Source organism: Tasmannia lanceolata, unplaced genomic scaffold, assembly GCF_043159265.1.
Source record: "Tasmannia lanceolata isolate RefF3 unplaced genomic scaffold, GAP_Taslan_0.1 ptg000004l, whole genome shotgun sequence".
Lineage (NCBI taxonomy): Eukaryota > Viridiplantae > Streptophyta > Magnoliopsida > Canellales > Winteraceae > Tasmannia > Tasmannia lanceolata.
Window position 1 is genome coordinate 13,349,280 of NW_027518681.1, and position 64,459 is coordinate 13,413,738.

General features: G+C 37.9%; 3 protein-coding genes and 2 long non-coding RNA genes across 9 annotated transcripts; all 5 read right to left on the reverse strand.

Annotated features, from left to right (window-relative positions):
- Positions 1 to 747: 747 nt before the first annotated feature.
- On the reverse strand, positions 748 to 12,916 carry LOC143875570 (cytochrome P450 734A1-like). Of its 2 annotated transcripts, none has more exons than XM_077377161.1 (4): positions 12,366 to 12,916; positions 4,286 to 4,530; positions 2,825 to 3,185; positions 748 to 1,302 (listed from the first exon to the last, which is right to left on the reverse strand). In XM_077377161.1, the coding sequence occupies exons 1-4, from the start codon at positions 12,864 to 12,866 to the stop codon at positions 889 to 891; spliced, it is 1,521 nt and encodes a 506-aa protein (XP_077233276.1). In that variant the 5' UTR covers positions 12,867 to 12,916; the 3' UTR covers positions 748 to 888. The 2 variants fall into 2 exon arrangements, with proteins under 2 accessions (XP_077233276.1, XP_077233277.1); XM_077377162.1 differs by lacking the exon at positions 12,366 to 12,916 and adding an exon at positions 6,051 to 6,589.
- Positions 12,917 to 14,661: 1,745 nt separating this feature from the next.
- LOC143875572 (cytochrome P450 734A1-like) lies at positions 14,662 to 26,724 on the reverse strand. Of its 2 annotated transcripts, none has more exons than XM_077377163.1 (4): positions 26,199 to 26,724; positions 16,828 to 17,072; positions 15,923 to 16,013; positions 14,662 to 15,222 (listed from the first exon to the last, which is right to left on the reverse strand). In XM_077377163.1, exons 1-4 carry the CDS (start codon positions 26,697 to 26,699, stop codon positions 14,809 to 14,811), a joined length of 1,251 nt encoding a protein of 416 aa, XP_077233278.1. In that variant the 5' UTR covers positions 26,700 to 26,724; the 3' UTR covers positions 14,662 to 14,808. The 2 variants fall into 2 exon arrangements, with proteins under 2 accessions (XP_077233278.1, XP_077233279.1); XM_077377164.1 differs by lacking the exon at positions 26,199 to 26,724 and adding an exon at positions 20,323 to 21,659.
- Positions 26,725 to 30,287: 3,563 nt separating this feature from the next.
- On the reverse strand, positions 30,288 to 41,054 carry LOC143875573 (uncharacterized). 3 transcript variants are annotated; one of them, XR_013250143.1, is made up of 4 exons: positions 40,321 to 41,054; positions 36,894 to 37,139; positions 31,275 to 33,569; positions 30,288 to 30,541 (listed from the first exon to the last, which is right to left on the reverse strand). It is a non-coding gene; the product is annotated as an uncharacterized LOC143875573 (long non-coding RNA). The 3 variants fall into 3 exon arrangements; XR_013250142.1 differs by having other exon boundaries at positions 30,288 to 33,569; positions 36,894 to 37,142; positions 40,321 to 41,051; XR_013250141.1 differs by having other exon boundaries at positions 30,288 to 33,569; positions 40,321 to 41,045.
- A 3,870-nt stretch (positions 41,055 to 44,924) lies between these two features.
- On the reverse strand, positions 44,925 to 51,252 carry LOC143875574 (cytochrome P450 734A1-like). Its single transcript, XM_077377165.1, has 4 exons — positions 50,705 to 51,252; positions 48,568 to 48,812; positions 46,259 to 46,619; positions 44,925 to 45,582 (listed from the first exon to the last, which is right to left on the reverse strand). Exons 1-4 carry the CDS (start codon positions 51,203 to 51,205, stop codon positions 45,169 to 45,171), a joined length of 1,521 nt encoding a protein of 506 aa, XP_077233280.1. The 5' UTR covers positions 51,206 to 51,252; the 3' UTR covers positions 44,925 to 45,168.
- Positions 51,253 to 51,804: 552 nt separating this feature from the next.
- Positions 51,805 to 57,263, reverse strand: LOC143875895 (uncharacterized). The gene is made up of 3 exons (XR_013250234.1): positions 57,029 to 57,263; positions 54,525 to 54,770; positions 51,805 to 51,852 (listed from the first exon to the last, which is right to left on the reverse strand). It is a non-coding gene; the product is annotated as an uncharacterized LOC143875895 (long non-coding RNA).
- Between the last annotated feature and the right edge of the window lie 7,196 nt (positions 57,264 to 64,459).

A 64,459-nucleotide genomic window follows, 5' to 3' on the forward strand; every position in this document is an offset into this window, starting at 1 on the left:
ACATATAAATTGAACCAGCCCTATTCATTTTTAACTCAGAGACCTTCAATTTATGACTACTTCTCTCTAAATTAACCACAGTCTTATCATTTCCCTCTGAATTTTGGAAAGAAAGTTTTTTTCCAAGAATTTTTTTTTCTTGCAATCCAAAATGGCCTGAAAAGGCTGGATAGGGAAACATTTTCAAAACTGTTCTGCTTTTCAGCTGTTTCGTTACACCACCTGATAAAAAGATAGCTTGAAGTAAGCATGGTTGGAGTTTTATTTAAGGGATGTATGGTTGTGGAGAAATTTTTATTGGAAAGTTTTCATTGGAAAATGAATTTTTCAAAGTTTGATTAACCTATAATCTATGGAATTTTTTTTTTCAAAATGGAAAAATTTACTTTCAAGAAAAAACCAACCTACTAGACTTTTGGAATTTTATTTTTCATAAAAAAAATTTTCCACAATTTTCCAAACACCCTATTGAAGAAACTTCAATTTGTAATAGTATTTATCTAAACAGATCATAACTATATCTTCTCCCTCTAACTGTGAAGAGGGAAACAAAATTCCCAGGGAACAAAATGTTTTTTCCAGCAATTCAAATAGCGCCTTAACTTAATACACATTACCACTCTTCCACTATTCTTCTATAAATCTTCCATGTTTGTCTACTTCTTTTTTACTTCTTCTTCTACTAATCTCCTAACCACCTTTGAGCAACCAAACAGAGCAATTACATTAGGATCTTTCAGTGACAAGTAGAACTTTGGAAGTACACTTATTATTATATAATAATAAGATCCAACCATATAAACATTTAACATTAACTTAGAACTAGTTAACTCCGTGCATTTATTCTTCAACATTTCTAATGCTGAGAAGATAAGTTGCATCTCTAACTTAAATCTTTTGAAAGATGAGGTGAGCTCCATGTTGAGGCTGTATGGTGAGCAAGTAAACTGGGGCATGAGCATAAGTTGGGGAGACGGTGAAGGAAAAGCGTTGGAGAGTCATTGCCAATGCGATTTTTGCTTCAACTATGCCCAGGTTCTGACCCACACAAGTCCTCGGCCCAAGTGCGAAAGGAAAAAATGCGGCGAGGTGTCTCCCCATTTCGGGGGACCTCGACGGATTAAATTTTTCGGCATCCTCACCCCATATTTCAACACTGTGATGAACTGCAATCAAAGGAATATAGAGTTGTGTCCCGGCCGGAACATGGAGCTTCCCCAACGTAATGTTCTTGTGTACTTCCCTCAGAAGAGTTGGAACCGGAGGATATAGACGGAGAGCTTCATCAATTATCATACCTACCTGCAAATACAAACGTACATGTTAGTTTTAATATAAGTACATTATTTTTTAGGGGTTTCTTTGCTTTATTTGCAAAAATGATCTTCTCGTTTTACCGTAGTATTTACATTTGATTGAATTTTGCAAATGAGATCATGCCATCAATTTGTGACCGTAGTACCTATGGTAGATTTTTTTTTTCTTACTTCCCCAAAAGATTTAAATTTCCTTATATGTGAAAAGACAAAAAACTACCTTGTAAAAACACCAAAATACCCTTGATGCTCCATTGACATGTTTGAATCAAGTTGTGGGAATATCATTTCTATATATAGTAGCATTCTTGGCCCATGCTATGCATGGTTTTAAAAAGATGGGCCCCATACCCCATCAAAACTTGATGTGTAAAATGGTGAAATCATGGGACCTATTCCATCAAGGGAAAATTGCCAGTGGGGGGACATCAAAATACGAGAATTGTCAACCGAGGACACACTTTGGAAAAATTGTTAGAGAGGGACGAAATGTGGGTTATCAAGTCTCTAAAAGGGGGTTATCAACCCTCTAAATGGGATTATCAAACTCTCAAAAGGGGGTTATCAACCCTCTTTGAAATTTTTTCAAAACTGTGTCCCCCCGTTGACAATTCTTGTATTTTGTTGCCCCCCGCCCCCCCTCGGCAATTTTTCCTTCCATCAAAACATGAGGTAAAATGGTGCGCCCCACAAATGAATGGGCTCGAGTTGAGTTGGTGGGCCTGACCCTATGCATGGGTATTTTGTTCGGTTTACAAGGCAATTTTCGTCTCTTCACATACAAGGATATTCTGATATTTCAGTCAGTTAAAAAAAATCTTCCAGTGGGAAGATTCTACATGTAAATAGTCAAACTAGGAGACTGTTGTTCAAACAAAGCAAAGTAAAAGACTTCTTTTCCAAAACCCTATTTTATGACGAGTGTTTTTACCAAAACTAGGTGGTTGTAAACACATGCTGAGGATCTGGTTAGCCTGTGGATCTGACCTATTAATACTCCTATCTGATTTAGCTATGGGCTCAACCTCAATTTTGATATTGACCAAATGCCCAGCAGAGAAATGCTAATTAATAAAAACTAGTTTAAACTCTAAACTCTATTTTAACCCAAAGGACTAATGAGGAGTGTCGACATTAGAGTATTCACCATTGTTGGGCGTTTTAATATATCATCCTTGTCGGATCCAACTTGAGATCCAGATAATGTTCTTCCATCTACCTTGATTTGATAATGGCACTCTATACTTATTAACACCACAGTTTTAAAACTCCCCCACGTCATCATGGACTCCCCCAAATCGACTCCCTTTTACCATGGATGTGTTCACATTTTCTGCCATGTTCCGCTTTTTGCTCTACGGAGTCAATAAAAACTCCTATGACTCTTCTTACTTATGACGAGTACTCCAAGTCGTGCCGAGTCGACTGGGATTTTCTTTGGCCACATTATGTGCTGCATCCGTATTTTTAAACATTGATTAACACACACAAAAAAAAATGGAACTCACAATCTTGAGTTGGTTCAATGTATTTGCCGTAGGAATCTGATGGCGGCCATAGAGATGGAGGACTTCTTCGCGGGCCTTACTTTGCCACTCTTGGTCGGATCCCAAGAGAAGCAGTGTCCATGTGAGAAGGTTAGCAGTTGTTTCCTTCCCAGCAAAGTAAAATGTCTTGCACTCCCCTATTAGTTCTTCCACCCCAATTCTCTCTTCTTTTTTCTGGCTCTTATTTGCAGAGATAAATGAACCAAGCAGATTTTTCTTATTTTCACCCACTTTTCCATTGTTCTCTATCAGCTTTCTGAACGACTGCCTGATTTCCCTGTCCAGTCTCCACAACCTGATGTTTTCCTTTGTAGGGACAAACCTATAAAACATGGTGAAAAAATGTATGTTTATGGGGAGTTTGTTAGACTTAATTGAAAATCGATGTTGGCACTCCCATATTTGATAATAGCACTCCCCTATTCAGTTTATGCTTTTCTAATTAACTAGTAAAGACTGTTACAATCACCCACCAAAGCAACTGACATCCAATCAGAAAGTTGCTTAAAAAGTGAGGACTGCTAAATTGAAGGGCCCTCGCAAGAACCAGCAGCGAGGACTCTACCATTGGACCCACATCAGCAAAGTGCACTACCATTGGATCCACATCAACAAAGTGCACTTATTATTTCTTTGGTTTTACATTTTTCAATGCTATCATACATGATGGGAGGTAACGTTGATCCAATGGGAGACATTGAGTCTGATTTTTTTGCCAGGGTGCCCTTCATTTTAGCATCCCTCAAAATAGTAATAAATTTTTTAGCAATGCTAAACTGAAGGGTGGCCTTGCAAAAAAACAGCCCCTTGACAAAATAAGCCCCCCGGGCTCCCCTATTGGATCCGGTTCATCAAACTGCATTTAATATAGGGAAATGTTATCAGCACTACTGTATTTTGATGAGGGCACTCCTCACTTTATTAAAAGTAAAGTATGGCCCGCCCCATAAGATGATCCAAACCTCCATTAGATGGCCACAGCCTAATAGGTTGTGCCTCAAAAATTATTTCCATAGGTTGATCCTAACCCTCCGATATATAGAGGGTTAGGATCAACCCTCTAACATTCAGATCAACCTATGGAAATGATTTTTGAGGCATAGCCTATTTAGGCTGTGGCCCATCAAATGGACGGTTTGGATCATCCTATAGTACGGGCCATACCTTATTTTTAAAAAACTGAGGAGTGCCCCCATCAGAACACAGTAGTGCTGATAACATTTGCCTTAATATGTCTTTACTTTTATATTTTTTGTGCTATTATAAATGCACTTTATTGACATGGATCCAAAATAGGGGGGTCCATGCGTCTGATTTATCCAAGGGTGCCCTTCAGTTAAGTATTCCTCAAAATAACCAGTTCAGGTCGAACCATAGCGATTGGGTTAGGTATTTACAACATTGGGTGAACAAGATCCTGACCTGTATCCTGGTATATAAACCCTCTTTTGTGCATGTGAGACGAGAACAATCTGTTCGTCTTGCAATTGGAAAATCCTCTTTCCCTCTTCGAAACTGCTCCCAAATGCCGTTTTAGATATTACATCTGCAGCGAAGTCTTGGAAATCCACATGCACCTCTATTTCAAATTCACTACTTTCTCCTCCTTCCCTCTCCCACTTATCCAACATGTTTCTGGTGCAATCTGTGATTGTTGGCACGCATTTCTGAAAAAAACATCCCATAATCAACACGCATCAGGCCACTGATTGAAAGGTTGGGATTATTTGATCAGATATTTTTTGGGTAAGTGATGATTTATGAGTAATCTAGGTTTAGAGTTTAGACTCTTCTATGAACGGTCTGGATCGATGATTGGGGCTACAATCTAATGTATGAGATGCCATTTCACCATGGAATTAACCAAGACCATGTGGGTTACCTCATGATGATCTACAAGATCAATGGTCTCAAAATCTCGACCATATACTCTTAGGATTGATTTAGACAAAATCCTGTGTATGAAGACACTTCATTAAATGAGATACTTACATATAAATCCCTAATCTATAATATAAATTCCAACTAGTCATCTAGAATCCTGATTTTATAAAAACGTTTGGGCCGTTTGGATACGCGGGTCTTAGAATCCAGGTTTTTAGTTTGAAACAGTGCAAATGAGGGTTCATGATCAAGCTGCTGTATGCTGTCCTGACAGTGTTTCTTAGATTTTAAGTGAGAAATTCAGGTTTTAAAAATCTCTCATGCATCCTAAGATTTCTAAACCTGAAAATATGGGAGGATCTGCCACTCTCTTCCTAACGGAAAGAAGGGCCAGACGTAAAAAACGACGGCTAGTCCGCTTCTTCTCTTGTCTCTTAGCTACAATTTTAAAGAAATCCCACATTCTAAAATCTGCGTATCCAAACGCCCCTAATTCTTTTTGAAAAATATATATTTTTGAGTCTCAAAATGCCACTGGTTGGACCTTAAAATATCGAAAGCTACTTCTTTCACCCGCCAAACACTGAAGACTTACTCCTTATGGGTTCTCTGACCACATTGAACCCCTAATATATCCTTAATAAATTCGATCGAACCCCTGTTATATCCTTAATAAATACGATCCATGGCAGAATGAGTTCATATTTCTATAATTTATTGCCACAATGGGTTATAAAAAACTTAATTAAAGTCACATTTTCATTACGTCACAACCCCACATGCAGCACATTCTAATTATATTTGATTAATAATTCATTTCATTAACTGGTAAAGAAATAATTTGAAAATGACCAAATCAGCAGTCAATTTCACTCCCATCTTAATTTGCAGTAGGGTATCCCCGTTTATGAAGTATTTTACTAATATAAAATAGGAATGCTTATTTCAAGATAAGTTATTGCTTCTTCTTTTTTTTCTCAAATGACAAAACTGCCCTCCCTGTGCCATGTGGCATATAGGCATTTGTTCGGTTCAACCAGGCAAATGTTATCAGCACTACTGTAGGCACTCTTCACTTTATTAAAAAGTAGGGTATGGCCAGCACCATAGGATGATCCAGACCGTCCATTAGATGGGCCACAGCCCAATTAGGTTATGCCCCAAAAATCATTTCCATAGGTTGATCCTAACACTCAGATCTGTATGTTAAGAGGGTTGATCCTAACCAGCCATATATATATATATATATATATATATATATATATATATAGAGAGAGAGAGAGAGACCGACCGACCGACCGACCTTGACTCGTTCCATGTTAAAGGCCGCGTTACCAATTTTTCTATGGCGAGCCCACTTCTCCCCGTGCACAGAAAGCATCCCATCTCCAAAGAGCTGCTTCGTGATGGGGTCGTAGGCCACCTTCTCAATGACACCACTTTTATTCAGCAACACCTCTTTGATAAGGTCAAGATCGGCTATTGTCAATCCCGGGGTCGATCCAAACCAATAGACGAACATCTTTCCATAGAGTTTGGACCAGTAGTCATAGAATGGGGAGGCTCGGTGAAGGATCTCGTGAACAAAAGGCATCGAGCCAACTAGAGCCTTGGAACTCAGCTTTTGAATCTCACCCGTGTTTCCGATGAAGAAAGGCCGGGGAGGCCCACTTATGCCTTGTTTTTGGAAGTGGAGGTGCAGTTTCCATGGCAATCAGAGGAAAGAGTGTATGCTTCTAAGGGGGAAGAAGAAGAATCAAAGGAAAGCAGAGAAGGTAACAAGAAGATGATGAGGAAGAGCCATGGTGTCTTTTTGTATCTTTTTGGTGGATGAGAGAGAGGGAGTGGGTCTCCAGTTAAAAGAGATTTGCAATTTATAATGGACGCGAAGCAACTGATATTTGCACTACCATGTTTTGATAACTGAACAAACTTGCCCGGTTTCTGTGCATTTCATTTCCCTTTGGTATTTGTAATAACTTTTGATAGGTGATAAAATACAAGGTGAGTTTGTGCAGTTATCAAAATGGGATAGTGTGAATATTAGTAGCCTTGACATAAATAATTTCAAGAACTTATGTGGTGGAAATACTGACACGGCTATGCGGTTCAATAAAAATAAAAAAAAGTGAGCTTTTAGGAGATGATACCATCCATCCCCAATAAAAAAAATGGGTTTATTTTGCAGAAATGTCGTACGGAAACCATATGTGCTAAAAAGTCTCCAAGTCTCCAATTACAACGTTTGTAAAAATGACTTTTCTAATTTTATTTCGAAAAAATGACCAAATGAAAGGGCTTTCTACTGACTATGACATTTGAAGATGGGAGACTTGGAAATAACAAATACACAGTGATGGTGACTGGTTTGCATGGGTTTAGGACAAAAATACCCTCATTTTTAAAATACCGTCACCTCTCTCTCTCTCTCTCTCTCATGGGATGATCCCAACCATCAATTAGAGGGCCACAATTCCTCTCTCTTTCTCTCTCATGGGATGATCCCAACAGTCCATTAGAGGACCACAATGCCCTCTCTCTCTCTCTCTCTCTCTCTCTCTCTCTCTCTCTCTCGTGGGACGATCCCAACCGTCCATTAGAGGGCCCCATTGCCCCCCCTCTCTCTCATGGGATGATCCCAACCGTCCATTAAAGGGCCACAATACCCCCTCTCTCTCATGGGATGATCCCAACCATCAATTAGAGGGCTACAATTCCTCTCTTTCTCTCTCATGGGATGATCCCAACAGTCCATTAGAGGGCCACAATGCCCCCTCTCTCTCTCGTGGGATGATCTCAACCGTCCATTAGAGGGCCCCAATGCCCCCCTCTCTCTCATTGGATGATCCCAACCGTCCATTAAAGGGCCACAATGCCCCCTCTCTCATGGGATGATCCCAACTGTCTATTAAAGGGCCACAATGCCCCCCTCTCTCTCATGGGATGATCCCAACCGTCCATTAGAGGGCCACAATGCCCTCTTTCTCTCATGGGATGATCCCAACCGTCCATTAGAGGGTCACAATGCCCCGCAGGTTCGTGCACCTCTCTCCGGTATCCTCTAAACCACTGCTTACACTGTATAAACAACTGTTTACCCTATATAAACCACTTGTAAATACTCTAAACCACTGCTTACCCCTATATAAACCAGTGCTTACACTGTATAAACAACTTATAAACACTCTAAACCACTGTTTACCCTATATGAACCACTTGTAAAAACTCTAAACCACTACTTACACCTATATAAACCACTTACAAACACTATAAACCATTGCTTACACTGTATAAACAACTTATAAACACTCTAAACCACTGTTAAGCCTATATGAACCACTTATAAACACTATAAACCACTGTTAGGCTTATATAAACAACTTATAAACACTCTAAACCGCTGCTAGGCTTACATGAACCACTTATAAACACTCTAACCCAGTGCTTACACTGTATAAACAACTTATAAACACTCTAAACAACTGTTTATCCTATATAAACCACTTGTAAATACTCTAAACTACTGCTTACCCCTATATAAACCACTGCTTATACTGTATAAATAACTTATAAACACTCTAAACCACTGTTAAGCCTATATAAACCAGTTATAAACAATCTAAACCACTGTTAGGCTTATATAAACAACTTATAAACACTCTAAACCATTGTTTACCATATATTATACACTTATAAATCCTCTAAACCACTGCTACAATTATATAAAATACTTATGAACGTTGTAAATCACTGTTTACCCTGTATAAACCATGTATAAACACTCTAAACCACTGATAAGCCTATATAAACCACTTCTAAACACTCTAAACCACTGATAGGCTTAGATAAACCACTGTTTACCCTATATAAACGAGTTGTAAATACTCTAAACCACTGATAAGCCTATATAAACCACTTATAAACACTATAAACTACTTCTTACCCTGTATAAACCATGTATAAACACTCTAAACCACTAATAAGCCAATATAAACCACTTATAAACACTCTAAACCACTGATAGTCTTAGATAAACCACTGTTTACCCTATATAAACGAGTTGTAAACACTCTAAACCACTGATAAGCCTATATAAACCACTTATAAACACTATAAACTACTTCTTACCCTGTATAAACCATGTATAAACACTCAAAATCAGTGATAAGCCTATATAAACCACTGATAAGCCTAGACAAACCACTTATAAACACTCTAAATCACTGATGGGCTTACATAAACCACTGTTTACCCTATATAAACCAGTTGTAAACACTCTAAACCACTGATAAGCCTGTATAAACCACTTATAAACACTATAAACTACTGCTTACCCTGTATAAATCACTTATAAACACTTTAAACCATTGTTAATCCTTATAAACCAATTATAAACACTCTAAACCACTGGTAAGCCTTAATAAACCACTACTTAGGATTATAAACCAATATTGAGGATTCTTAACCAAAGAAGCTATATAAACCACTTATAAACACCCACTTCATAGTGGTTTATCATAGTGAAATAGTAGTTTAACTTAAGAAATTAGTGGTTTACAGTAAAATAACAATGATTATAAAGTGAAAAACAATAGTTTAACATGGAAAACTTTCATTCAAGTTTATAAACATGCCTTATAATTGAAAGAGAAGGGAGATGGCTAGAAATACACACATTTCCATTGAATGGAGGCTTTGTGCAATGAAATGGTGGTTTCTAGTAAAGATTTTTACGATTTCGGAATCTAATAACATTTTTTGCAATAGTTGTTGTAAATGGAGGCGTTTTCCAATGCAATGAAAGGTTAGGGAGGCTTTGACATCTAAAAATGAGGTTTTCAGCAATAGAATGGAGCTTTTGGCATCTAACAATGGAGATTTTTGAGTTTTTCATACGTACGTAGGTGAGAGGAAGAAGAAGAAGAGAGAAAAAGGTGGGTTTTGGGATTTGTATTCTAAATGTAATCATTTCAAAAAGGTGATTTGATAGGGAAAGAGAGAGAGAGAATCAAGGGCATTTTAGTCATATGCACTCTTGATTGGTGATTTACAAAACACCCATCTTCAAATATCATAGTCACTAGAAACCCCTTCTATTTGGTCATTTTCCCTTTTATTTTCCTTTGGAGACTTTCCTAATTTGCGAAAAAAAAGTCTCCAACTACGACGATTGCAAAAAACGACTTTCCGACTTTCATTTCCCTTGGGAGACTTTTCTAGACCCTTGACTAAACAAGCGGTTCCTCTAAGTTTGTTCCAAAAGATCACATCTTATTCCCCGGAACCACTAGGGAACCACATCTTATACCACGGAACCACTAGGGAACCACATCTTATACTATGAAACCACTAGGGAACCATATTTTCTACCTCGGAATCACTAGAGAACCACATCTTATACCATGGAACCACTAGGGAACTACATTTTCTACCCTGGAACCACCAGGGAACCGGGTTTCCGAAGAAGAAAGGCCGGGGAGGCCCACTTATGCCTTATTTTTGGAAGTGGAGCTGCAATTTCCATGGCAACCAAAAGAAAGGGTATATGCTTCTACAGAGGAAGAAGAAGAATAAAAGGAAGGCAGAGAAGGTAGCACGAAGATGAAGAGGAAGAGCCATGGTGTCTTTTTGTATATGTGGGGGATGAGCGAGGGAGTGGTCTCCAGTTAAAAGAGATTTGCAATTTATAATGGATGCGAGGCTCCTGATATTTGCACTACCATGTTTTGATAACTGCACAGACTTGCCTTGTCTTTGAATTTTTAATCGGCTTCTATGGGTTTTTTGAAAAGGAGATGTTATCAATACAACCATCTTTTGATATTTGCACAAACCCAACTGTCTTTTCTTCTTTAATTTGCTCTTGAGAGCTTTTGTAATAACCTTTTGAGAGCTCTTTAAATACTAAATGACAAGATGGTTTGTAAAAATATCAAAATATGGTTGTGCTGATTTCATTTCCCTTTGGAATTTGTAATAACTTTTGATAGGTGATAACATACAAGGTGACCTTGTGCAGTTATCAAAATGGGATAGTGCGAATGTTAGTAGCCTTGACATAAATAATTTCAAGAACTTATGTGGTGGAAATACTGAGACGGCTGTGCGGTTCAATAAAAATAATAAAAAATGAGCTTTAAGGAGATGATACCATCCATTCCCCAATAAAAAAAAATGGGTTTATTGTTGAATAGACTTGGGCGTGAGTTATGCTTATCTAGATATTTTAGGTAGTAGAGTTTGACTAGGAATAAAATAAGAGTGGAAACGTACACAAGAGTGGAAACGTACAGTACTTTGTTTGTGATGATCGTATGGGCAATAGTCTATTTAAAGAGGCTGTATTGGATATTTTGCAGATGAATAAAGCTATGAACAAGTAGTGTGAAAAAAAGAAGAAGAAAGAACGGCCACTATTCGACTGTTCTTATTTCTTATTAAAAAATCTCTCTTATTCTACTTTCGTGTTCTATATTTTGCTTCTTATATTCCTACAAAAAGCACTTCCATTAATAATGGCTAGGATTATACAATTTCCCAGTAGACCCCACTGAAAAGAATCCTAGACTACTCTAAAAGCCTGAATGACAAAAAATTTTTAATTTTTTGTATGCCAAGCAATTGACTACAGACAAATGGAATTTAAGAGTGATAACAGAGGAATGCAGGTTAGGGTTGAGAAAAGGAAGATGAGAGAGGGAAAGTGATTTCTACAGGTATGTTGCCTTTTCTCACATCTGTCAACTGATCGATTAGATATTATTCTACTTAAATTTTCTTTATCTCATCTATCATGTGTTTACCATTCAATTTCTAAACCGATTTCGTAGCCTATCTTCTCTACCTTTCTCCATTTTTTCATACAATACATCGTGCATCACATGATTGGTCCCACTAGTATAGAATAGGAACGGTTTTATTTTTTATCGGTAAGCGGGGTTAGGCGGACCCCTACCAGTTTATTAATTAAATAAAGATGGTACGAAAAGAGAAACAAGACCACTCCCCAATCCTTAGAACAATGACTAAGGAAAGGGGCATAACGACCAAGGACATGATACCCTTAGAAATCAAAACTCAAAACAAGTAAGAGGAGAGAATAACCATGAATTCTAGAGCTAAACTCCAGACTTATGTGATTAAGCCCCTAGTGATCCAAGACTTCTTTCATCTTCTCGCTAAAATAGGAATGCTTGTTTCAAGAGAAGTTTTGGGCAGTATAAATAGGCCCCCATATATCTTAAATCGACCCCAAATAAAGGGCAGTGCTTAGGGGGAGAGAGAGATGGGGTCGATTTATCACTGCCCTAAGTTTTTGGTTTTTTTTTTCTCAAATGAAAGAACTGCCCTCCATGTGGGCATATGTTCGGTTCCAGTAGGCAACAAGTATCCCTAGCACCAATCAAAAAAAAAAAAAAAAGTATCCCTAGCAGCACTCTTTTTCCTTATCATTTTACTTCATAATTTTTTATAGGAATGCTAAACTGAGGGGCGCCCTTGCAAAACGTGTATGAAAGAGCGCTCTTTCATTCCTCTTTATGCAAGGGTGCCCCTCAATTTAGCATTCCTCAATTTTTAATGAAGATTAGGAACTATTGAGAGAAAGAGTGAGGGAGACCTTGACTCGTTCCATGTTAAAGGCCGTGTTACCGATTTTTCTATGGCGAGCCCACTTCTCCCCGTGTACAGAAGGCATCCCATCTCCAAAAAGCTGCTTCGTGATGGGGTCGTAGGCCACCTTCTCAATGACACCACTTTTATTCAGCAACACCTCTTTGATAAGGTCGAGATCGGCTATTGTCAATCGCGGGGTCGATCCAAACCAATAGACGAACATCTTTCCATAGAGTTTGGACCAGTAGTCATAGAATGGGGAGGCACGGTGAAGGATCTCGTGAACGAAAGGCATCGAGCCAGCTAGAGCCTTGGAACTCAGCTTTTGAATCTCGCCAGTGTTTCCGAATAAGAAAGGCCGGGGAGGCCCACTTATACCTTGTCTCTGAAAGTGGAGCTGCAGTTTCCATGGCACCCAGAAGAAAGAGTTTACGCATCTAAGGAGGAAGAAGAAGAATAAAAGGAAAGCAGAGAGGGTAGTGAGAAGCTGAAGAAGGAGAGCCATGGTGTATGTTATCTTTTGGGTGGATGAGAGAGAGGGAATGTGTCTCCAGGTAAAAGAGATTTGCGATTTATAATGGACGTGACGAAACTGATATTTGCACTACCATGTTTTGATAACTGAACAAACTTAGCTTGTCTTTAAATTTCTTAATCTGTTTCTGTGCATTGCATTTCCCTTTGGTATTTGTAATAACTTTTGATAGGCGATAGAATACAAGGTGAGTTTGTGCCGTTATCAAAATGGGAGTTCGAAAATATTAGTAGCCTTGACATAAATAATTCCAAGAATTTATGTGGTGGAAATGCTGACACGTTTCCAAAAAAGTCCATTCCCTTCGGAGACTTGGCTAATTTGCAAAAAAAAAAAGAAAAAAAAAAGACTTTTGTAATTTAGACTTTTGCATAAAAAAGTGCTAATTTTCAAAACAGTTCGGAGGAAGTTCCTCCATCACCCCCTAATAGCTGGGGGTGTGGAAATATCAAATCCGTACAATATTAGCAAGGGGTCCGGAGGAACTTCCTCTAAACAGATGGGTCCTACTAATATTTGCACTCCCATGTTTTGATAACTGCACAAACTTGCCTTGTCTTCGGTTTTTTAATCGGCTTCTGTGGGTTTTTTGAAAACAAAATGTTATCAGCACAACCATATTTTGATATTTGCATATAAACCCAGCTGTCTTTTCTTCTTTAGTTTGCTGTCGAGAGCTTTTTGGGAAATGTCAAAACCTTTTGACAGCACTTTAAATACTAAATGACAAGATGGTTTGTAAAAATATCAAAAATATGGTTGTGCTGATTTCATTTCCATTTGGAATTTGTAATAACTTTTGATAGGTGATAAAATACAAGGTGAATTTGTGCAGTTATGAAAACGGGAAATACTAGTAGCCTTTGACATAAATAATTTCAAGAATTTATGTGGTGGGGAAATACTGACAAGGCTATGGGATTCAATAAAAATAATAAAAAGTGAGCCTTTAGGTGATGATATCATCCATGATCCATCACCCAATTAAAAATGGGTTTTTTTTTTTTTTTTGCAAAAACAGGTCATAGTTGGAGGCTTTCCTAATTTGCTTGTAACCCATCTGTGCTAAAAAGTCTTCGACTACAACGTTTGCAAAGACCTAGATCAATGGAAAAGATCTACATGTGAAAATAGTAGAAAATGGGTTGAAGAAGAAAGAATGATAAAAAATCGGGTTGACTCATATGAATAAGTCGGGTCGAATCGGCAAAAGGTCAGGTTGACCATGAAAAAAATAGGCAAAAGATCGGCCGACCTAGACTTTTTGCGGTCGATCCGACTTTTTCAAGTTTGGCCTGATTTTTTTTGCCCCAATATTTTGTCGATTTTGTCGATTTAATGCCAATTTTGCCCAATTTATGGACAATGTTGCTGATTTTTTAATAGTAGTAGTTAGATATTCTTTAACTGTAGAAATTAGCTACCTTTTGTTATTTTTTAACAGTTGTAGTTACGAGCTATTTTTTTATGAGGAGTCCAAAAATTCAAGTAAAGGTCCGGGAGACGAATCCAAACAGGAAGTTCCTTAATTTTCTTTTTCTCAAGAGAAGCATCAGGTGTCCACCTTTGAAGGATGAGTGATCTCCCTCCCGAAGTTGTGACTAGTTAGTGCCTTCAAGAACTCGAGTGCAATCATCAACATTGGAAAACTTGAAGAGGAAAAAACCTTCTTTAAGGGTATACAATTGAAGCTCTCCAGTGAGGTTCTATGACAAGTAGAGCTTTATCTAGATAGATAAGGAAAACTTTCAATAACGAGTAGAACTTTTGAAGTAAACTTACTGCAGAGTCAATTAAGATCCAACCATAAAAACATTAAACATAAGCTTAGTACTTATTAACTCAGGACATATGTTCTTCCACATTTCTACTACTGAGAAGATAAGTTGCATCTCTAATTGCACTTTCGAACTTAAATCTTCTGAAAGATGAGGTGAGCTCCATGTCCAGGCTGTACAGTGAGCACGCAAGTTGGGGCATGAACATAAGTTGGGGACACGGCGAAAGTAAACCGTTGGAGAATCATCGCCAAGGCAATTTTTGCCTCAACTAAGGCTAGATTCTGACCCAGACATATCCTCGGCCCAATTCCAAACGGAAAAAATGTGGCAAGATGCCTCGCAGTTTCACGGGACCTCAAAGGATTAAATTTTTCGGCATCCTCACCCCATATTTCAGCATTGTGATGAACAGCAATCAATGGAATATAGAGTTGTGTGCCCGACGGAACATGGAGCTTCCCTAACATAATGTCCTTGTGTACTTCCCTCAGAAGTGAAGGAGCTGGAGGGTATAGACGGAGAGATTCATCAATTATCATACCTACCTGCAAATACAAAGTTACTTGTTAATTATACAAGTACATTATTTTTTATGGGGATTTGCTAGGGACCATAGCAAATGGCAGTTCGCGGGCCAGCTGTTGCATGAGAGAGCATCCACCTCAGATGAACTAAATGAATAAGACAAAATCAGTTGAAAAGTGAGCCTGTGTGGCTGCTCTCACATGCTATAGCCAGCCCGCAAAATGCCTTCTGCGATGATCCCTAGCAAATCCCTTTTTTATGACATGGGTGTATTTACCAAAACACTGCGGATGTAAACACATACTGAGGATCCGGTTAGCCAATGGATCAGACCCATTAATAGTCTGAAATTCAGATCTACGGACTCGACCTCAATATTGATAATGACAAATCCCCAATACACAATTTTAATAAAAACTAGTTTACACTCTAAACTCTTTTTAATCCCCTAGTTTAAAGAGGGTTGAATGTATTTGCAGTAGGAATCTGATGGTGACCATAGAGATGGAGGACTTCTTCGCGGGCCTTAGTTTGCCACTCTTGGTGGTATCCCAAGAGAAGAAGGGTCCAGGCGAGAAGGTTAGCAGTTGTTTCCTTCCCAGCAAAGTAAAATGTCTTGAACTCCCCTATTATTTCTTCCACCCTAATTCTCTCTTCTTTTTTCAGGCTCTTATTTGTGGAGATAAACGAACCAAGCAGATTTTTCCTTTTTTCGCTCACTTCTCCATAGTTCTCTATCAGCTTTTGCAAAGACTGCCGGATTTCCTTGTCCAATCTCCACAACCTCATGTTTTCCTTCGTAGGGACAAACCTACAAAACATAGTAATTAAAAAAATTATGTTCATGGGTAGGGGTGTTTGTTTGGAGATTTATATGGTGCCCGATGGGGCATGCTGGTGCAAGAGGCACCACCCTTGATATTTGATCCAACAGAATCTCCTTACACTATAAAACTAAAGAGAGGAGTGCCATTATCAAATATGCCACTCCTCTCTTTAGTTTATGGTGTAAGCCCCTATAGTCCAGTATTTTTCAAAAGGTTACGGCTAACACCATAGGATGATCCAATCCTCCCATTTGATGGGCCACAACGTAAGATTGTGCCCTAAAAGTCATTTCTAGAGGATGATCCTAGCCCGGTCTATATAAGATCTGCATATTATGAAAACCTCTATAGATTGGAGGGTTGGGATCATCCTATGGAAATGATATTTGGGGCACAATTAATTTAAGCTGTGGCCCATGAATGAACGGTTCGGATCATCCATGGTATAAATCTTTTTTTTGTGGGTTAGCTGGGGTTTGGCAGGACTCCTACCAGACACTAAAAAATAATGAGAATTACAATTGACGGAAGAAAATTTCGGAGTAGTCTCTTATATTATACAGTACTTTTTAAAAATATTGGACCATATGAGCTTATACCAGACTAAATGGCGTAAGTCAGTATAGGCCAGTATTTTTCAAAAAGTATAGTACGGCTTACACCGAATGACATGTGACGTGGATCCAATGGAGGAATGCTAAACAAAAGGATGTCAATGCAAAAATCAGCCGCAAGGGTGCCCCTATTGGATCCACTTCGAACGTCTGGTTAGGTGTGTGTTTTTTTTTATGTCCTCACCTGTAACCTGGTATGTACACCCTCTTCTGTGCATGCGAGACGAGAACTGCCTGTTCATCTTGCAATTTGAAAATCCTCTTTCCCTCTTGAAAACTGCTCCCAAATGCTGTTTTAGAGATTACATCAGCCGTGAAGTCGAGGAGATCCCCATACACCTCTATTTCAAATTCACTCTTTTCTCCTCCCTCCCTCTCCCACTTATCCAACATGTTTCTCGTGCTCTCTGTGATTGCAGGCACCCATTCCTGAAATCAACACAGAGCCAACAAGCATCAGTAAATGCGGACCATTGGATTGTGAACACGTGGGCCGACAGATCTTCGACAAGTGGTTTGCAAGTCCACGATCAAGACAAGTGCATTTCTGTTTGCAGGCTACTGATTGAACTGTTGGGATTATTTGATCTGATTTGTTTTTTTTTTCTTTGGTAAGTGATGATTTATGAGCAACCTAGTGTCTGGATCGATGTTTTGGGGATGTAATCCTAAATTGTGCATTGCTTCTCGTGTTTTTATGTGGTTATTTCCATATTGTCTTTGATCGTGTTATTGGATCAGATTTCTTGTTCAACGGGGTTTTTCCACACATATATAGTGAGTGCGGGCGAAGTCGGAGTTTTCGGAAAGTATGGCTCACTTGACAGGATTATCTAAACCATTCATTTGTTGGGGTTTTTCCCATCTGTAAATAGGTTGTTCCTCATAGATCATCTCCATAGGATTAACCTAACCTTCCCGCCAATATAGGTTATTATAATGTGCAATCCCTCTACAGATCGGAGGGTTAGGATAATCCTATGGTGATTATCTATGAGGAACAACCTAATTACATTTGAAATAGGTTGTACCCTATAGATCATCTCCATAGGATTATCCTAACCTTCCGGTTAATATAGGTTATTATAATGTGCAATCCCTCTACAGATCGGAGGGTTAGGATAATCCTATGGTGATTATCTATGAGGAACAACCTATTTACATTTGAAATAGGTTGTACCCTGTAGATCATCTCCATAGGATTATCCTAACCTTCCGGTCAATATAGGTTATTCTAATGTGCAATCCCTCTACAGATCGGAGGGTTAGGATAATCCTATGGTGATTATCTATGAGGAACAACCTATTTACATTTGAAATAGGTTGTACCCTGTAGATCATCTCCATAGGATTATCCTAACCTTCTGATCAATATAGGTTATTATAATGTGCAATCCCTCTACAGATCGGAGGGTTAGGATAATCCTATGGTGATTATCTATGAGGAACAACCTAATTACATTTGAAATAGGTTGTACCCTGTAGATCATCTCCATAGGATTATCCTAACCTTCCGGTCAATATAGGTTATTATAATGTGCAATCCCTCTACAGATCGGAGGGTTAGGATAGTCCTATGGTGATAATCTATGAGGAACAACCTATTTACATTGTAGCCCAACAAATGAATGATTTAGATCATCCTGTGAGGTGGGCTTAAAATAATTTTTTTGGGCACAACCTACTTACGTTGTGGCCCATCAAATGGACGGTTTTGGATCATCTTATGGTGTAATCCGTATAGTATTTTTTTTTGAAAATATTGGACAATATGGGCATCCTAGCCATCCGATCTATAGAGGATATGCATATTCTGGAAACCTCTACAGATCAGAGGGCTAGGATTGTCCTATGGAAATGATTTTTTTGGGTACAACCTATTTACGTTGTGGCCCAAGAAATGGACGATTTGGATCATCCTAGTAGGGGTGCAACTTGGGACGGGTTGAACCCGAATTTTGGGCTGGTTGGGTTGACAAAATTCAGGTTGGGTTTGGGTCCAGGTTGGGGTTTGGCAACCCGACCAAAATTCGGGTTGGGTTGGGGTGGGCATCAGGCAACCCTACCCAACCCGTAACCCGGCAAAGAATATGATTAATACATTACTTTTTGACATTTTTAGTTTTTCACATGTTATTTTTTCTAGCTTCTAATTTTCTATCCTTGAAAATATAATAGTGTATACTTTATATACTTATCAAAAAGTTAAAAACAAAAAGTAAAGGCAAACCCTAACATAGAAAGTAGAAATCCTTATTCTCTATTTCTCTTTAAGAGAAGCCAGCAGCCTCCAATCCTCCATCGGACCATCTCTCATTCTTCTTCTGTTCTTCCGCCACAGGACCTACAAGGTTCTCTCTCTCCGATTTTTTTCATTAAGATTTAAAGAGGCATTTGATGAGGTAACTGATTTAAAGAGGCATTTTTTTCATTAAGATTTCAGCAGAAACCCACCCCAACTTGGGAAATCGGGTTGGGTTGGGTTAGCCAAGCCGGGTTGAAACTCGGGTTGGGTTGGGTTAAGGTTGGGGGTTGAAGTTTTTGGGTTGGGTTGGGTTGGCCTCAATCCGACCCAACCCGCCCCGAGTTGCACCCCTAATCCTATGGCACAAGCTGTTTAGTACGTTTTTTGAAAAATTCTGGACCATACGGGCTTACCCCATATAAAAAATCGAAAGAGTCAATCTTGGTGTGCTAGGGAGTGCCAGGATCGATGCTAGCAGACAATTTTTGGGCCAACATGGGGAGATGTAAGTGCAATAAGGACAATTGATCTTACAAACTTCGTGATGCAACCCACATGGCCACATCCTTTGCTAGAAGATAAGTTAATCTTGGTTTGCTAGGGATTGCCAAGATCAATGCTAGCACACATTTTTTGGGTCAACACGGGGAGATGCAAGGGCATTCAATACCATTGATCTTACAAACTTCATGATGCAATCCACACCCATGCCAGGATCAAGGGCCCGGAATCATCCAATCAAATAATGGAGAGATGGCACAGATGGGGCCCAATTGGTTTGGGTTAACCTAGGGCAAACAGAAAAATTCGAAAAAAAGAAAGGAAAAGCCATCTCTAAGAAATCACAATAAAATTAGAGGATGGTGTTGCCGAAGGCCTCGACCCTAACCAGCAGAAATTAATTCGGATTGGCTTTCCGACTATAAGCATTCCCAATTCCATGTAATGCCAACAGCCAACATAACTCAAGCCAAAATCAGGTTGAACCCGACCCAATTTGCACTCTGAGTTAATCAGAACAAAATTTGAGGTTGGTGGTTGGGTTCGGGTCACGTCGGGTTCCCCAAGGGCTCAATCGTAACCCAAACCAAAATTAAATTTTCAACCCTAACCAAACACAACACAAGGAAATCCCAACCCAACCCTAGCCAAGTTGCACCCCTGGATAAAGAAACTAAGGACACGTTTGGATACCCACATGATTTAGATTTGGATTTCTCACATTTGCAGTTGAGAATTGGAATTGGAATTGCATCAGATCCTTAGATTTCCAAATCAGCATGAGGGTGATTGATATATTTTTGTATCCAAAACTCAAATCCAAATCCAAATTAAAAAGCATGAGTTATCCAAATGGCCTAAAGCATTTTCCTAATCATTTTATCATTTTACTTTGATAATTTTTAATGAAAATTTGGAGAGTGAGAGAGAGACCTTGACTCGTTCCATGTTAAAAGCCGTGTTACCGATTTTTCTATGGCGAACCCACTTCTCACCGTACACAGAAGGCATCCCATCTCCAAAGAGCTGCTTCACAATGGGGTCGAAGGGAACCCTCTCAATGACGCCACTTCTATTAAGTAAAACCTCTTTGATCAGCTCTGGATCTACTACTGCCAATCGCGGCTTCGATCCAAACCAACAGACGAACGTCATTCCATAGAGTTTGGACCGATAGTCATCAACTTTACCCGTGATACTCAGCTCTTGAATCTCACCCGTGTTTCCGAAGAAGAAAGTCCGGGGAGGCCCACTTAGGCCTTGTTTTTGGAAGTGGAGCTCTAGTTTCCATGGCACCCAGACGAAAGAGCGTATGGTTCTAAGGAGGAGGGAGACTAACAAAAGGAAAACAGAGAAGGTAGCAAAAAGATGAAGAGGAAGAGCCATGATGTGTTGTGGGGATTGGTAGATGAGAGAGTGGGAGGGAAGATTTTATGGGTGCTTATATAAAGTGGATGTTTATCGTGGGAGAGGGCTCCAACAATAAAAGCACATGGGAAGTGATATATTAGCCCCATTTTCTTCCCTAGACCACCTGCTAGTGTGTTTTTTTGATAGGTAAGCTGAGATTGAACATCTAAACTGACAAAACTCCTTGCCACTTATGACTACTCTTTTTACAATAAGGGATTTGCTATAGACCATCCAGAAGGCATTTCACGGACCGGCTGTGGGATGACAGTGCAGCCACCTCAGATAATAAGACAAAATCTGTATAAAAGTGAGACTATTTGGCTGCCCTCTCATGCAGTAGCAGGCCTGCAAAATGACTTCTACGATGGTCCCTAGCAAATCCCTTACAATAGCAGGGGCGGTGCAGGTAAGAAAAGGAAGGGAATAAAGGGTATTTTGGTCTGTCGTAATTTATAATAGACTGCCATCTGTTTTCTGTCAATAGCGGTGATGTGCATAACATGGTCAAATGACATGACCTGATTTGCAGATTAAGAAACGCAACCTATTTGAGGGCCCATCTCTGCTAAGTACTGGTAATTTATATTGGCCAGCTTTTCTTCCACGGGACACCCTCTCTAGTGTATCTATGATTACTCTTTTACACCTAAGGGGGTGGCCCAAGGAAAAAATGTTTCCAGCCCCCATCCCCCATTCTCAACATTTACGCCTCTTGTATTCGTCGCTTTCCTTAAGACGATATTCACCCCCCACCAAATCTGTGTAAGAGAGTCCACGAATTCACCTCCAAGATACAATGAAACCTGGTTCCAAACCAATTTGCTTGATGACGTTTTGCACCGACACCAAACCGAGAATCACCCTTAGATTTGACAAGTATGTGAGACCCAAGTGTTTGTTTCTCTAGAATAACAAACACTTGACAGATTTTTTAAAACACAAGTAGAAAACACTTTGTTGGGGAAACTAAAAGATCCATGGGTTTCTCAAAATTGAGTACCTCTAAATCTGGATGTTTTCCCTCTATTTATAGAGAACTTGTGTCCCTTCAAGTAGAAACACTCTTTGGAAACATCCCTTCAAAATTTCAAACCCATGTCCTTTTGATTGTGTCTTTTCACTTCTTGAATGGTCATGAACCTTCATGAAGTGTCATTTGGACATTGAACTTTTCATTCATGACTCTTGAAAGCAAAGGTCACGAACCAAGAGAAACACCCATTCGTTTTTTCTCTTATCAAAACATTTTGAAAAACTTTTTCATACTTTACTTTGACTCTAAAAACATGATTTTGAAAATCAAAATCCAACAAATTGTTCCCCCAAAATGTTTTTCCTGCAATGACAGTGACAAGTACAACTTTTTTTTATGGGTAAGCCGGGGTTAGGCAGACCTCTACCAGATATATTAGATAAATAAGAAAGATACACATGAAGCATTAGAGCAACCCCACAACCATGAAGGGGGAACTAAAACAAGGAAACGAAACAAAAGCAAAGCTCTTAAAAGATAAAATCAAAAAGACTGTAACAAGGCAGCATAACCAATGGCTTACGAACAAGACAAATTTGCTTAGACCGGCAGGACCGGCCTGCCGAAGAAGAAAATCAGAACCCCAATGTTAGCCTAGTTTTGGGGGGATTATGGAGAAGGAAGGCAGCATGCATGCAGAGGAAGAGGAAGGACGGAGAAGAAGTGGAGACCTCCATTTTTCCTTTAAACCGTATGCCAATTACCTTCTACATCAACGAGGCCCGAGGAGGAACATTCCTTTGATTTCCCAATGTGATGGTGATCATTCTCCTTGGGGGCGATGTTGTTATCAACATTATCAACCATTGTGAATTTGTCACTTAGAGTAGGGCTTCGAGGGGGGGGGGGGGTTCTTAGTGATCAGATTTGTCATGGGATTGACTCTTGTCAATATGGTGGTTCAAGGGGAGCTGAAGGTGCTCTGCAATGGAGGTCTCAGGTAAGTCGGACCGAACCGAATTTGGGGGCATTTTTTGCTTCCCAGCTTGCTTTGGAGGAGCGGGGTGCTGATCCAATGAGCTGCTGCAATCAGAAGACTTATGACTAAAATCATTGCAGATGTTGCAGGCTATAGGTTTCCAATCATATAGAATTTTTTGTGAAATTACTCATGAGGATGTTCGGAGGTTGATGGAGTCAGGGAGATGCTTAGCCTTAACTTGTATGCACAATCTGGCAAAGTTAAGTCTTGAAGCCTCTGCGGTATAGAAATCCACAGAGTGAGGTTTCCCAATGACACTGGTGTTTCTACTCAAGATATGAGGAGTCCAAAATTTCAAGTGAAGGCTCGGGAGACAAATCCAAACATGAAGTTCCGTAATTTTCTTTTTCACAAGAGAAGCATCAGGTGTCACCTTTGACGAATGAGTAGTCTTCCCCCGAAGTTGTGACCAGTTAGTGTTAGAGGAATTAGGTCAAGCAAGAGGTTGCTTGAAGCATTACACCCAAGGTATCTATTTTGGAATACCAAGTTTATTGCCTCCAGCCCCTATATATAGAGATACACTAGGGTTAATGACTAGTTAATGGACTCTAGCCCATCTAGGCCCACTACACTGGTACATTATATTATTAGGCTTATATTAGAACATAATAGGGTTATATCAAAAACCCAACAGTTAGTGCCTTCAAGCATTCGAGTGCAATCATCAACATTAATTTGAAAACTTGAATCGAAAAAAACCTTCTTCAAGGGTATACAAGTGAAGCTCTCCAGTGAGGTTCCCATGTAGCGTTTGGTGTACAGTTTGAAATAGTGTTTGAAATGCCGTTTTGCAAAATGGCGTTTTAGTTCAAAACGGCGTTTTGGCAAACGGCATTTTCATGTTTGGTTGGCCAGATCAAAATGATGTTTTCATGTTTGGTTGGCCAAATCAAAACGATGTTTCAAACTGCAAACGGAGGTATTGTGTTTGGTTGCAAATGTCCCAAAACGGAGTTTTAGTGATAAAATGACCAAAAAGGGCATTGTTTTAGGGAAGTTGGAGAGAGAGAGAGAGAGAGAGAGAGAGAGAGAGAGAGAGAGAGAGAGGGGTTAGGGTAAAAAAAAAAAGGTGTAAAAATGAGTTTTGGTTAGGGCAAACACATAAAAACCCACAGCCCAAAAACTCCGTTCAAAACGGCGTTTAGCAAATAGACCTCTCCCTCCATTTGCAAAACGTTGTTTGGAGGGTTCAAAATGGTGTTTCAAACGGTGGCTACGCACCCAAACACTCCCAAACGGTGTTTTAAACGGTACGCCAAACACGCACTTTGTCGATTTATTGCCAATTTTGCCCAATTTATGGACAGTGTTGTTGATTTTTTAATAGTAGTAATTAGATATTTTTAACCATAGTAAATAGCTGCTTTTTGTTATTTTTTTTAACGGTGGTAGTTATTAGCTATTTTTTACATATGTTTTTTTTACCACCCTACTGCTTATTACCGCCATGTATTTGTTAGATTTTTTTTGGTTTCTTATTACTACACTTCATTTGTTCTTCGTGGTACTCATTTGTTTTTTCATTGTGTCAACAATATCTAATTGAAAAAATCATTTGCAAGAGTTGCCATGATTAAGCGAAAGTAGGCCATGATTGGGGAGGGAAACAGTTAATGGCCACATCTGAATGAGTCGATGTAATAGGGGAAGAATTGACTGCAAAACGATGCTGAAATTGTGTCCATGAAAGTAGAGCTTGATGCGAAAAAGAAGAAATTTGAAGAGATGAGATCCTTAATACCTATAAAAGAAAGGGAGCGACGACAAAAGAGAAAAATTTTGAGTCTGAAAAAAGGAATAAAAATGGACGAAACATGCATACTGGCGGCAGAACTAAGAAAAACAGATCAAAGAATGTGTAAATAAATAACATGAGAGACTAAAGGAAATTATTATTTTTATCTTGAGAACTTTAACGAGCAATTAAAAAAATGGAGAATTGGAGAAATAAAAAGCTGAAGATATGAGGCAAGATTTAAAAATATCAAAGGGCTCTGCAGTATATTAAGAACTACGTTGGGAAAATGGAAAGCACCTGGAAATGTAAATTATAATGTTTAATGAGAAGTATTTATGGATTTGTCCTTTTTTTTTGGGTGTCCATTTTTTTCCACTAAGGTGGTGAATGAAGAAGTCCAAACTGTCCAAACTGAAAAGAATCCTATACTACTCTGAAAGCCTGAATGACAAAATTTTTAATGGGCTTCTTGTCCTAAAATTCTGTTGTGTCCCGCTTTTATAGCCTTAGATTCTACGCCTGGTTTCTTAAATTAATCTCATTTGTTTGGGCTTCTCTGCAAATTTTAGGTTGCAAAAACATAGTGCAGCTGCTGAAGATTCTTTCATTTTTTTTATTTTTTGTATGCCAAGCAATTGACTACAGACAAATGGAATTTAAGAGTGATAACAGAGGAATGCAGGTTAGGGTTGAGAAAAGGAAGATGAGAGAGGGAAAGTGATTTCTACAGGTATGTTGCCTTTTCTCACATCTGTCAACTGATCGATTAGATATTATTCTACTTAAATTTTCTTTATCTCATCTATCATGTGTTTACCATTCAATTTCTAAACCGATTTCGTAGCCTATCTTCTCTACCTTTCTCCATTTTTTCATACAATACATCGTGCATCACATGATTGGTCCCACTAGTATAGAATAGGAACGGTTTTATTTTTTATCGGTAAGCGGGGTTAGGCGGACCCCTACCAGTTTATTAATTAAATAAAGATGGTACGAAAAGAGAAACAAGACCACTCCCCAATCCTTAGAACAATGACTAAGGAAAGGGGCATAACGACCAAGGACATGATACCCTTAGAAATCAAAACTCAAAACAAGTAAGAGGAGAGAATAACCATGAATTCTAGAGCTAAACTCCAGACTTATGTGATTAAGCCCCTAGTGATCCAAGACTTCTTTCATCTTCTCGCTAAAATAGGAATGCTTGTTTCAAGAGAAGTTTTGGGCAGTATAAATAGGCCCCCATATATCTTAAATCGACCCCAAATAAAGGGCAGTGCTTAGGGGGAGAGAGAGATGGGGTCGATTTATCACTGCCCTAAGTTTTTGGTTTTTTTTTTCTCAAATGAAAGAACTGCCCTCCATGTGGCCATGTGGGCATATGTTCGGTTCCAGTAGGCAACAAGTATCCCTAGCACCAATCAAAAAAAAAAAAAAAAGTATCCCTAGCAGCACTCTTTTTCCTTATCATTTTACTTCATAATTTTTGATAGGAATGCTAAACTGAGGGGCGCCCTCACAAAACGTGTATGAAAGAGCGCTCTTTCATTCCTTTTTATGCAAGGGTGCCCCTCAATTTAGCATTCCTCAAATTTTAATGAATATGAGGAAATATTGAGAGAAAGAGAGAGGGAAACCTTGACTCGTTCCATTTTAAAGGCCGTGTTACCGATTTTTCTATGGCGAGCCCACTTCTCCCCATGTACAGAAAGCATCCCATCTCCAAAAAGCTGCTTCGTGATGGGGTCGTAGGCCACCTTCTCAATGACACCACTTTTATTCAGCAACACCTCTTTGATAAGGTCGAGATCGGCTATTGTCAATCGCGGGGTCGATCCAAACCAATAGACGAACATCTTTCCATAGAGTTTGGACCAGTAGTCATAGAATGGGGAGGCTCGGTGAAGGATCTCGTGAACGAAAGGCATCGAGCCAACTAGAGCCTTGGAACTCAGCTTTTGAATCTCGCCCGTGTTTCCGAATAAGAAAGGCTGGGGAGGCCCACTTATGCCTTGTTTTTGGAAGTGGAGCTGCAGTTTCCATGGCAACCAGAAGAAAGAGTTTACGCATCTAAGGAGGAAGAAGAAGAATAAAAGGAAAGCAGAGATGGTAGTAAGAAGATGAAGAGGAAGAGCCATGGTGTCTTTTTGTATATGTGGTGGATGAGCGAGGGAGTGGGTCTCCAGTTAAATGAGATTTGCAATTTATAACGGATGCGAGGCTCCTGATATTTGCACTACCATGTTTTGATAACTGCACAGACTTGCCCTGTCTTCGATTTTTTTATCGGCTTCTCTGGGTTTTTTGAAAATGAAATGTTATCAGCACAGCCATATTTTGATATTTGCATAAACCCAGCTGTCTTTTCTTCTTTAGTTTGCTCTTGAGAGCTTTTTGGGAAATGACAAGATGGTTGGTAAACATATTAAAATATGGTTGTGCGCAGATTTCATTTCCATTTGGAATTTTGTAATAACTTCTGCCAGGTGATAAAATACAAGGTGACTCTGTGCAGTTATAAAAACGGGAAATACTAGTAGCCTTGACATAAATAATTTCAAGAATTTATGTGGTGGGGAAATACTGACAAGGCTATCGGATTCAATAAAAATAATAAAAAGTGAGCCTTAGGTATCATGCATGATCCCTCACCCAATAAAAAATGGGATTTTTTTTTTGTTGTTGCAAAAACAGGTCATAGTCGGAGGCTCTCCTAATTTGCTTGAGCTGAATACTAAAGATCATCTTCGGGTCTGACGTGTATTTAATCTAAACTGTTAATATGATGGGCCACTGCAAGTAGGCAAGGCGCCTCACAAGTCACATGGTCATGTTCACATGCCAAATGAACAAAGCATTAAACCCTAATAAAATCAAGGGTCTAGGATCGTCCGATCAGGGTGGGGACCAATGATAACCGGCTGAATTTGTATTTGCTAGTTGGAATAGGTATCAAGTCAATTTGTGCTCAACCTAATGGGAAAACCTAGATCAATGGAAAAGCTCTACTTGTGAAAATGGCAAATCTAGAAACGAAGATCAATGTGACGATTGCCGGAGATGGTGAAGCTCTTTCCCACTCCCTCTTCGCATTTAAAATAGTCTGCCATCCGTATTCTGTCAATAGCGGTGATATGCATAACATGGTCAAATGACATATGATGATCCAAACCGTTCATCTATTTGGGCACATCGTAAATAGGTTGTGCCTCAAAAATCATTTCCATAGGATGATCCTAACCCTCCGATCTGAATTGATCTGAATATGGAGTGCCCCAAAAATCATTTATGGAATCTTCTACAGATCGGAGGGTAAGGATCATCCTATGGAAATGATTTTTGGGGCACAACCTATTTATGTTGTGCCCAAACAGATGAACGGTTTGGATTGGTCACGCGGCCCACGGAGAAAAAAATTTCTAAAAAAAATAAACGGTCAAGAAGACACCACTGAGATTTTTTTTTTTTTAATAAGAGAGTAGGATTGTAGAAGACACACTAGTCACCAGTGCCACATAAGTGGGGGCCATAAGAAGAAAGTCCCCTTTACCCTGTACACATTAGCTTAACCCTTTTTTATGTTTTAACATGCTACCTTTCAGCAAACATATATGAAAGGTAAGAAGCTGTGCGAACTCAATGATTCATATATATATATATATATATATATATATATATATATATATATATATTTTCGAATCTTGATTTTCTAGCCACCTTCTCCAAACGCTATGTCTTGCCCTTCCTTTGCAATTGTATGTATGCAGAGATTTGTCTTATTAGATGTGATGAAAAACTTCACGGAAATACTATTTCTTGAAAGGTTGCAAGCAATAACACGTAAAGAAAGAAGCTAGCAATAATAATCATTAGTAATATAGTAAAGTTTGGGTGGGAAATTACGGAGAATGGGTATCTGGATATGACAATTACGGAAAAAACTACAAAGAAGAGATATCAAAATATGACAATTACGAAAAAACTACTTTTCCTTATTAATTTTTTGAGGATATTACGAATTCCACACACCTGTAAAAATATTTACAAATTCTGGGCACCTTCAGACGAACAACAGATTATAGAAACCTCTACAGATTGGAGGGCTAGGATCAACCTATGGAAATGATTTTATGGGCACAACCTATTGATGTTGTGTTCCATCACATGGACGGTTTGGATCAACCTATGATGTGGTCCGTGCAGTTCTTTGTCGGCCTGTGCATTGCACGGGGATTTTTACTAGTATATATATATATATATATATATATATATATATATATATATATATATATATATATGAGGAAACTGTTGGTGAGCTTAAGCGCACCAAACTTATGGTGCGCTTAAGCTCCCCAATCACATGGGTCCCACATTTTCTGTGGTGATCCAAACCATTCATTTGCAAGGCCTTATGATAGATAGGGGGTGTACCAAAAATCAGCTCCATAGGATCATCCTAACCCCTCCATTTGTGGAGGACAAAAAATGGGCAGATTTCTGTCTGTCCATTTTTGTCCTTCACAAATGGAGGGGTTAGGATGATCCTATGGAGCTGATTTTTGGTACACCCCCCATCTATGTAAGGGACTTTCAAATGAATGATTTGGATCATCCTAACAAAGTGGGCCCCCATGTGATTGGGCGCTTAAGCTCACCATAAGTTTGGTTATATATATATATATATATATATATATATATATATATATATATATATATATATATATGAGGAAACTGTTGGTGCGCTTAAGTTGCCTCCCATTCGTTTAAATGTTTGGGTCCCACATACAAGAACCAATGGGAGGCGTTATAACAACTTAAGCGCACCAAAAAATGGTGCGTTTAAGCGCACCAACACTTTCCTCTCTCTCTCTCTCTATATATATATATATATATATATATATATATATATATATATATATATATATATATATATATATATACTAGCAAAAAACCCTGTGCGATGCACGGGCCGACAAAGAATTGTATAGACCACATCATAGGTTGATCTAAACCGTCCATGTGATGGAACACAACATAAATAGGTTGTGCCCCAAAAATCATTTCCATAGGCTGATCCTAGCCCTCCAATCTATAGAGGTTTCCATAATTCCTCTTCAATCGGATGGTTAAGATCACCCTATAGATTTTTTATTAAAAAGGCATAAAGGAGGGGTGTAAGATTGAAATTATATGGCTTTAATGGGGTGCCTTTGTTAAAAAGCATAAAGGTGGGGATAGGATTGAAAATATGTGGGTTTAATGGGTGCATTTGTCAAAAAAGTCAAAAAAGTGATGTGTAATTCTCATAGAATTTTTTAAAAATTCAAAAAATTCTCTTCTTTTCTCTTCTACTATATAGTATAACTAGTAAAGACCCGCCGTGCACCGCACGGCACGACAAAGAAAAGTAAATGATTCCAAAAATAAATAAGGTAAATAATGGGAATACAGATTTTCTAAAGTATTTGTAAAGAAGTGCAACCCTGGATAAGAAACATGGAAAAAGAACAGGAAATGAAATGGCAAAAGAACGTCTCCATTAAAGATCTCAACTAAGTGGAGAAGGATGTAAAATTTTTATGATAAGATGATAATTAAATAGTCAATCCCATACGCAAAAAATAATTTAAAAAGGAAATAAAAAATTAGACAAACTTATCAGAAAGTAAACCAATGATTCCCATAGTGAAGGTATTGGGAGGCTCATAAGGGAGACAGCATTGTCATGCTTCTAAAAAAACTCATCATATTTAAAAGAATATAAAAAATCAGAATATTTCCCAACATTTCTAAGTTCTGTTGCAAAAGATATTTTTATGTGTTTTTTAAAAGATATTGCCAAAGATTTCAAACCCTATTCAAAAACTTCAGAATAGTAACCCCCGATCAAATCCCTCTCCGATTGATGAAGACCAGCTTGCAAAGGTAAGCATAAATTCCTCCCAAATTTATGCTTTCAGTATGTTCTCTTCCCATATCTCTGCAATCATAAACAGTGCTTGGGGAAAATAGAAATGGAAAAGAACAGGCATAAGGAGATGCTAACAAAAACTATAAAAAACATGTATGCGGACTACTCATTAATCCAATTCGAATATCAGCAAACAAAACACGGATCACGCTTTAAAGAATCCAACCTAGCGAGATATTTTCTACATTTTTAGCTACCTGATTCAGAGCACAGCTGAAATAAACCCAAAAGATTTCCGAAACAATCTTCACTAAGAATGCATTTATAAATGTCTATCACATGCAGCTGTTCCAAGCAAGCAAGCCTATGCTGATTTTCTGTGGTAAATTGAAGATGAGGATAGTAAAATGAGAGAGGCGGTGGCGGTGGGATACAAAATACCCTAAATTAATAAATAAATGATGAAGCAACAAAGCCATCAATTATCTAAAAAGAGAGAAAAGAAAATGAAAACTTACTAACCAAATTTTGAACTTAATAATCCTTACTCCTCTTTGGAAAATAAGAAATTAGAATGATGTAAAAATTCTTAACGACATAGTTGAGGTGGATAGATTTCTCATTTTGACAAAATCAATGCTTCGGTAAATGAATTTTGCTACAGAAAAGTGCAGATAAAGCAAACTGTTGTTGTCAATATGTACTCTATTGTTACTATTGAAGGTGTACATCATTAATTACTTAAGGATGGAACTAATAAATAGTTAACATTCATCTAAAACAAAAAAATACTACTTTTTACCAATTTTTTCAAGAGGTTGCCTAAAACTATGCGCATGATTACTCTGCTTTATCTAAGAATGAAACTGGAAGAGCGTCCATCACCTTCTTTGATCCACTCCAAATTACCAAGAGGATCTTTTCTTATTGTCCCAATCAACCACTGCAAGAAATTTAGGAGAGAGGGCGAGAGGAAATTTAATAAATATGCAACAGGAGTTTGAAAAAAATTTCTCCAGGTGAGAAGGTAGAAGGATTTGGGTTAAGATCATCAATTAGAAAAAAAATAACCCCAAAATAAAATTGAAAGTTAATCAGAATTGCAGGTCTGCTCCTGACTGAGAATTCCTTAATTTATTAATTTCTTCCCATCCATATAGTTATGCAACTATGAATGGAAAAGAAGAAGTTTTTGATCTCATTTCTCTATGTATTTGCCTAAAAGTAGACCATCAGTCCATATCTATTATAACACACATTAAGAGATGTGGGGCCGTCATGATAGCATCCAAATCCAAAGATCATATAGTTTCTCCTATATACTCAAAAGAACTGCAAAATCAACCCATCTATCACAAAAATGAACATGACTTTTCACCTTTCCCATCAAATTTTGCTAGTTTTTTATAGTTATACACTAAGCAACCCACAAATAAAAAGTATTTTCCATAATAAGGTAAAAGTTAATTGAATTCAAAAGCTTATATACATCATCACACATAATACAGTCTATACAAAATGCCAAAAAAGAAAAGAAAAATAGGATATTATTTTGGTATTGAAACCTTCATAAAATAGATTGGGAAGAATACAGAAAGAGGATGTGAATGACATTAGAAAACACATAAGGTGAAAAATAAAAGAAATGAATTGAAATAAGATAAAAATAAAATGAACAAAAAGTTGGAAAATATGAATGGGTCAGTTTGATGACTCATCCCATTTAGGTATTAAAAAGAAGAAAGGAATGCCACCTCACACATTAGCAATCTTAGTTCAATTTTTAGGCCTTTTTCCTTGAAATGACATGTAGGGATTTGTTCGGATCCCTTTCGATTCGACAACTGGTCTTCCTAGCATGACTCAATAAAAATAAAAATAAACTACTGGAAAATACCTGTCGGAGATAAAACCCAAAATAAAAAAAGAGAAATTAAAAAGAATAAAAAATCAATTTACAGGAAGATCTAGAACTGTTGAAAATAAAATCCATAATAGAATATAAAAAAGTAGCCGTTCTGAATATGCACGCGAATTCAGACCATCTGCATATTACATAGAGAGAGAGAGAGAGAGAGAGAGAGAGAGAGAGAGAGAGAGAGAGAGAGAGAGAGAGAGAGATGGCTTGGGGAAGAGAATTAGTGGCTGGCGAGAGAAATCGGGGATTAGTTTGGCGTATTATTTTTGCCGAAATCGAAAAAAAATAAATTTAATGAGTGAGGAAGGAGGGAATGTGCCTCAAATAGGTGCCATAGATCCTCAGATCTTGGTGAATTCCTTGTATCAATAACAAACAAATGAGTAAATCGTCAAACACAAAATGGAATCAAAACAAATGCAACAAATAAACGTCTATTTAAATCAAATAAACGCACAGAATGCAGTACCTTGTGCTGGGAGATGGAGATCTATGAGAGAGAGAGAGAGAGAGAGAGAGAGAGAGATGACCTTTGAAAGGGAAATAGAATGGTTTATATGTACTCTAGATGTGAAACGGTGGGATGGAAATAGAATAGTTTAATTTTGAGTAATTATCGATTATATGGAAATGTTCTTTTGGTTTTGAGTTAATAAAGAATTAAATGGAAATGGTGTGAAGTTGAAGAGTAATATGGACATGCTATGAAGTTGACGACTTGTGATGCTAACATTGTCATAGGATATAACTTTCAAAGTTCAAAACATAAGAACATGCAATATCTTTTACGATCGAATAACTTTATTCTAGAGAGAGAGAGAGAGAGAGAGAGAGAGAGAGAGAGAGAGAGAGAGAGAGAGAGAGAGATAAACTCTCTAGAAAACAAAGCACGTCATCTTATTCACATATGCCTAGTTCATTCCAACACATTCATAATCAAAATATGTTTAATCGCATATTCAATTAAGCACTATGAATAGGAACTCCAATACATCAGCCCTAAAATCAAAATATGTGTAATTCCATATTCAATTACGGACTATGAGCAGCATTTTGAATACATCAGTATTAAAAACACATTCACTTTTCTAAAAACAGAAAATTTTAGAAATGATACATATGCCATGTCATTGCAGCATGAAGCATTTGTGCATCCATCCAAGGAGTGAAATGGTTTCCCTAAAAAATTTCAGTCACATTCCCATAAACATTAGTATGCCAAAGCAAGGAAAATCAAATTCTAGATAGCAAACTAATACACATGGCAACTGTCTCGTATAAAAGCATGGTACTTTCCTAAGGAAGTACAACGACATGATATTAGAGAGAGGATAATAAATAATAAATGATGCCACATTTTTAGGAAGGGATGAAAACAGTAGCAGAATAATGGGTTGCCCGAGCCAAGCTACCTCTTGCCCCCAAACTAATCCCTCGTTTGTTATTTCTTGGAAAGATGCCCTTGTGTAGCAAGTCAGTTGCTATGGGAAGTATAGTTTATCTAATTAAAGTGAAGACAGAGTAGCTACACGATGGGCTTTACTGAATGCAGCACGTGCCTGATGCGGTTAAATTTCAGTATTAGCCCAAATAAGGATGACCCTAGGGTTGCAGATGTTGATTTATCATGAGCTCATTGCCTAGAGATGGTGTTGCGCACTGTTTAGATCAATTTGTTTCATGTTAATAGGTAAAAGTTCAGGGAATTAATTCTGTAACAGCAACTTATTCCACGGATTAATAAAAGGTTTAACAAATTATGCACAGGGTTATTAAGGCAATGGAAAAAGGTCTTCTTCAATCCAATTTCCTGCAATCCAAACATGGGTTAAAGATATAATTATTAAAAGTGAATTTTAGAATGAACCAATAACAGGGAATATTCCCTAATAATTAAAAAAAACAGAGAATATGCCCTAATTTGAGATGCATAGAGAAATCCGGAACATAGTTGTCAAAGAGAAACTAACATATAGCTTCCAGATTTTAATCCAATTTCCTGCAATCCAAACAGGGGTTAAAGAAATAATTATGAAAAGAATATGCCCTAATTTGAGATGCATAGAGAAATCAGGAACATGGTTGTTAAAGAGAAACTAAAATATAGTTTCCAGATCTTGGGTTTTAGGGAATCCGTTCATGGCGCCATAGCTCTTGGAACTAAAACTGAAGAATTCCCTAAAAAGGTCAAAAAGGAAGTAAACCTGATAGCATAATTGATTTTTACCAATACACATCTGCAAGAAGGATCTCTGAAGAGCTAATAATGACCCATCTGCAAGAAAGACGAAGCTTGAAGACCTGATAATGGCAGAAAATGGCAGCAAGGCCGAGTAGGGGTGTGATGGAAAAAGGGTCGAGGAAGAGAAGAGAAGAAAGGGTCAAAGGAAGGGATCCCACATAACAAAAAAATTGACTGAAGATGGATCGAGCTAACAGCGGCGGGAAGGCTAAAAGTGTTGGAAAGTTGAAGAGACAGACGTTTAAGGGGTGGAAACGAACGGAAATCTCTACAGAGAAGAAGAAGACGTGAGCAGAGAGACATGTCGTGGGAATTTAGGGACACAGGAGGCAATTTAAAAGGAGGTATACACAGAAGCTGCATGTATAGGAGGTAAGATTGAAATTATATGAGTTGAATGGGTGCATTTGTTCAAAAAAGTCAAGAAATGTGACGTGTAATTCTCACGTATTTTTCAAAAAAATCGAAAAAACTCTCTCTTTTCATCCCAGCTTATTGTAGTAGACTAGTAAAAAAACCCGTGCATCCGCGACAAAGAAAAAGTAGAAGATTAATAAAAGGGGAATGATATACCCGCCCCTTTTGATCACCAGGAACACCTCCTGCAGTGTATCAATGACTAAAGAGGGGCTGTAGTACTTTTGTCAGAAGAATTCAATGCCCCTGATTGCCACAAACACTGACAGGGGGTGTTCCTGGTGATCAAAAGGGGCGGATATATCACTTCCCTTAATAAAAATATTAGGTAAAATTATTCAAAACGAAATATTAAATAAGAGATATCAATGTTTCGTGTCTAAAAGAGGAAGAACATAGAAAGCATTGGACTTTCCAAAATAATTTGTCCACTACCAATTCGATTTTGAATCAGCCCAAAATATTGTTATGAATTACAATTTGAAACAACAATACAAAAAGAACCCATGAAACAGAAACTTGGATTAATAAACTATGAAAGCACTCAAAAGAGACATATAGACATGTAGATGTGAGATAATTTCATAAAAAGTTTGCAAGAAAGTAAGGAATTGCATAAAACATAAAAAAACAAACCCCTAAGAAATTGAATGATAAAAAGATGCATAGAAAATATTATTTTTTTTCACAAAAGAAAGTTCAAGGATATAGGAAGGTAAAAAAACTGTGAGAAAGGAAAGAGAAGTATGTGTTTCGTCAAGAGATACAAATCGGAATCAGATAAGCAAATTGTACGACATACGAATGCCTCGAGCTTGGAACCTGCGTGTTAAAGCTCCATATATCCATCTTCTAATGATCTCCCACTCTCAAGAAATGTGAATGCGCATGCATTTTAGATTCGATAAATCCCCATGAAGAACAAAAGTTCAATAACCTAAAGATGAAAACCACTTGCATATTGAATATTCCTTGCAACAATAATATCACGTGCTGAACAAAGTGCCAATACTCTCATTGTCTCTACACTAATTTCACTTTCCCCTCCTGGAAAGAAAAAAAAAATCATTTGGAAGTGTTTGGACTACAGGTGCAACTTGGGTCGGGTTGGATTGGGTTGAGCTTTTCCTAAAATGGATTTGAATTAAATAGAATCATTACTTGGTAAAAGCTCAATCTGAATTCCCAAAAATTGGGACTTGCACCCATAGTTTGGATGCATCTAAAAGTGGAAAGTAGATAGACAACCTCTAAACTTAGATGCCATGCAATAATCAATATATTATGATACTTACCATTGTTTCCTTCTATTCAGTACAACACTGACATCAATATCCAGTACATCGAGGAGGAGGAGAAAAACGAATACAACGATGATGAGTACAACATGCTGATGTGAAATAGACAGTAAATTGCAACCTAAAGGGAAAAACCATTTTAAGAAGAAAAAGAGAATGAAGTTGGTTTATGTGAAGCCACTGAGCAAGCAAGGCCAATATGTCTTTGACATGACACTTTTTAGAAAATGAAGTCTGTATTATAGATCCCAAAACTGAAAGTTAGATTTGTAAGCAACAAAAATTTGTTCATCGAAAGTTCTTGCCAGCACACATTCTATTAATTATTTAGAAATATGCAAATTCTTATAGTCTGAACCATAACTAAAAATATGCCATCCAATGCAAATCTCAAACCATCTCCAAATAGGAAGAATTACTTAAAAATGGGCCACCTCAAGAAATTAATTGCTCTCAGCTAATTGGAGCTATGAAACAAACCAAGAAAAAAAGGAAATGGATGAAGAGCAAGAATTCCAAAAAGAGAAAAAAATATGCCTTCCATACCTTTGTGGCAGATATGACAGACCCCATAATAAACGACGACTCCAAGATGCAGTAGAGAGGAACTCGAGGTCTTAGAAGGTGGGTTTGTGAAGAGAAACTTTTATTCTGCAACAGTAGTGGCAGAAGCATTGAAGCTTTGAGAAAATGACGAAGAGCAAGAGAGCAATGATCTTCCCGTTGTAGCGGAACGGAGAGATGGTGGTGGAGGTGGCTTGTGTGAAAGAGAGAAGGATGGGAGAGACTCACCTGCTGACCAAATTTGAAGAAATAAAAAAGAAAGCTAGAAACATTTAATATCAGCTTTAGAATGTTTGTAAGTACACCCAAATTGTGTGAACTGCAATTGAAATGGTGTCACAACAAATTCTAATATAGCACTAAATATATTAAGCACACCTCTATTTTTCATATAAACTGCAACTCTGGATGCAAAAGTAAACCATGGTCCTTTCATGGATTGCCTAGATTAAAATTTGCAGCCAAACCATTCAATTCAACCAATGAAGCAAGACTTGCCAATTTCAAAACAAAGAAGCAAGACTATCATGTACCCAAATACCAAGACTCCTATTTTTCTCCCAAACTCCCAATATATAATAACCCCAAACCATCCAATCCCCCCTAAAGAGTAGAACCAACATAATTTCTGAAGTGGAAATAACAACATAATGGCCTAAAATCATAAAAAGCTTTAGACAATATGGGAAAGATTTTGATTCTATTAACATAAGAGTAAAAGAATTCAGGGTTGATACTTCAATTGCCAATACTAAAATAGAAAACCCAACATTTGTTTCACAGCCCATCCATGACCAGCTACATGGAGCAATCGTATAACATAAGCAATTTTGGATTCTAAAGCACCGAAGAATTAAATGACCTATGATTAGGAACTGTTATTGTTCAGTGAGGTTTTCTCTAACTATCGAATTCCATACTTAAAAAGTTTTTTTCAAAGCTGGTTTTCATTGCAGGATATCATTAAACAAATTCCATACTGAAAGAATCAGTCAACAACATTAAGAAAATAGAAGAGAAATCGGTTTGGAATTAAAGCCCCAATTCCCAAATCGACTATCCCCAAATTTCTTGTAACATCATTAAGAAAACAGAAGATGGTTTGATTTGAAATGAAAGATCGAATTCCCAAATCGATTATCCCCAAATTCGAACTGTGAAGAGAACCCTAATTTTCACAACTTTAAGAAAATAGAAGAGAAGTTGATTTGAAATGAAAGGCCCAACTCCAAATAACAAATTCTAGAAAAAATAACTACTTCCTATCAACAAATTACAGAAAAAAATAATTATAGTGACCAGAAATAAGAAAATTAATAAATAACCCAAAAAATCTTCGTAGAAAACAAAGAAGAAGAAGAAAAAGAAGAAGAAATACCATAGGTTGCTCCCAGAGTCTGGAAGTGCACCAGATCAACCAACTTTGGCCCGTAGCTGTGGGTCGGAGGACCAAACTTGGTTCATGGCGGAAATTAACCTCAGAATCGAAGCTCAATCTTCAAATTTTGGCCTACCAATTGCTCCAAATAAAGAAATCGAGTCTGGTCAGATGACGGTGGAGAACGGTGGAGGATGTGGGAATCATGATCGAGCTTGAGGTTGGAAGCCGAGTCTGCTCGGATAACGGTGTGATCTGCGTCCGGTGGTGGATGGGTAGAAACAGCTGGGTTTTTCTGAATCGAAAAAGGAAAAGGAAAAGCATGGAGGAAAAGAGAGAGAATTGGAGAAGAGGTATAGAGAGACTACTTAGACGCGTGGGAATCATAGGGCATAGAAGGTATTTTTATATAGCTTCGTGGGATTTTGAGGGCAATTGAGGTATTTTCCTATTTTTGGTGACGTGTTAAATTCACAGCGTTTACAGATAAATGGAAAAAATTCATCATTTTCTCTTCTGCTATATATATAACTAGTAAAAAAGCCCGTGCGATGCACGGGCGATGAAAATATAGAGGTTGGCTGGCAGACTACTGTGAAAAAAACAATCATAATTAAAATCTTCTTAAAAATTAAATTTTACATGGAAACAATAAATGAGGTGATGACCTATCCTAGAAAGTAATCATCCTCAACAGTCACTAATATGGACTAAATTTAACCAAAGAAAATAGCGAAAAAAGTAATTTATAAAATCAATGACCCTAAAATGGGCTCAATTTAACCAAAGAAATAAAAAAAAGTAGGAATTTTTACTAAAAACAGTAACCTAATATGCACTAAAAACAGTAACCTACTTTCCACGTTTGATTTTAAATTTTAAAATGACAAATTTACCCTTTATATAAGAATTTTAGGGGTGGGATTATGATATTCCCACACCCATTATTTTTAGAGTTTTTATATGGTGTAAGCTTGCAGCTTAGTATTTTTCAAAAAGTATTGTATTGAACACCATAGGATGATCGAAACCATCCATTTGATGGGACACAATATAAATAGGTTGCGCCCCACAAATCATTTCCATAAGATGATCCTAGCCGTCCGATCTAAAAAGGAACTGGTTGTTATGGAAACCACTATAGAAAGGATGGTTAGGATCATCCTATGGAAGGCTAGGATCATTTGATGGTCCAAATGTAAATAGGTTGTGCCCCAAGAATTTTAGGGGTAGGATTATGATACTCCCAAACCCCCTTATTTTAGAGCTTTTATCTGGTGTAACCTTGCATAGTTCAGTATTTTTCAAAAAGTACTATACGGCAAACCATAGGATGATCCAAACCATCCATTTGATGGGCCACAACGGTTGTGCCCCAAAAATCAGTTCCATAAGATGATTCCTTTCTTGAAAGTAATTATCCTCAACAGTCCCTAAGATGGACAAAATTAAAGCAAAGAAAACAAAGAAAAAGTAATTTGTAAAATCAAGTTGTCCCTAAAATGGGCTAAATTTAACAAAACAAATAAAAAAATTAATTTGTAAAAAATGACAAAGAAAAAAGAAAGAAAGTAATGGATCAAAGCATGAATAAATTTGCTACAATAATCGAATCCGGTGTATCAATATCTTTTTTGAGGCACTCCATCAAATAGGTGGCGTGCATCTAATAAATCCATACTAAAATGTTTAATGACCAATTTGCACTTTTTTGTCAAAGAAGCAGATGCTAAAGCCTGAGCATTTTTCTTGATATCCAAGAAGAAGCATCAACGACCCAACAAACTTATAAAATGCAAGCAAATCCATAACTAGACTTTGTATAAGTGGTTCATAATCCATGGATCTCTTTGTTATACACAGAGCACAGATAAAAGCAGCAGAGATAAATCCACACAGGTGAAATTAAAATGTCTATACTCAAAACACATCTGAAATGTAAAATCAAATCCACAAAATAGAAATATAAATAATTCACACATTAATCTAAAAACTCATAAAAGAAGAAAGTGCGTAGAAAATAGCACCCACCAAATTTTGGTTGGCTAGATGGGTAAGATCAATAAAACAACAGTAGCATCAGTACTGCAACTCGAATCAGCCCCGATGCTCCCATTCTCCAAGAAATTGCTTGCCATAAGTGCCAGGTGAATAGATTTTTGGAAATTACAATTGTGAGTGATAGCACAACCAAAACTTCTCTTCGTAGGAAATGGAGAAGAAGTTGATAATATATGGTTATCCGTTGCAAAGAAGAACAAAGGCAAGAAATTAGTCAGATAGAAGACTTGAAATCCCTCCAAAAGCCAAGCAAGTAAAGGATTAATCTCTAGTCTAGTCAGATAAAAGTGAAAAAATTTAATGCTAAACAAAAAAAAACCTATTGAGCAAGACAGAGAGCTCGTAAATTTAACAGAGAAAAGGAAAAAGAATATAGCATAGTATCTTTCATTCATCAAGGAAGTAAATGAATGAAAGGAAAACATGATTTCTATTTTCTAAACCCTTTACATGGTTTAGAAGTCATCCTCAGAGCTCAAGTACTGGCCATGATCTCTTGGCCAGTATATATTGGTTTCTTCTCTCAAAACTCTAATAGCGATGAATATCGATGTGTCTAAAAAAATAGGGAAAATAGTTTGGCTTTTCTCTTCTGCTGAAAGTAAGGACAGTGGGGATATTAGGGTTCTTGGGGACAGATGGAAGAGAGAAAAGAACACGTGTTGGGTTAAGCACAGAAGTTGCTGAGGAGAAAATATCTCTGACTTTCCAGAGAGAGAGAAACGGAGGACACATATTAAAGAGAGTGGAGGTACGATTTTAACCTTCTATATAGCCATAGAGAGGGATAGAAATCAAGGCCTCTTTCTTGTCTTGGTTAATAGAGACAAAAAAATGAAAAATATCTCTAGAATGACTTGACACGTTGAATAGAAAAGGAAAAATATCTTTGCAACAACCTTGACGTGTTAAATTACATACATTTAGTATTTTTCTCCTTTCAAATAAATGCAAAATAGAAATCAAGGCCTCTTTCTTGTCTTGTGTTAATAAAGACAAAAAAAATGAAAAATATCTCTAGAATGACTTGACACGTTGAATAGAAAAGGAAAAATATCTCTGCAACAACCTTGACGTGTTAAATTACATACATTCAGTATTTTTCTCCTTTCAAATAAATGCAAAAAACACTCATGACAAAGAAGGAAATTAGAATTTGTTGGAGGGTTCAACCGGAAAGAAGTCCAAAAAAAGAGGTTGGGGGAGTAAGGGACGACAACACGTGGCGGGGGAACAGTAAAAAATCCTTCTGGCTTATTATATATATATATATATATATATATATATATATATATATATATATATAGAGAGAGAGAGAGAGAGAGAGAGAGAGAGAGAGAGAATGGTTCCTACACATATGTGTAGAGAGTTCTCTACACACTAGCTTAAAATACAGTGGGGGCCCACATTGTTTGGGTGATCCAAGCCATCCATTTTAAAGGCCCTCACATAGATAGGGTGTCTACAAAAAATTAAATCCATAGGATCATCCCAACCCTACGATTTGTGGAGGTAAAATAGATGTCTTTAAACCTTCACAAATTAGTCCATTTTTTGCCTACACAGTTCGAATGGTTAGGAGGATCTTATGGATCTGATTTTTTGTGGACACCCTATCTATGTGAGGGCCTTAAAAATGAATGGTTTGGATCACCCAAATAATGTGGCCCCCACTGTATTTTAAACTAGTGTGTAGATAACTTATCTACACATATGTGTAAGAACCATTTTCTCATATATATATATATATATATATATATATATATATATATATATATATCTACTACTATAAGCTGGGAGGAAAAGAAGAGAATTTTTTGATTTTTTTGAAAATTATATGAGAATTACACATCACTTTTTTTGACTTTTTTTAACAAATGCACCCATTCAACTCACATATTTTCAATCCTACCCCCTCATTTATGCTTTTAACAAAGGCACCCATTAAAGCCATATAATTTCAATCTTACCCCCCTCCTTTATGGTTTTCTAATAAAAAATCTATAGGGTGATCTTAACCATCCGATTTAAGAGGAATTATGGAAACATCTATAGATTGGAGGGCTAAGATCAGCCTATGGAAATGATTTTTGGGGCACAACCTATTTATGTTGTGGTCCATCACATGGATGGTTTGGATCAACCTATGACGTGGTCCGTATATATATATATATATATATATATATATATATATATATATATATATATATATATATATATATATATATATATATATATATATATATATATAGGAGAAGAGAAAAGAAGAGAATTTTTTGAATTTTTGGAAAATTCTATGAGAATCACACATCACTTTTTTGACTTTTTTTAACAAATGCACCCATTCAACTCACATATTTTCAATCCTACCCCCTCCTTTATGCTTTTTAACAAATGCACCCATTAAAGCCATATAATTTCAATCTTACCCCCCTCCTTTATGGTTTTTTAATAAAAAATCTATAGGGTGATCTTAACCGTCCGATTTAAGGAATTATGGAAACCTCTACAGATTGGACGGCTAGGATCAGCCTATGGAAATGATTTTTGGGGCACAACCTATTTATGTTGTGTTCTATGACATGGACGGTTTGGATCAACCTATGACGTGGTCCGTACAGTTCTTTGTCGGCCCGTGCATCGCACGATATATATATATATATATATATATTTATATATTATTATTATTTTTTTTTTATGGGTAATGATTCATTATATTTTAACTGAAAAATTAAGTTAAATGCGAGTGAAATCGTAAAAATTACAATAGACGATGGGTCAACAAGTTAAAACTGGTCAAACCAGTGCAAAGTCGAAGTCGGTAGACAGTGGGTTGAGCCAATTAAAAATCATTAAAATGGATGAAGCAATAAAAATAGTAGAAAAAGGGTGGAAGAAGAATGAATGATAAAAAATCGGGTCGACTCATAAGAATAAGTCGGGTCGAATCAGCAAAAGGTCAGGTTGACCATGAAAAAAATAGGCAAAAGATCAGCCGACCTAGACTTTTTGTGGTCGATCCGACTTTTTCAAGTTTGGCCTGATTTTTTTTGCCCCAATATTTTGTCGACTTTGTCGATTTAATGCCAATTTTGCCCAATTTATGGACAATGTTGCTGATTTTTTAATAGTAGTAGTTAGATATTCTTTAATTGTAGAAATTAGCGACCTTTTGTTATTTTTTAACAGTTGTAGTTATGAGCTATTTTTTACATATGTCTTTTTTACCATCCTATTGATTATTACGGCCATGTATGTGTTAATTTTTTATGGTTTCTTATTACCACTCTGTTTGTTCTTCTTTGTACTCATTTGTTTTTACCAAACGCCCCTTGAGAAGAAACTTCAATTTCTGTCCATCTAGATAAATCATAACTATATCATCTCCCACTAAATCGTGGAGAGGAAAAAATCCCAGGGAAAATTGTTCCCCCAAAATGTTTTTCCTGCAGTGACAGTGACAAGTACAACTTTTTTTATTTATGGGTAAGCCGGGGTTAGGCAGACGTCTACCAGATATATTAGATAAATAAGAAAGATACACTCGAAGCATGAGAGCAACCCCACAGCCATGAAGGGGGAACTAAAACAAGGAAACGAAACAAAAGCAAAACTCTTAAAAGACAAAATAAAAAAAGACTGTAACAAGGCAGCATAACAATGGCTTACGAACAAGACATTGCTTAGACCGGCCTGCCGAAGAAGAAAATCAGAATCCCAATGTTAGCCGAGTTTTGGGGGGATTATGGAGAAGGAAGGCAATACGCATGAAGAGGAAGAGGAAGGGCGGAGAAGAACTGGAGACCTCCGTTTTTTCCTTTGAACCGTATGCCAATTACCTTCTATATCAATGAGGTCCGAGGAGGAACATTCCTTTGATTTGCCAATGTGATGTTGATCATTCTCCTTGGGGGCGATGCTGTTATCAACATTATCAACCAATGCGAATTTGTCATTGAGAGTAGGGCTTCGAGGGGGGGGGGGAGGATTCTTATCAGATTTGTCATGGGATCGACTCTTGTCAATATGGTGGTTCAAGGGGAGCTGAGGGTCCTCTACAATGGAGGTCTCAGGTAAGTTTCGGGGGCATTTTTTGCTTCCAAGCTTGCTTTGGAGGAGGGGGGGTGCTGATCCAATGAGCAGCTGCAACCAGAAGACTTGTGACTAAAATCATTGCAGATGTTGCAGGATATAGGTTTCCAATCATATAGAATTTTTTGTGAAATTACTCATGAGGATGTTTGGAGGTTGATGGAGTCAGGGAGATGCTAATCAGCCTTAACTTGTATGCACAATCTGGCAAAGTTAAGTCTTGAAGCCTCTGCTGTATAGAAATCCATAGAGAGAGGTTCCCCAATGACACTGGCGATTCTACTAAAGATATGAGGAGTCCAAAAATACAAGTGAAGGTCCGGGAGACGAATCCAAACAGGAAGTTCCGTAATTTTCTTTTTCTCAAGAGAAGCATCAGGTGTCCACCTTTGAAGGATGAGCGGTCTTCCCCCCACCCCCACCGAAGTTATGACTAGTTAGTGCCTTCAAGAACTCGAGTGCAATCATCAACATTTGAAAACTTGAAGAGGAAAAAACCTTCTTTAAGGGTATACAATTGAAGCTCTCCAGTGAGGTTCCATCACAAGTAGAGCTTTATCTAGATAGATAAGGAAAACTTTCAATAACGAGTAGAACTTTTGAAGTAAACTTACTGCAGAGTCAATTAAGATCCAACCATAAAAACATTAAACAACTCAGCACATATGTTCTTCCACATTTCTTCCACTGAGAAGATAAGTTGCATCTCTAATTGCACTTTCGAACTTAAATCTTCTGAAAGATGAGGTGAGCTCCATGTCCAGGCTGTACAGTGAGCACGCAAGTTGGGGCATGAACATAAGTTGGGGACACGGCGAAAGTAAACCGTTGGAGAATCATCGCCAAGGCAATTTTTGCCTCAACTAAGGCTAGATTCTGACCCGGACATATCCTCGGCCCAATTCCAAACGGAAAAAATGTGGCAAGATGCCTCGCAGTTTCACGGGACCTCAAAGGATTAAATTTTTCGGCATCCTCACCCCATATTTCAGCATTGTGATGAACAGCAATCAATGGAATATAGAGTTGTGTGCCCGACGGAACATGGAGCTTCCCTAACATAATGTCCTTGTGTACTTCCCTCAGAAGTGAAGGAGTTGGAGAGTATAGACGGAGAGATTCATCAATTATCATACCTACCTGCAAATACAAAGTTACTTGTTAATTATACAAGTACATTATTTTTTATGGGGATTTGCTAGGGACCATAGCAAATGGCAGTTCGCGGGCCAGCTGTTGCATGAGAGAGCATCCACCTCAGATGAATTAAATGAATAAGACAAAATCAGTTGAAAAGTGAGACTATGTGGCTGCTCTCACGTGCTACAGCCAGCCCGCAAAATGCCTTCTGCGATGATCCCTAGCAAATCCCTTTTTTATGACATGGGTGTATTTACCAAAACACGACGGATGTAAACACATACGAAGGATCGGGTTAGCCAATGGATCAGACCCATTAATAGTCTGAAATTCATATCTACGGACTCAACCTCAATTTTGATATTGACAAATCCCCAATACACAATTTTAATAAAAACTAGTTTACACTCTAAACTCTTTTTAATCCCCTAGTTTAAAGAGGAATAATCAGGAGTGTTGACATTAGTGTATCAAGGTGTCAAACGTGCAGTGAGCCACGTGGCCGGGCCAGGGGCCGTGCGGCCCTTATGACACCTTAATTAGAGTATACACCCAAATATCATCGTTCTCGGATCCACCTTGAGATCCAGACAATGTACTAATTCCATTCCATCTACCCTGATTTGATAATGACACTCCATAGTTATTAAAACAAAAAATTGAAAATGGAACTCACAATCTTGAGTTGGTTGAATGTATTTGCAGTAGGAATCTGATGGTGACCATAGAGATGGAGGACTTCTTCGCGGGCCTTAGTTTGCCACTCTTGGTGGTATCCCAAGAGAAGAAGGGTCCATGCGAGAAGGTTAGCAGTTGTTTCCTTCCCAGCAAAGTAAAATGTCTTGCACTCCCCTATTATTTCTTCCACCCTAATTCTCTCTTCTTTATTCAGGCTCTTATTTGTGGAGATAAACGAACCAAGCAGATTTTTCCTTTTTTCGCTCACTTCTCCATAGTTCTCTATCAGCTTTTGCAAAGACTGCCGGATTTCCTTGTCCAATCTCCACAACCTCATGTTTTCCTTCGTAGGGACAAACCTACAAAACATAGTAATTAAAAAAATTATGTTCATGCGTAGGGGTGTTTGTTTGGAGATTTATATGGTGCCCGATGGGGCATGCTGGTGCAAGAGGCACCTAGGGCTGGCAATTTCACCCGAAAAAGAGGAGATCCGCCCCGCCCCGCCCCGCGCCCGTTTGGGGAGGGGATTCCCCGATTTGAGAGGGGAAGGGGAATATAAAAATTCCCCGGTGCGGGGAGGGGAAGGGGATGGAGTTGTCCCCGCCCCGCCCCGCTAATCAATGCCATTTTTTTTTTAAATTTTTAAGTGTTTTTTTTAAGGAAAACTACTAGAAACTCTGTGGATTGGCTACAAGATTCCCCTAAACATAAACTTAGCTTGTCTTTTCCTTTAATTAGCTTCTGAGAGCATTTTGGGAACTATAATAACCTTTTCACAGATGTTGAAATAATAAAGACAAGCTGAGAGCCTGAGACGCTGAGTGTATGCAATTATCAAAAAATCGTAGTGCCAACAGAATTTCAGGGTTGGATTGCAGGTTTTGATTTTCAATAAGAAAAATTTAGCTACTAGAAATTTGTTTCATGTCAGTAGTAGACTGAATTGCAGTTAAAGAAATAAGTCATTTGTTGATTTTGTTCTCTTCTCCATTCTCATTTCTCATGCTCATCTGGGGGTTAACATGCTATACAGAATGAACTAATGAACATTATTTTGCGTGTGTGAGCGCCCACTTATGGACTTTTAAAGTTCATTGTGACTACTGAAATAGTTACTTTTTGCACATTGGCTGCCTGTTAATGAAGGTAATCCTGGTGCTCATTTCCTATTTATCATTCCATAATTTATGTAGAAAACTGCTGAAAGATGAGGTCCTGTTGTTATTTATGTTTGTTGTCTCATCCATGCATTTCTGATTTTGTCCATCTGTTTGTTGATCACATGAATAGAATCATAGCATTCATCACAATATTGTCTGTAATGGACGTAGAAGAAAGAAGCTCTGTTTGCTGGTTTGGTTGGGTTCCAAAGAGGGGGCGGAGAGGGGAGGGGATTTTGTCCCCGAAGGATGCGGGGAGGGGAAGGGGAAGGGGAAGGGGATTAGATATTCCCCGCGGGGAGGGGAGGGGGATTCCCCACCATCCCCGCAGAGGGGAAGGGGAAGGGGAGGGGGAAAAGTCCCCGCATAGGGGAAGGGGAAGGGGAGGGGGAAAATTCCCCGCAGAGGGGAAGGGGTAGGGGACCCCAACATCCGGCCCCGACCCGCCCCTAGAGGCACCCCCCTTGATATTTGATCCAACAGAATCTCCTTACACTATAAAACTAAAGAGAGGAGTGCCATTATCAAATATGGCCACTCCTCTCTTTAGTTTATGGTGTAAGCCCCTATAGTCCAGTATTTTTCAAAAAGTTACGTCTTACACCATAAGATGATCCAATCCTCCCATTTGATGGGCCACAACGTAACATTGTGCCCTAAAAGTCATTTCTAGAGGATGATCCTAGACCGGTCTATATAAGATCTGCATATTATGTAAAAATCAGCCGCAAGGGTGCCCCTATTGGATCCACTTGGAACGTCTGGTTAGGTGTGTGTTTTTGGCTTCCATGGTTCACGACATACTTTGTCTAGTTCGTGGGACCCACTTCATCAAACTGTATTTAATACTTATATACTATAGTTTTTTAGCGAAATTATATATGCACTTTAATGAGGTTGATCCAATAGGGGTGCCCATGCAGCTGATTTTTCCAACGGCGCCCTTCATTTTAGCATTTCTCTAAAGGGAGATTATATTTTCACCCCCCTTGCATTACTTGCACGCTCCCCTGTTAACCTGAGTTGATGTGAAAAGTAGCAACTTTATGTCAAATCAAGTTAAGAGGGGAGCGTGCATGTAATGCAAGGGGGGTGAAAATATCATCACCCTTCTCTAAATCCCTGATTTTTTTTATGTCCTCACCTGTAACCTGGTATGTACACCCTCTTCTGTGCATGCGAGACGAGAACTGCCTGTTCATCTTGCAATTTGAAAATCCTCTTTCCCTCTTGAAAACTGCTCCCAAATGCTGTTTTAGAGATTACATCAGCCGTGAAGTCGAGGAGATCCCCATACACCTCTATTTCAAATTCACTCTTTTCTCCTCCCTCCCTCTCCCACTTATCCAACATGTTTCTCGTGCTCTCTGTGATTGTAGGCACCCATTCCTGAAATCAACACATAGCCAACAAGCATCAGTAAATGTGGACCATTGGATTGTGAACACGTGGGCCGACAGATCTTCGACAAGTGGTTTGCAAGTCCACGATCAAGACAAGTGCATTTCAGTTTGCAGGCTACTGATTGAACGGTTGGGATTATTTGATCTGATTTGTTTTTTTTTTTTTTGGTAAGTGATGATTTATGACCAACCTAGTGTTAGAGTCATCTATGAACGGTCTGGGTCTGGATCGATGTTTGGGGATGTAATCCTAAATTGTGCGTGTTCTCTTTGTGCATTGCTTCTCGTGTTTTTATGTGGTTATTTCCATATTGTCTTTGATCGTGTTATTGGATCAGATTTCTTGTTCAACGGGGGTTTTCCGCACATATATAGTGAGTGCGGGCAAATTCGGAGTTTTCGGAAAGTATGGCTCACTTGACAGGATTATCTAAACCATTCATTTGTTGGGGTTTTTCCCATCTGTAAATAGGTTGTTCCTCATAGATCATCTCCATAGGATTATCCTAACCTTCCGGCCAATATAGGTTATTATAATGTGCAATCCCTCTACAGATCGGAGGGTTAGGATAATCCTATGGTGATTATCTATGAGGAACAACCTAATTGCATTTGAAATAGGTTGTACCCTGTAGATCATCTCCATAGGATTATCCTAACCTTCTGGTCAATATAGGTTATTATAATGTGCAATCCCTCTACAGATCGGAGGGTTAGGATAATCCTATGGTGATTATCTATGAGGAACAACCTATTTACATTTGAAATAGGTTGTACCCTGTAGATCATCTCCATAGGATTATCCTAACCTTCTGATCAATATAGGTTATTATAATGTGCAATCCCTCTACAGATCGGACGGTTAGGATACTCCTATGGTGATAATCTATGAGGAACGGCCTATTTACATTGCAGCCCAACAAATGAATGATTTAGATCATCCTGTGAGGTGGGCCTAAAATAGTTTTTTCAATATTGGACTTCACGTGCACTCACTATAGGGACTTTTTTGAAATTCTATTTCAAAAAAATTGAGATTTTATATGGTGTAACTTATGGTCCAGAATTTTTCAAAATGTACTGTACATATTACACCATAGGATGCTCCAAACCGTCCATTTGATGGTCCACAACGTAAATAGGTTGTGCCAAAAAATAAGTCCATAGGAGGACCCTAGCCCTCTGATTTGTGGAGGATATGCATATTATGAAAACCTCTACAGATCGGAGGGCTAGGATCGCCCTATGGAAGTGATTTTTTTGGGCACAACCTACTTACGTTGTGGCCCATCAAATGGACGGTTTTGGATCATCTTATGGTGTAATCCGTATAGTATTTTTTTTTGAAAATATTGGACAATATGGGCATCCTAGCCATCCGATCTATAGAGGATATGCATATTCTGGAAACCTCTACAGATCAAAGGGCTAGGATTGTCCTATGGAAATGATAAGTTTTGGGCAGTATAAATAGGCCCCCATATATCTTAAATCGACCCCAAATATAGGGCAGTGCTTAGGGAGAGAGACCGAGAGAGAGAGAGATGGGGTCGATTTATCACTGCCCTAAGTTTTTGGTTTTTTTTTTTTCTCAAATGAAAGAACTGCCCTCCATGTGGGCATATGTTCGGTTCCAGTAGGCAACAAGTATCCCTAGCACCAATCAAAAAAAAAAAAAAAGTATCCCTAGCAGCACTCTTTTTCCTTATCATTTTACTTCATAATTTTTCATAGGAATGCTAAACTGAGGGGCGCCCTTGCAAAACGTGTATGAAAGAGCGCTCTTTCATTCCTCTTTATGCAAGGGTGCCCCTCAATTTAGCATTCCTCAATTTTTAATGAAGATTAGGAACTATTGAGAGAAAGAGTGAGGGAGACCTTGACTCGTTCCATGTTAAAGGCCGTGTTACCGATTTTTCTATGGCGAGCCCACTTCTCCCCGTGTACAGAAGGCATCCCATCTCCAAAAAGCTGCTTCGTGATGGGGTCGTAGGCCACCTTCTCAATGACACCACTTTTATTCAGCAACACCTCTTTGATAAGGTCGAGATCGGCTATTGTCAATCGCGGGGTCGATCCAAACCAATAGACGAACATCTTTCCATAGAGTTTGGACCAGTAGTCATAGAATGGGGAGGCTCGGTGAAGGATCTCGTGAACGAAAGGCATCGAGCCAACTAGAGCCTTGGAACTCAGCTTTTGAATCTCGCCCGTGTTTCCGAATAAGAAAGGCTGGGGAGGCCCACTTATGCCTTGTTTTTGGAAGTGGAGCTGCAGTTTCCATGGCACCCAGAAGAAAGAGTTTACGCATCTAAGGAGGAAGAAGAAGAATAAAAGGAAAGCAGAGATGGTAGTAAGAAGATGAAGAGGAAGAGCCATGGTGTCTTTTTGTATATGTGGGGGATGAGCGAGGGAGTGGGTCTCCAGTTAAATGAGATTTGCAATTTATAACGGATGCGAAGCTCCTGATATTTGCACTACCATGTTTTGATAACTGCACAGACTTGCCCTGTCTTCAATTTTTTAATCGGCTTCTCTGGGTTTTTTGAAAATGAAATGTTATCAGCACAGCCATATTTTGATATTTGCATAAACCCAGCTGTCTTTTCTTCTTTAGTTTGCTCTTGAGAGCTTTTTGGGAAATGTAATAACCTGTTGACAGCTCTTTAAATACTAAATGACAAGATGGTTTGTAAACATATTAAAATATGGTTGTGCGCAGATTTCATTTCCATTTGGAATTTTGTAATAACTTTTGCCAGGTGATAAAATACAAGGTGACTCTGTGCAGTTATCAAAACGGGAAATACTAGTAGCCTTGACATAAATAATTTCAAGAATTTATGTGGTGGGGAAATACTGACAAGGCTATCGGATTCAATAAAAATAATAAAAAGTGAGCCTTAGGTTAGGAGATGGTATCATGCATGATCCCTCACCCAATAAAAAATGGGTTTTTTTTTGTTGCTGCAAAAACAGGTATACCCCTTCTCTCTGGAGTCACTGCTCCTCAAAACCCTAAACGACTAAACCCAGACAAAAGAATGTGAGGGGAGGAGAATAAGAAGAGATAGGGTTAATCTGATTAGTGTAAAATGAAAATAGAAAAGTAAAACCTAAATTCACACTGTTTTTTTACTCGGGACAGCCCAAGACAACTTCTTTTAGTTTTTACTAGTTTAGTGGAGCCTGTCCCATGTTAAAAAAGGGGTGAATATATCATTTTCCTTTATAATTTTTAGCCTTGGAAGTGGTGATTTCAAATTTCGAATTTACCCCTCCTTGTGAGACATGCCTGCTGAAACTTGAAACGTGTCTCAGCACCGATCAAAGTCAATCGTTTTAAAAAGCATGATGTTTTGAAGTGACACTGCAAAATTGGGTGGACATATCATTTCCTCGTCCATAAAAAAGTAGTAACGCGTTTTCCAAACACTTCTCCCACCATTCAAACGTACGTTCTGTACTTCGAGTATTTATTATTGTTTAATTTTGGGTGACGATAAATTGGCACTGCTTGTAGTAATAACCCAAATTCGATTTTTTCGGATAAACCGAATTTGCGTTAGACGAAACCGACACTAAAACCTAGAACCGAATTTGGGTTAGACTGGAAACCAAAACTGAACCGAATGGCTAAAAAACCGACCCGAAATAACCGACCGAAATCGGTTCAGTCGATTATTTCGGTTAACACCAACTAATGAACAACCCTACACATAAGAAGAAAGTCCCCTTTACCCAGTACACATTAGCTTAACCCTTTTTTATGTTTTAACATGCTACCTTTCAGCAAACATATATGAAAGGTAAGAAGCTGTGCGAACCCAATGATTCATATATATATATATATATATATATATATATATATATATAGTTTCGAATCTTGATTTTCTAGCCACCTTCTCCAAACGCTATGTCTTGCCCTTCCTTTGCAATTGTATGTATGCAGAGATTTGTCTTATTAGATGTGATAAAAAACTGCACGGAAATACTATTTCTTGAAAGGTTGCAAGCAATAACACGTAAAGAAAGAAGCTAGCAATAATAATCATTAGTAATATAGTAAAGTTTGGGTGGGAAATTACGGAGAACGGGTATCTGGAAGAGATATCAAAATATGACAATTACGAAAAAACTACTTTTCCTTATTAATTTTTTGAGGATATTACGAATTCCACACACCTGTAAAAATATTTACAAATTCTGGGCACCTTCAGACGAACAACAGATTATAGAAACCTCTATAGATTGGAGGGCTAGGATCAACCTATGGAAATGATTTTATGGGCACAACCTATTGATGTTGTGTTCCATCACATGGACGGTTTGGATCAACCTATGATGTGGTCAGTGCAGTTCTTTGTCGGCCTGTGCATTGCACGGGGATTTTTACTAGTATATATATATATATATATATATATATATATATATATATATATATATATGAGAAAACTGTTGGTGAGCTTAAGCGCACCAAACCTATGGTGCGCTTAAGCTCCCCAATCACATGGGTCCCACATTTTCTGTGGTGATCCAAACCATTCATTTGCAAGGCTTTATGATAGATAGGGGGTGTACCAAAAATCAGCTCCATGGGATCATCCTAACCCCTCCATTTGTGGAGGACAAAAAATGGGCAGATTTGTGTCTGTCCATTTTTGTCCTTCACAAATGGAGGGGTTAGGATGATCCTATGGAGCTGATTTTTGGTACACCCCCAATCTATGTAAGGGAATTTCAAATGAATGATTTGGATCATCCTAACAAAGTGGGCCCCCATGTGATTGGGCGCTGAAGCTCACCAACAGTTTCCTCTCTCTATATATATATAGAGAGAGAGGAAACTGTTGGTGAGCTTAAGCTCACCAAACTTATGGTGAGCTAGCTTGCCCAATCACATGGGTCCCACATTTTGGGGAGTGATCCAAACCATTCATTTGCAAGGCCTTATCATAGATAGGGTTGAGCTTTTCCTAAAATGGATTTGAATTAAATAGAATCATTACTTGGTAAAAGCTCAATCTGAATTCCCAAAAATTGGGACTTGCACCCATAGTTTGGATGCATCTAAAAGTGGAAAGTAGATAGACAACCTCTAAACTTAGATGCCATGCAATAATCAATATATTATGATACTTACCATTGTTTCCTTCTATTCAGTACAACACTGACATAAGCATCCAGTACATCGAGGAGGAGGAGGAGGAGGAGGAGGAGGAGAACGATGATGAGTACAACATGCTGATGTGAAATAGACAGTAAATTGAAACCTAAAGGGAAAAACCATTTTAAGAAGAAAAAGAGAATGAAGTTGGTTTATGTGAAGCCACTGAGCAAGCAAGGCCCATATGTGTTTGACATGACACTTTTTAGAAAATGAAGTCTGTATTATAGATCCCAAAACTGAAAGTTAGATTTGTAAGCAACAAAAATTTGTTCATCGAAAGTTCTTGCCAGCACACATTCTATTAATTATTTAGAAATATGCAAATTCTTATTGTCTGAACCATAACTAAAAATATGCCATCCAATGCAAATCTCAAACCATCTCCAAATAGGAAGAATTACTTAAAAATGGGCCACCTCAAGAAATTAATTGCTCTCAGCTAATTGGAGCTATGAAACAAACCAAGAAAAAAAGGAAATGGATGAAGAGCAAGAATTCCAAAAAGAGAAAAAAATATGCCTTCCATACCTTTGTGGCAGATATGACAGACCCCATAATAAACGACGACTCCAAGATGCAGTAGAGAGGAACTCGAGGTCTTAGAAGGTGGGTTTGTCAAGAGAAACTTTTATTCTGCAACAGTAGTGGCAGAAGCATTGAAGCTTTGAGAAAATGACGAAGAGCAAGAGAGCAATGATCTTCCCGTTGTAGCGGAACGGAGAGATGGTGGTGGAGGTGGCTTGTGTGAAAGAGAGAAGGATGGGAGAGACTCACCTGCTGACCAAATTTGAAGAAATAAAAAAGAAAGCTAGAAACATTTAATATCAGCTTTAGAATGTTTGTAAGTACACCCAAATTGTGTGAATTGCAATTGAAATGGTGCCACAACAAATTCTAATATAGCACTAAATATATTAAGCACACCTCTATTTTTCATATAAACTGCAACTCTGGATGCAAAAGTAAACCATGGTCCTTTCATGGATTGCCTAGATTAAAATTTGCAGCCAAACCATTCAATTCAACCAATGAAGCAAGACTTGCCAATTTCAAAACAAAGAAGCAAGACTATCATGTACCCAAATACCAAGACTCCTATTTTTCTCCCAAACTCCCAATATATAATAACCCCAAACCATCCAATCCCCCCTAAAGAGTAGAACCAACATAATTTCTGAAGTGGAAATAACAACATAATGGCCTAAAATCATAAAAAGCTTCAGACAATATGGGAAAGATTTTGATTCTATTAACATAAGAGTAAAAGAATTCAGGGTTGATACTTCAATTGCCAATACTAAAATAGAAAACCCAACATTTGTTTCACAGGCCATCAATGACCAGCTACATGGAGCAATCGTATAACATAAGCAATTTTGGATTCTAAAGCACCGAAGAATTAAATGACCTATGATTAGGAACTGTTACTGTTCAGTGAGGTTTTCTCTAACTATCGAATTCCATACTTAAAAAGGTTTTTTTCAAAGCTGGTTTTCATTGCAGGATATCATTAAACAAATTCCATACTGAAAGAATCAGTCAACAACATTAAGAAAATAGAAGAGAAATCGGTTTGGAATTAAAGCCCCAATTCCCAAATCGACTATCCCCAAATTTCTTGTAACATCATTAAGAAAACAGCAGATGGTTTGATTTGAAATGAAAGATCGAATTCCCAAATCGATTATCCCCAAATTCGAACTGTGAAGAGAACCCTAATTTCCACAACTTTAAGAAAATAGAAGAGAAGTTGATTTGAAATGAAAGGCCCAACTCCAAATAACAAATTCCAGAAAAAATAATTACTTCCTATCAACAAATTACAGAAAAAATAATTATAGTGACCAGAAATAAGAAAATTAATAAATAACCCAAAAAATCTTCGTAGAAAACAAAGAAGAAGAAGAAGAAGAAATACCATAGGTTGCTCACAGAGTCTGGAAGTGCACCAGATCGACCAACTTTGGCCCGTAGCTGTGGGTCGGAGGACCAAACTTGGTTCATGGCGGAAATTAACCTCAGAATCGAAGCTCAATCTTCAAATTTTGGCCTACCAATTGCTCCAAATAAAGAAATCGAGTCTGGTCAGATGACGGTGGAGAACGGTGGAGGATGTGGGAATCATGATCGAGCTTGAGGTTGGAAGCCGAGTCTGCTCGGATAACGGTGTGATCTGCGTCCGGTGGTGGATGGGTAGAAACAGCTGGGTTTTTCTGAATCGAAAAAGGAAAAGGAAAAGCATGGAGGAAAAGAGAGAGAATTGGAGAAGAGGTATAGAGAGACTACTTAGACGTGTGGGAATCATAGGGCATAGAAGGTATTTTTATATAGCTTCGTGGGATTTTGAGGGCATTTGAGGTATTTTCCTATTTTTGGTGACGTGTTAAATTCACAGCGTTTACAGATAAATGGAAAAAATTCATCATTTTCTCTTCTGCTATATATATAACTAGTAAAAAAGCCCGTGCGATGCACGGGCGATGAAAATATAGAGGTTGGCTGGCAGACTACTGTGAAAAAAACAATCATAATTAAAATCTTCTTAAAAATTAAATTTTACATGGAAACAATAAATGAGGTGATGACCTATCCTAGAAAGTAATCATCCTCAACAGTCACTAATATGGACTAAATTCAACCAAAGAAAATAGCGAAAAAAGTAATTTATAAAATCAATGACCCTAAAATGTATAATGACCAATTTGCACTTTTTTGTCAAAGAAGCAGATGCTAAAGCCAGGGCATTTTTCTTGATATCCAAGAAGAAGCATCAACGACCCAACAAACTTATAAAATGCAAGCAAATCCATAACTGGACTTTGTATAAGTGGTTCATAATCCATGGATCTCTTTGTTATACACAGAGCAGAGATAAAAGTAGCAGAGATAAATCCACACAGGTGAAATTAAAATGTCTATACTCAAAACACATCTGAAATGTAAAATCAAATCCACAAAATAGAAATATAAATAATTTACACATTAATCCAAAAACTCATAAAAGAAGAAAGTGCGTAGAAAATAGTACCCACCAAATTTTGGTTGGCTAGATGGGTAAGATCAATAAAACCAGAGTAGCATCAGTACTGCAACTCGAATCAGCCCCGATGCTCCCATTCTCCAAGAAATTGCTTGCCATAAGTGCCAGGTGAATAGATTTTTGGAAATTACAATTGTGAGTGATAGCACAACCAAAACTTCTCTTCGCAGGAAATGGAGAAGAAGCTGATGATATATGGTTATCCGTTGCAAAGAAGAACAAAGGCAAGAAATCAAGGCCTCTTTCTTGTCTTGTGTTAATAGAGACAAAAAAAAAAGAAAAATATCTCTAGAATGACTTGACACGTTGAATAGAAAAGGAAAAATATCTCTGCAACAACCTTGACGTGTTAAATTACATACATTTAGTATTTTTCTCCTTTCAAATAAATGCAAAATAGAAATCAAGGCCTCTTTCTTGTCTTGTGTTAATAAAGACAAAAAAATGAAAAATATCTCTAGAATGACTTGACACGTTGAATAGAAAAGGAAAAATATATCTGCAACAACCTTGACGTGTTAAATTACATACATTCAGTATTTTTCTCCTTTCAAATAAATGCAAAAAACACTCATGACAAAGAAGGAAATTAGAATTTGTTGGAGGGTTCAACCGGAAAGAAGTCCAAAAAAAGAGGTTGGGGGAGTAAGGGACGACGACACGTGGCGGGGTGTGGACCCCGATCCTAGAGAGAGAGGCGGTGGGCGACGTGCCCCCACGCGCTAACACAGTCTCTATGGATCATCCACGTGAATGGAGAGCTCTACCAAGGAACTCTCGAAAGAAGTGCCCCTCACAGCATGAGTGGCGATACAAAGGTGAGATACCTCTCGATTCGGGGACTAGCCCAGATTCGAGGCGTACCTTAAACAAAGAAGAGTCGCCATCCAAGGAAAATAGGCAAATGGGCCCTGGATCCCATACTATGCTCTGTTGCAACGGATAACCAGAGATATAAAAGAAGGTTCGTGCCTGGTTACGAATTCGGAAGGTCTAAAGAGCACCTCATCCGCCCAAGTGCAAGCACCTGGTCTCTTATGCCATTTACTTAATAATTTTGAAGAGTTTTGGGCGAAAATCATATGAAATGGGAACACAAATCTCCGAGAAGACGTCTATCTAATCATGCATGTCTCGGAGGAATAATAAACACACATAAAAGAAATAAAAGAAGTGTCACCTGAGAATAACTAGGTTATGAATGTCAAACCTAATTGATGTCTAAGTTCTGGTGTGCAAACACATACATGCTACAGCTAAAAGCATAGGATCTGTACATGAAAATAAGAAAACACATCAAAACACGCAACACAAATCAATTCTATACATGACTGGACAAGATGAGTCCTAAACTCTAATGCGACCTGACTCGGACCAAGATGGCCGTCCATCCCAGCTGCTCTACGTATCCCGGCCTCGGGAAGAATCAGAGTCAACGTAGTTCGATGCCCTATTCCAAACTACTATGCCTAACCATCTAGAACCGCTATCCTAGACTCGATCCACTAGACTCAACTGATTTTTAAAGCTTTTTGTATGATTGCTTAAGTTCAGGTGAATTGTAATTTTCAGGACTCTCTATATGCCCTAACTAATGCAAGTTGGTTAACCTTAAACTAATGCAGGTGGGCCCTACATCCTATGTGTAACTAGGCTGTGCAACCTAAGGAAAACCATGGGCTGACTATATGCGTCCTAGTCTAGCCATCGGTTCGACTGAATGTCTAAACGATCGACTCGATGCCTCCTAACTCTAGGGACACTCACACGACAGGATACACCATATCAAAACCAATCAGGAAAGACTCCTAACTCTAAAACACCCCAAACAAACTAGGACAGACTCCTAACTCTATGGGAAGATCTTTTTGAAAAGGTTTTGAAGAAGTTTTGCATTTTTTGGAATGCTTGAAATGTTTATTTTTAAAGGTTTGGCTGGACCTGGGATGTGGATCCCAAGCTGCACTACGTACCTTGTGGAAGAGGATCAAGCCAACGTAGTTCGGAAACAGAATTCCCTAACTACTCTGAAAGACTCAAAATTTTTGAGATTTTTGGATTTTAAGATATTTTTGAATTTTTAAGTGTTTTTGAAATGTTTTTTGTTATTTTTAAGTATTTTTGACTCAAGGGGAACAAATCCTATCATCATAAGGGGAGGACAGACTCCGGATATCCCGCCAAGGTTGGACAGCATCCTATGCTTTGCGGGGGAATGAACAGAATAACAACTCTGCAAGGGTTGGACAGCATCCTATACCTTACAGGAGCGGATAGAAAAACACATGATTTGATGAGAGGTAGGATAGAATCCTAACCCCTATGATGATAGAATTTGATTCTTGAACAAGAGGACTGACTCTCTAGACTAAGGACGGATTCCTATGCTAGTGGACTATCAAACTAAGATAAAGCTCACAAGTAATAAGGAAAAAGAGACCTTGTGCATATTTGGCAAAGGTAAAACACCCAGCCGGGCCGGACAGCTACCTAGCCCTAGGGTGCAACAAATGTGCAACCCAATACCCATAAGGGTAGGGGTATGATGCCAAGCCGAGTAAGATGTTCTCCCAAAACCAAAAGACGCACAAAGAGGAGGTTTAGCAAGAAAATGAGACTGGGTAAGTCTCCTAGACACAGAGGTAGGATAGAGAAAAATACTAACAAGGAAAAAGAGACCTTGTACATATTTGGCAAAGGTAAAACACCCAGCCGGGCCGGACAGCTACCTAGCCCTAGGGTGCAACAAATGTGCAACCCAATACCCATAAGGGTAGGGGTATGATGCCAAGCCGAGTAGGGTGTTCTCTCAAAACCAAACGACGCACAAAGAGGATGCTTAGCAAGAGAATGAGACTGAGAAAAATGCTAGCAAGATTGGGCAAGTCTCCTAGGATGGGCTCCAAGTAACCTTATCATTGCCTAAACAATGATAAGAAAAAGAGATAACTGATAGACCAAGTTGGTCTTCGACTAGAAGAGGGTTTAAGACCTGTGAGACTAGAGGTAGTCTCCTAGGAGTTGACTCATGTTGATTCATTAATGAGACAATGCCTGTCTCCAAAGATTTGGATCTAAAAGACTAGGCAAGTCTTTTAAGAAAATAGAATGCTATTTGGACTGTGCAAGTCCCCCTAGAGATGGGCTTGGGATGACTCCTTCATAGCCCTTGCAACGAGAGGGAATTCTAATATCTAAAGAATTTTAACAGAAATCTATAAGACTGTGTTAGTCTATCAAAGAGAGAAGAAAAGGCTACCAGATAATCGCAAATTTCATTCTAAAAATAAATCAAGTGCTAAGCAAAGAAGAATTTTCAATAAAAAGAATATACAATCTATAGCAATCATAAAATGATAAATAACATTAATTAGTCCAGACCAGCCGCTGGATAGCCTAATAAAGTAAAAGAAAGCAATATCAAACACTTTTATGCCCAACCACAAACACCACCCCAATATGGGGATGAAATCAGATGATGCTAAAGTAATCATCTGATATCATATACACATGATAATATTTCTAATCCCGCCTTGAGATCAGACAGTACTCATGTCGATAATATCGAATAGAGTAGTCATCTGATCTCCTTCTTCCTATTAAACAATTCATTTAAATAAAAGAGAGACAAGTATAATAAGCTTTGAGATAATCTCACCTGAACAATCCATTTATCTTCAGAATCTAACTCAAAACTTAAGATAAAAGAAAAGTAATAAATTCTCAATATTTTATACAAATTTTTCAAATGATATTTCTAATCTATACAAAGTATAAATTAAAAGAGGCATTTATTTGATATATGTAAGCAGCGAAGTATAACTAAATCTAAAAATATGATATTGCTATTGTCAGGGTGAAATAAGACTGTTAATATCAAAATGGAAATGGTTACCACTATTAAGGTGTGAGAAGGAAAATTATAAGATTTACTAAAGGCTGGATAAGCCTAAAAATGAAAAGGGGAGCGCTATTCAGACTATGTAAATCCTCTAATAATGGGCTTGGGCTATCGCCTTCATCGCCCTAGCGATGATAGGATATATAAATGACTAAAGGCATGTCTAAAAGAATAAGGGTACCGACATGGACGATGAATACAAATTAGAACCAAAACTCAATGACCATATGGTAAATGAGCAAGCAAGCAATCATATAATGATTTCTAAATCTCAATATTAGTAATTATTCACCTCTCAAATTTGACTAACATTTAATTCTTGAATGTATCATTGAGGCTGGTTTCATAATTCTCAGTTTCTAAGCCAGACAACTACCATGAGTTTTTTTTTATTAAACAACAAAATCTTCATTCTCATGACATGAAATACCCACAACCAGTAGAGGTACTTATCAAGATGAATTAGCCTTCCATGATACAAATTATGAGCTAAGTATATAGATATTCCCAAATCATATGAGAAAAGAACAATATTAGATTTAAATGACAAAACCATTCTCAGATAGCTCACATGATCCCACAAATAGTTCTCTTTCTTTCTCTTTATACACATACTAGCGTATAGGATAAGCTGTGAAGATAAAAATCTTACATGCAAGGACATGAGGATCATAAGGGAAAGCATTGGAAGGACAGGCACAGTATAAATTCCATGAAGGCATCCACTAAATCATTACTACCTAGCCCTCTTACTCAAAATACAGATTTTTCAAACCCCTCATATGCGCATGCTGCTCCTCTTAATTGCTCCCATTTTGTTTAATTTGGGGAAGTCATTTTCCATTAACAAAGCAAGAAAAACAACCATATCTTTTGACATATGCAGAGAGTGCAACTAGTATTTCAAGAATCAGCCATTTATATTGACTTTCTCACATCAAACAATAGTGTTTTTGAGAAAGTCATTGCTACAAATACGTTTCTCTCATTTAGACAAATAAAGAATAATATAAATAATAGAAAAGAGCTGCTATTATCAATTAGAAATAGAAGGGAATAATAGTAGAAATATATAAGAAATGTGCAAAGAAGGACTGCCAATATCATAAGGGTATAAGGGTTAAAAGATTCAACAGTGTGAGGTCTGCCAAAACAGAGCTATAAGAGGATTGATTATGATCGAGTGGTTCAAAGAAAATGACCAAACGAAATTGCAATAAGAAAATGAGACAGCATGTGTAAAAATAAAAATAAAATAAAAAACAAAAGTTATGTTCATATGCCTGAATAAATGCTTTCCAAAACAACTGATACTTTCTCTTATCGTGACATTTTCATCACAAGAAATCTATACACCAAAAGAATAAGATACCAATTGCAAAAACAAAGCTTCAGAATCAATTTTCTGAGTATGCGCATTTTATAATGAACATTTAGATATAGCACATCATTCACCATTTTTCCTCCAAATCAACTGTGAAATATGAAGGAATACTTAAACACTTCTCAGGCTAGCAAATTCATGCAAACAGAGAATTTAAAGATATCAACAAAACCTAAAAGAAAAAAACTCATAATTATAGCATAATTACAGAAAAAGTGCCGTACAGAGCTCTTACCTCTTTGAGCTTTTGATGTATTTATTTCTTGCAATTTTCCTTGAATGTTGAATCAAAGTACTCACACCTTTTCTTTTTCTTTTTTCCGAACAGACATGTAAATTACAGATTTCAAGAGAACATGCTAGATCTAGAGAACTAATGAGAAATTTGAAATTTTATAGAAAAAATTAGGGAACAGATTTCAACAAATCACCTGATTCCAATGGAAACTAGTAAATTTGATCTAATTAGAGGCAAAAAAGGTGAACTTCGAGAGGAATTGATGGGATCTGCATCTTGTAAAGTCGAATCTAGGGTTCTAGCTAAGAAAATGAAGATTCTAGGATTTTCTATAGCAATTTCAGGGCTTTAATTTCAAAACAATGCAGCAAGGGACATGAGTTGAAGGTAATGGAAATGGAGGAATGATCGGAGATAAGGTGAGTTAGCAGGAATCTTGACAGATTTGGCCAAAGAAAATGAAGCTTAGCTAGAGGAGTTAGGGTTTCTAACAGGATAAATCTAAGGCTTCAATGTTAAGAAGAAGAATAGAGGAAGCAAAGCAATATGATTGATAACAAATTCGGCTGAAAACTGACCGGAGTTAGGCCGGAATCCGGTTGGATTGATCGGAGAAGGTGAAGAAGAAACTTGTACGAGATCTACTTTCCCTCTCCCTTTTCTCTCTCTCTCTCTCTAGAAAAGATTAGAAAATCTTGATTTTTCTCCTCCTTTAAAAATGAGGCCTTAGTTTGGTATTTATAGGAAAAATTGAGATTTGATATTTGCACTAAAATTGATAAGCGCACAAATGCGCGACCCCATTTGGATAATGCACCCCCCACGCTTGATAACTACACAAACTCTGCTTGTCTTTTCCGAATTTTTTCGTCGGATTTTTCTGAAATTTTGCCAAGACATTTCTGAGGTTTTAAGGCTTCTAAAAATGTATTCATGGGTACTTAGGGCCTTTGGATAACTTGAATTTTCCCTAAAATACAAGGTTTTTAGGGTAAAATGAAAACCTAGTGGGCCTTTCCCTCATTTGCACTACACACACTATTTCGGTCCATTTACCAGGCAAACGAGCTCTGATCTCGATGAAATTTTGCAGGGGGTTAGAAGAGACCCTAATCCAGCCTAGGGCGAAGTTTGGGACCCTAATGCTGAGATTCGGATGGATTTGGCACGAGCCGGGAAGGTTTAGGGCTTAGTCAAAATGGGGTGTCTACACGGGGGAACAGTAAAAAATCCTTCCGGCTTATTATAGTATATATATATATATATATATAGAGAGAGAGAGAGAGAGAGAGAACGGTTCCTACACATGTGTAGAGAGTTCTCTACACACTAGCTTAAAATACAGTGGGGGCCCACATTGTTTGGGTGATCCAAGCCATCCATTTTAAAGGCCCTCACATAGATAGGGTGTCTACAAAAAATCAAATCCATAGGATCATCCCAACCCTACGATTTGTGGAGGTAAAATAGATGTCTTTAAACCTTCACAAATTAGTCCATTTTTTGCCTCCACAGTTCGAATGGTTAGGAGGATCCTATGGATCTGATTTTTTGTGGACACCCTATCTATGTTAAGGCCTTAAAAATGAATGGTTTGGATCACCCAAATAATGTGGCCCCCACTATATTTTAAACTAGTGTGTAGATAACTTATCTACACATATGTGTAAGAACCGTTTTCTCATATATATATATATATATATATATATATATATAAAGGAAAATGATTGTACGCTCGACCGTACCTAAAGTTAGGTACGGTAGAGTGCCAAATCACATGGGTCCCGGTGAGCATCTAAACTATTCATTTGCAAGGCCCCATCATAGATACGGTGCATACCAAAAATCAGCTCCATACATCCTAACACATCCATTTGTGGAGGCCAAAATGGACAGACAG

Bases quoted from the DNA above. Each gene is read 5' to 3' on its own strand.
- LOC143875574 (XM_077377165.1), bottom strand. From the start codon at position 51,205: ATGGCTCTTCCTCTTCATCTTCTTACTACCATCTCTGCTTTCCTTTTA. The intron at 48,813-50,704 runs GTCTCCCTCACT...TGTTGATTTCAG, and splicing joins TTAACATGGAACGAGTCAAG to GAATGGGTGCCTACAATCAC. The intron at 46,620-48,567 runs GTGAGGACATAA...TATGTTTTGTAG, and splicing joins GTGTACATACCAGGTTACAG to GTTTGTCCCTACGAAGGAAA.
- LOC143875572 (XM_077377163.1), bottom strand. From the start codon at position 26,699: ATGGCTCTTCCTCTTCATCTTCTTACTACCATCTCTGCTTTCCTTTTA. The intron at 17,073-26,198 runs GTTTCCCTCTCT...TGTTGATTTCAG, and splicing joins TTAAAATGGAACGAGTCAAG to GAATGGGTGCCTGCAATCAC. The intron at 16,014-16,827 runs GTGAGGACATAA...TATGTTTTGTAG, and splicing joins GTGTACATACCAGGTTACAG to GTTTGTCCCTACGAAGGAAA.
- LOC143875570 (XM_077377161.1), bottom strand. From the start codon at position 12,866: ATGGCTCTCCTTCTTCAGCTTCTCACTACCCTCTCTGCTTTCCTTTTA. The intron at 3,186-4,285 runs GTCAGGATCTTG...CATGTTTTATAG, and splicing joins GTTTATATACCAGGATACAG to GTTTGTCCCTACAAAGGAAA. The intron at 1,303-2,824 runs GTGAGTTCCATT...TTGTATTTGCAG, and splicing joins CATTGAACCAACTCAAGATT to GTAGGTATGATAATTGATGA.